This window comes from Ostrea edulis, chromosome 7 (assembly GCF_947568905.1).
Source record: "Ostrea edulis chromosome 7, xbOstEdul1.1, whole genome shotgun sequence".
Lineage (NCBI taxonomy): Eukaryota > Metazoa > Mollusca > Bivalvia > Ostreida > Ostreidae > Ostrea > Ostrea edulis.
This window is the reverse complement of record NC_079170.1, coordinates 6,316,530-6,388,618: the sequence shown is the minus strand read 5'-3', so window position 1 is coordinate 6,388,618 and position 72,089 is coordinate 6,316,530. Positions and strand designations below refer to the sequence as shown.

Sequence of the window (72,089 nt, the reverse complement as noted above, 5' to 3'; positions counted from 1 at the left end):
ATTTTTAAATGACCCACCCTATTTTTGCATTTTTGTGATTATCTCCCCTTTGAAAGGGACATGGTTATTCATTTGGACTTATAAGCCCTTCTCCTAAGGATGCTTTTGGCCAAGTTTGGTTAAAATTGGCCCATTGGTTTTGGAGAAGAAGTCGAAAATGTAAAAAAGTTTACAGACAGACGTCCGGACAGACGATCAGACGACGGACAGCAGACGATCAGAAAAGCTCACTTAAGCTTTCATAAATGTGCCTCAAAATTTTACATAGGAATATATCAGAACATTCCTTTAGGATCTTTTCTAGAACCATTTAGATACAAGTTGTTGAATGATTTGTCTAGCATCCCCATGCAGTGTTAATTCGGGTGTTACTGAAGTTAAAAGAGGGGTTCAACTTTTAAATATGGATTTATAGGGAATATGTCTTGAAATCTCTTACGGAAGCAGAGGGGTGCAGTGTTCATGTACGGTAACTACATCTGAAATGACCAACAAAGAATGCATTCTTAGTGCACCACATACATTTCGCTTTTATGCATAAATGTCATGAAAATGCATATTCTTTCAAGGGTATTTCACAACTTTAAACTCATCCAAATCCAGGAGATTCTCAATATCCAAACAATTATGAAATAAATTATGCATGAAACATTTATTGAACATTAATACCTTTTTTATAACAAAGTAAGATACATAGAATGTCCTGTAATCAAGCGTTCGTTTTCCAAGAGTCAATTTAATCCCGGTTACCCATAAATCGAGCTAAAGAATAACATTATCCTCTGCGTTTCTGGGTTTTTTGTCAATCACTATCTTAATCATCTCCATTACATTTCCTTGGAGGTTTTCGTCGGTTATCGTCTTCATTTTCACGTTCCTCCTTTGGTGGTGGTCTACGGCGGCGTCCTTCTTCGTTTTCACGTTCCTCCTTTGGTGGTGGTCTACGGCGGCGTCCTTCTTCATTTTCACGTTCCTCCTTTTTTGGTGGCTTTTGTTTATCATTGTCTTCATTATCTCCATCCTCTTTCTTGGGAGGTCTTCGTTTACCATCTTTATCATCATCACCGTCTTTCTTGGGACGTCTCCGTTTACCATCTTCCTCATCATCTCCACCGTCTTTCTTGGGACGTCTTCGTTTGCCACCTTCCTCATCATTTTCACGTTCCTCCTTTGGTGGTGGTCTACGGCGGGGTCCTTCTTCATTTTCTCGTTCCTCCTTTTTTGGTGGCTTTTGTTTATCATTGTCTTCATTATCTCCATCTTCTTTTTTGGGAGGTCTTCGTTTACCATCTTTATCATCATCTCCACCGTCTTTCTTGGGACGTCTTCGTTTGCCACCTTCCTCATCATTTTCACGTTCCTCCTTTGGTGGTGGTCTACGGCGGGGTCCTTCTTCATTTTCTCGTTCCTCCTTTTTTGGTGGCTTTTGTTTATCATTGTCTTCATTATCTCCATCCTCTTTCTTGGGAGGTCTTCGTTTACCATCTTTATCATCATCTCCACCGTCTTTCTTGGGACGTCTTCGTTTGCCACCTTCCTCATCATTTTCACGTTCCTCCTTTGGTGGTGGTCTACGGCGGGGTCCTTCTTCATTTTCACGTTCCTCCTTTGGTGGTGGTCTACGACGGGGTCCTTCTTCATTTTCTCGTTCCTCCTTTTTTAGTGGTTTTTGTTTATCATCGTCTTCATTATCTCCATCCTCTTTCTTGGGAGGTCTTCGTTTACCATCTTTATCATCATCACCGTCTTTCTTGGGACGTCTTCGTTTACCATCTTCCTCATCATCTCCACCGTCTTTCTTGGGACGTCTTCGTTTGCCACCTTCCTCATCATTTTCACGTTCCTCCTTTGGTGGTGGTCTACGGCGGGGTCCTTCATTTTCACGTTCCTCCTTTTTTGGTGGCTTTTGTTTATCATCGTCTTCATTATCTCCATCCTCTTTCTTGGGAGGTCTTCGTTTACCATCTTTATCATCATCACCGTCTTTCTTGGGACGTCTTCGTTTACCATCTTCCTCATCATCTCCACCATCTTTCTTGGGACGTCTTCGTTTGCCACCTTCCTCATCATTTTCACGTTCCTCCTTTGGTGGTGGTCTACGGCGGGGTCCTTCTTCATTTTCACGTTCCTCCTTTGGTGGTGGTCTACGACGGGGTCCTTCATTTTCACGTTCCTCCTTTTTTGGTGGCTTTTGTTTATCATCGTCTTCATTATCTCCATCCTCTTTCTTGGGAGGTCTTCGTTTACCATCTTTATCATCATCACCGTCTTTCTTGGGACGTCTCCGTTTACCATCTTCCTCATCATCTCCACCATCTTTCTTGGGACGTCTTCGTTTGCCACCTTCCTCATCATTTTCACGTTCCTCCTTTGGTGGTGGTCTACGACGGGGTCCTTCATTTTCACGTTCCTCCTTTTTTGGTGGCTTTTGTTTATCATTGTCTTCATTATCTCCATCCTCTTTCTTGGGAGGTCTTCGTTTACCATCTTTATCATCATCACCGTCTTTCTTGGGACGTCTTCGTCTGCCACCTTTCTTATCATCTCCGTCATCTTTCTTGGGGGGAGGTCTTCGTCTGTCTTCGTCCTCATCTTTGGCATTTTCTGTAATTGAATACAGTTTAAACAAATGCGGGTGGACTATGTAATACACTTGGAAGCCTTTTGAGAATTAGATCAACATATGATAAAAGGAATCCACAAAAAATATAATTTTTCATCAAACGTACCCTCTAACTCATCCAGCATACGCTCAAGAAGATCAATCTCTGAATCATCTGTAACATTGCAGAAGAGATGAAAAATTAGCAATGTATCTAATTATAGTTATATGCAAGAACCTAGTAAAGTAATTACATTCATTTCACCTTCACATTCCATTTTATTTACATGTGTAGCTGAATAGACTTTTTCTTATTCTGATTACCTTTTTCTCCACCTTTCTTTGGTCCCTGTTAACATAAAAAGAAAAGATATTACATAAATGCTACACAATTTGGTCCTTTGATATTTTTTTCATGCATGACATCACTTGCATTTAAACAACAACTACACGTGTTTTGAATCTGCAAATATATTTCTATTTTCAGTTTTCTACCAATAGTATTACCCGAAACCTGCTAGTGGAATGTAACACTATTGATAATCACACATATTGTCCAAACAACAATACGATCAACCATTCACGAAAGAATCCACATGGAGAATGGTGACGTCTCAATATGGGGACGTGAAACAAATAACAATTTTGTGGAGAATCAGCAAATTTAATTTTAGGTCCATAGTTTCCAAGCATGTTTATAAAAACCCACACGGGCGCATTGACTACATTCCGAATTGATGACCTGCATTTTATGATTATCAATGGAAACTACTGTCAGGAGGACAGTAATTCATAAATCGACACTTTTAATGATTTGAGAGGTTGATTGCTTCAAACTAGTCTTAATGCAGTGGGATAAAAATATACAAACACAAAAATAATTTATTGGGTAATCTTCTTGAGTTTCATATCATCAGTCACAAATTGCATTGCCCTAACTCTTTATGTGGCTATGATCAAATAGCATACAGAGATCCAAACATAAGTAACGATCTATAAATAACATACAGAGATCCAAACATAAGTAACGATCTATAAATAGCATACAGAGATCCAAACATAAGTAACGATCTATAAATGGTTACACCAAAGATCGAATTGGACAAAATGAATTACGTTGTGAAAAAGTCCACAAAAGTAGTACAAATACTGGTAGGTCAGAAATCACAACGCCTATTCTAGCACATCTGGTTTCACTAGTATCATAAGCAGTTTTCATACACACTGATTCTCCATTTGTTGACCATTAAATTAACGGATGTTTATTACATGTAGCATGTACCATTTGTGGTAGGTCAGGGGTCAGTGTTCACTTCGTAAAAGGGATGTTGTCAGTTCGAGTCCCATTCGTGGCATGACAAACATTAGGCGAAAAGATAGGGAATGATTGTCCCTTCACCAAAACGTTTGGCATTTACAGATGTAGAAGTGCGATTTGCAGGTTTTTCGGATGTGACAGGAAACAAAGCTCCGTGTCGCAGCAGGTGTTGGGACGTTAAAGAACCCTTACTGCTACGTCATGGGTGTTAAGTGCAGGATTAAGTTTGTGGTACTTCAACTCAAGCTACTGATGTCTCAAAATTAGTGTAAAATTCCAAAGAGGAATGAGTTTGATCAGAAACATTTTTGTGTGACCTACCTCCAAGAGAATTTTCCTAGCCCTAATCATGTGGTCGTCTCCGGTAATTCATGTATATGGTATACCAGGGAATATTCGTTGAAGTTTTGAACATATCTTAATGTACCATTCATGTACATGTGCAGACGAAACTATCGTAAATAAGGTATTTTGAGGGGAAAGAAGATACATATATGTTAATTTATAAATAAACTTTTTAAAACTGAGATGATAGAATCTTTAAAACCCTAAATAACTAAGAGTATAGATTTGATAAAAAAGACAACGGACATTTTTATTAATTATAAAATGAACTATGATGATAAGATATGTCGTTCTGTTAAGGATGCTCTTTCAAATTTATCAGGTTAATAGATGGGGACTATGATATGAAGAACCCTGGAATTTGAATTTTCAAAACTTTTCAGATAGATTCTTAAATGGACACAATGTATGTTCTATATTTCCGAGTACTGAGTACTGTAGCAGATAGCCAAAGTCTGTATGACATTCTAAGTATTTTGAATCCCCATGTTTATGCTTCCTATTTAGTGGTACCAAACATGTGCATTGTATAGGAAAGTACCCAGTAGTACAAACACGTTCCCTTCACTAATTTGATAGAGAGTTCCACAAAATATCTTGCTTTATATAATCAATTCGATTGCATCCACATACAGCAATGATTCATGCCATTAGCAAATAAGAGAGTAAGAATGAACGAAACGAATGTATTTTGAAATGATGTAGTGAATAATTAAGGGTTTGAAATTATTCTCCTTACCTTTGGTCTGGCCTGAGCAAGCAGGACCCCGCAGAGCAGAACGATGCACAGAAGACCAACCTTCATGTTGAACCTCTCTTCCTAACTGTCGATGTCTCGACCAATTCCTCCTTATATACCATCCACGGCTACCCGAATCGTGACCGAAGTAAATCGCCTTACCGTGTCTTCCATTCATCTAGAATCTGTTTTAGTAAACTTTTGTATATTGGTTTTTGTTACCATTTGTTTAGAGCTTTGAAAAGGGTAATTAAAGAATTGTCCGAATCATGCACTCTGATACTGACCAGCTTAAAAGCAGAGTAGTCACGTATCATTTGGTCACGTTGGTGCGGGCGGACTGGGTGTTGGACCCAAAGCAGATATATTCATTTCAAGGGTTTCCATGCATATATTCTTATTCTGAATTCTCTTTATGATGAATTGTACAAAGGCCTAAATAGGCTCTTATATTCAATTACGATATCGTATACCGTTAAGTATGCACAACGCATTGTTTCTGCGAATATAGCAGACCGTGAATCAAACTATATAGCACGTATTGGTGAAAAATTGCATCATTCTCCACCAGTTCAAACAATACAAATATATTATAAGTTACCTTGCAAAATTTGGAAATCTGTTTTTCGTGAAGGACAGTGAACATTTACAATGTAAACTAAATAACGTATCGGGCGTTCACGGAGTTCATAATGATTTGTACGTTATTTTATTCGTTTCAATTTCTACTCAATTCTTCATCTATGAAACATTGGTTATATTGTTTAAAATGTCGATCATAGATTTACATCATCAATTTCTCTGTCTATGGAATTCTTAAGTTAGCGTGCTACAATGCATACCATCTAATATTCAGTATTTCATTAAAAACAAGAATGCGCTTCCACAACTTATAAAAACGAGACACATGACTGAGTACCATTCAAATATTTTTATTTTTTTTTTGCAGAAAAAATGCTGTTTTAGAAATGATTATATACATTGACGTATACACTGCGGATAACTCCGTTTACCTGATCAGGATATGGGGCTCACGGCGGGTGTGACCGGTCAACAGGGGATGCTTACTCCTCCTAGGCACCTGATCCCACCTCTAGTGTGTCCAGGGGTCCGTGTTTGCCCAACTATCTATTTTGTATTGCTTGTAGGAGTTATGAGATTGATCACTGTTCGTTATCTTCACCTTGCATACAAGAATTAATATGATAATTGTTTTAAAATCCTATTGATATGAAGCATTATATATCATGCTGGGTTTTGGGTACTCGTGGGATTTCCTATGCCTATCTTGGATTGAATGATTGTATCTTGTTTAACGTCCTTCTCGAGAATCTTCCACTCATATGGAGACGTCACCACTGCTGGTGAAGGGCTGCAAAATTTAGGCCTATGCTCGGCGCTTATGGCCATTGAGCAGGGAGGGATCTTTATCGTACCACACCTGCTGTGACACGGGACCTCGGTTTTTGCGGTCTCATCCGAAGGACCGCCCCTTTAGTCTCCTCTTACGACAAACAAGGGCTAGTGAGGACCTATTCTAACCCGCATCCCCACGGGATTCCCTAGCTTGGAAATTCTATTACAAGCAAACAATTTTAATAGAACGCTATACATCCCCTCCAAATATTAAGTTTGTATGCATGCAAATTTTCAACAAACATCTTAAAACGATATTTTATCATGATAAATCATAATAGGATCGGACAAGCAGGCATTGCTTAGACGAGTCCTCTCCGTAATTTTATTTTTATTCATAAATTCATCTATACTATATTTTATATGAAATATTCGTATGGATGCAGATATTCCATCATTTCAAACTTAAAAGTACAAATGAATTATTTACAAGATAAAATTTGCTTGGTAGAAATGCAGGTATTAGAAGTCTTTTTGTATGTGAGTAAAGTTGAAACTCTGCAAATTTTAATTCCGAATTAATTTCCCGTAACATTTGTGTTTGCATAATGACATTGATGTAAAGAACGTCAATAAATTTGAAGCTGGGTTTTTTTTTTTTTACTTTGTAATATCTCGTAATGCTGTTCTGATACTGGAATATATAAAACTGCCACAAATCAGACAAACGATCTGGTTCGAAAAGAAATTTATCATGTCAATTAAGTCCATTTTTCTGCTTTAAAGATTTAAGTATCAAAAGTGAACGGATTACAATGGTAACTTAACATGGATTCGTCAAAAAGAGGATTAATAGGTTAAACAAACTTTTAAAAATCGAGAGTCCACATGCCGGCCTGTATTTGTGTGAAGCAAACCGAAGTCTCATTGTCTTCTTCTATTCGTCGTCTCTATTGGAGGTAAATCTAGTCTACTTAAATATCGACAATATTAAGATTTCTAAACATTGTTCCACCTGCTAGAGGTACAGCGAAAACCTTTTCTTTTAAAAATGCTAATATTTGCACGACTTACAAGAAAGCTCATGTTTTCTCATGCGGATTTTAAACCTGATAAAAATATAAATACATTTATCACAAAGCCGATTGAGTATACACGACTAGTTTTTTCCATTCTACACGAGTATACTCCCGACAAAGTACGAACATCCAACTACACCCTACTTCCTTAAAATGTCGGATCTAAGAAGGTACAAAGCCAGTAAGAAATTTATAGAAGCACTGAAAAAGCCACGACAAACCTCAAATTTTCGACACAACCCGCGACTATGTCCTCTCATCATTTTATTTCACAATCACGTTGTTTTGTAACTGTCTCTCTAGCTTTGCCTAATTTGTATAATTTAAAATAAAAGCTTCGTATAATGTATTCTAAATCCCGGCCTGATGATGGTATGAACTTTCTACACCGGCGTCAGTTTTCTTCTCAGATACGCGGGTGACGAAACAGCCATGTAATAATTCTTGTGCATTCCACACTTAGAGATTGTTTGTTTTCAACTTAGTGTGTTAGTGTATCAATTTTGTTAACAAATTGCCGTTTTTTCGCCGTGTGTAGTATATGATATTTGTTTATGTGATATAGGTCTCTTGTGCCATGGCTTTTTAAGTGTTATATATATATATATATATATATATATATATATATATATATATATATTAGCCTGGTACCCTGGCCTTCCCATAATGCTCTGCAAATTGCGGAGCATTATGAGAAGGCCAGGGCACCAGGCTATCTATCTATATATATTGAGTCATGACCGCTTTTGTAATGGTGGTATAATGACTAAAATAGGATTGATTTCTCTTCCTGCCGATGTCGTCGATGTTGACGATATCGTGTTGATATGGAATCACGGTCGTTTTAACTAACGCAGTCTTAGAACTGAAATAGAAGTGATTTCCATTACAAAAGCGATCATGATTCGATATCGAGTCATGATCGCTTTTGTAATGGTTGTATGATGACTAGAATAGGATTGATTTCTCTTCCTGTCGATTTCGAGTCACGATCGCTTTGGTTGACGTAGTGTTTACATTATACTTGTAGACTAAGACCATTGATTCAAACGCATTTAAGATCAAAATTGTCGATATCGATACACTATTGTTGTGTGAATGTTGATATGGACGATATTGACATCGGAAGCAGACACGACGATATCGACTCGATATTAATTTGATAACGTCGAAATGAGAATAGACCTTGGACATGTATGTAATAACGCTAATGAAAGGAGTATTAACGCGAAAGAAAAGCGTACTATTAAAGCGAATCAAATGCGTAATAAAGCAATAGAAAGGCGTATCAATGCAAATTAAAGGTGTAGTAATGCGATACAAAGACCTATTTACACGAATCCAGAAGGTGTTCTAACGTGAGAAGGGGGTGTAATAATGAGAATGAAAGGTATACAAACAGTGTATGTTGAATATTATGGTACAGTGTATTGTGCAGAATGTTCGATACAAACAATCGATAAACCTATATTTTGTGTTGTGGTTTAGCGATATGAGCTCATTCATCAGCATTTCTACACGATTTATTCTACTAAAACCCTGGAGCTCACTTTATCTTAATCGTTCAAACCACAATAGAAGTGGTACAAGAGTGTTTTAATGTACAGATTTATATAGGTATGCAAATAAATACAGTGAAATATATACGTAAATATGTAGTAAACATAGTGAAATATAAACATAAATATGTACAAAAATTTGAAGCTGTGTTAAAGGCATAAGGTCTATCTTTTATCTCAAAAATGACATCACAATATTTTGCAAGAACTAAAAAAAACAAATTTGTAGTATTAATTATGAGTTATCTACAGCTGCAGCGCTTTGAAATTGAAGTCATTTTGACGTTTTAACCCTTTATAAAAATTTTGTCTGGAGGACAATATATTAAACTGGTACCCCGCTGATTGGTGGCTACACACAAACATAAGAGATGCGAAGTCAACAGGGTACCAGTTTAGGGAAATGAGAACCCTAAGGGAATTATTTTGTAATTACTATCGTATCCAATGTGTTTGTAAACATTCTGAAGAACTTTTTGTGATTTTTTTAGTTATGCTCTTGAATTTCGCCACCTTTTTGGAACATGCAAAATTTCACCAATATCTTAGACCCTATGCCTGGAGAACAGACTATCAAACACAATTTAGTGGCATGTGTTCCAAATATATAATTTATTTCCAATAGTGGGTGTTGCGGAAGGGGATGTTTTACATCGGGGCGGGGAAGAATGTTGTACGAGAATGTATGAATGAATGTGTGTAAATTCAGGAAAAATCTATCATGAATTACAGGAATATTTGAATTCCCCTATTACTAATGCTAAACGTTCTAAATTCAGAAAAGCAGGATAGATCTTACGGGTATATGTAGGTTAGGTTTCACTACTACAGTATTAACGAAATATGTACACAGCATATTTTTACTCTATTTACTATCCATACATTGTGAATAGGCCATAGTGAGCCTTCAATCTTTTTATAACAAAAGGTTTGTAGCTTTGCAAACATTAAGTCAAATATTAGTAATCAATTACAATAATGTTATTGTATATAATTTAGAGTTATTTCCATACCGACATTACATAATTATATTAATGAGAACAAAAGCACTTGTCCTCTCTTGGTCTCTTTGAGCTCACAGCCTCCAGGTTGTAATAAAGTAATAAAAAAATTGACTTTATTTGAACAAATCGTTTAAAATACGTTAATGTGATATTGTGTATAAGTTGACATTTTAGTCATCGATTTCATGTTAAAGTTAAAAATGACGTGATCAAAACCGATTTCATTAAGTCGATTGGTTGATTTAATGACAATATATTGTCAAAATATATTCATTTTGAGCATAAAATTGACATCTTAATGACATAATTTTTGCGACTTACAATAAATATTATCTCTCAAAAGTCGTATAACCTGGGCGACAACCATGTTACTGACTTAATGTTTGCAAAGCTACAAGTCATCAGGTTGATTTAAATCCAACCAAGACGAGAAAAATATGTCTTTGAGTGCATAAAGATGAACACTTATCGAGTTTACAACGTCGTTTAATTGTTCAAATCGGCGACATCTCCAAGTCGATTATGTGGGGTCTATAGAGAGACCTTAGAAATATAATCCCATCATCAGAATTCATTTTTATGGTATTTATTGTGTAGTTGATAACATATCTTTATAGCAAAAGTAGATTTTCAAAATAAAGTCATGGTAATAAGTTATTCTAGAGTCAAACAAATTGTGAATACATTCTTCATAAATTCATTATGAATTGCTACTAATTGCAAATGAGCTGTTACTAAAAATAGATGCGGGGTTGGGGAATTTTAGGACGATATTCTGACTTCAATACTGTTCGTTATCTTCAACCTTTCATATGAAGAAACTAATATGCGACAGACACTTCTTGCGACTACCCTTTAGGACGATTTTTGGTATTTTGCATGGTTTTCTGGCTGATTTACTCATACTAGAACAAGACAAGGCACTTATACGTTTCCGTGATTACGCCTTTGTTTTGCGTTATCACGCCATTGTTTTGCGTTAATACGCCTTTTTTGCGTTATCACGCCTTTGTTTGCATTAGTACGCCTTTGTTTTGTTATTACGCCTTTGTTTTGTTATTACGCCTTTGTTTTGTATTATTACGCCTTTGTTTTGTGTTACTATGCCTTTGTTTTGGGTTATTACGCCTTTGTTTGCACTAGCACGCCTTTGTTTGCATTAGTACGCCTTTGTTTTGTTATTACGCCTTTGTTTTGTTATTACGCCTTTGTTTTGTGTTATTACGCCTTTGTTTTGTGTTACTATGCCTTTGTTTTGGGTTATTACGCCTTTGTTTGCACTAGCACGCCTTTGTTTGCATTAGTACGCCTTTGTGTTGTTATTACGCCTTTGTTTTGTTATTACGCCTTTGTTTTGTGTTATTACGCCTTTGTTTTGTGTTATTATGCTTTTGTTTTGGGTTATTACGCCTTTGTTTGCACTAGCACGCCTTTGTTTGCATTAGCACGCCTTTGTTTTGTTATTACGCCTTTGTTTGCACTAGTACGCCTTTGTTTTGTTATTACACCTTTGCTTGCATTAGTATGCCTTTGCTTGCATTAGTTTGTTTTGTTATTACGCCTTTGTTTGCATTAGTACGCCTTTGTTTTGTTATTACGCCTTTGTTTTGTTATTACGCCTTTGTTTTGTGTTATTACGCCTTTGTTTTGTGTTATTATGCCTTTGTTTTGGGTTATTACGCCTTTGTTTGCACTAGCACGCCTTTGTTTGCATTAGTACGCCTTTGTGTTGTTATTACGCCTTTGTTTTGTTATTACGCCTTTGTTTTGTGTTATTACGCCTTTGTTTTGTGTTATTATGCCTTTGTTTTGGGTTATTACGCCTTTGTTTGCACTAGCACGCCTTTGTTTGCATTAGTACGCCTTTGTGTTGTTATTACGCCTTTGTTTGCACTAGCACGCCTTTGTTTGCATTAGTACGCCTTTGTTTGCATTAGTACGCCTTTGTTTGCACTAGCACGCCTTTGTTTGCATTAGTACGCCTTTGTTTGCATTAGTACGCCTTTGTTTTGTTATTACGCCTTTGTTTGCGCTAACACGCCTTTGTTTTGTGTTATTACGCCTTTGTTTGCATTAGTACGCCTTTGTTTTGTGTTATTACGCCTTTGCTTGCATTAGTACGCCTTTGTTTTGTTATTACACCTTTGCTTGCATTAGTATGCCTTTGCTTGCATTAGTTTGTTTTGTTATTACACCTTTGCTTGCATTAGTATGCCTTTGCTTGCATTTGCCTTTGTTTGTATTAGTACGCCTTTGTTTTGCGTTAGTACGCCTTCGTTTTGTTATTACGCCTTTGTTGGCATTAGTACGCCTTCGTTTTGTTATTACGCCTTTGTTTGCACTAGCACGCCTTTGTTTGGATTATTACGCCTTTGTTTGCATTAGCACGCCTTTGTTTTGTTATTACGCCTTTGTTTGCATTAGTACGCCTTTGTTTTACGTTATCATGCCTTTGTTTTGCGTTATTACGCCTTTGCTTGGCGTTGTTATGCCGGTTCGCATTAAATATTACGCCTATAAAATTATTTTTTTTGTTTTTTAGTGATCCTAATTGGCTTTCGTAATATAGTATAGATTCAAGTTGTTAAAATAATATAGCCCCGGAGGTATGGTGCACATGGGTTCAAAACTGAGGAACAAAGTTTCATTTAAGAAATGGTGCATGTATCAAACGAAAAATTGGACGGAAAACTTCATTAATGCGCGTAGCAAAAGCACAGTCAGTTTTGTTGTTGTGTTTATATTTGGTAGCATCAAACTAATATATTTTGTTTACAATGCATATGTGGAAATTCCCGTTCTATAAATAGAGATAAAATTAGAACGGCCGTTAACCGGGAAGACGCATTCCAGAGAAAAGTAGTCCCGCGTGCTTAGTGCAGATGAACTCCAGGCGAATTTTATTTTTGACGCAGAAATCATACGAATTTTTCATCCAATCAGCATTGTTGTAAAGTCATCACTTTAAAAGTTATTAAATGATATTTGAATACGTAAGGAAAAAATCTTTTCTCTATAGAGCAGCATTGCTATGATTAGTTGTATTAATATGCAGGCATCCACGGGTAACTTACAGAGTCAAGTTTGTTCAAATCACGGCCCCGGAGTGTACAATTGGGCTTCAATACGCAAGCTCCGAGATATCAGCTCTTCTGTGATGGAGGTACGTTTAGTATTCTGTTGAACGCTTGGGTGTGTACAAGATATATATATATATATATATATATATATATATATATATATATATATATATATATATATAACTTATACGATACCAATTTTGATGCACCAGATGCGCATTTCGGTAAATAATGTCTCTTCAGTGATGCTCAACCGAAATCTTTGGAATCCGAAATAACAATGAAGTTGTAGAGCTATTATAGCCAAAAACAACGTGCTAAAAAAGGGGAGTCAAATTCGCCTAAGGATAAGAGCTATGCATGATATATATATATATATATATATATATATATATATATATATATATATATATATATTATAGACTAGCTATGTAAATAAAATTAAAAGTTCTGACAGCGTAAATTTTGTTTATATCAGCCGTTGGTATACATTAAACTGACCATATGAAGAATGATATTATTTTGAATTGAGCCATTAAATCAATTAATTTATTCTTTATTTCCTCTTATGCACGAGTGATACTTTAAATCAAATAAAGATGGTGATTATCGACTTTTGTTTGATCAAATACTAATAAACTTACTAAAATTGTGTCCCAGCAGTTTGGGTGGCTACTTATCGTCTGATAATAATCCTTTACGCAATATATAAAGGCAGCGATAAGCATTTGTACCCACCTCGTGTGGACGAAAGTATGTTTTGCGTCTCACTGTGCGTAAGAGTTCCACAAAGGGAAATAACTACTGGAGAACTCGGAAAGTGCGTATTGGGGATCAACATTTACATGGTAAGATATAAGGAAATCGTCTTCTCAAGGCCAGCAGGACCATGATTAGTCATATCAATGTGCAAGCATCAAAAGATAGTGCACAAATCGCGTAAGTCATATCAATGTGCAAGCATCAAAAGGTAGTGCACAAATCGCGTAAGTCATATCAATGTGTAAGCATCAAAAGGTGGTGCACAAATCGCGTAAGTCATATCAATGTGTAAGCATCAAAAGGTGGTGCACAAATCGCGTAAGTCATATCAATGTGCAAGCATCAAAAGGTAGTGCACAAATCGCGTAAGTCATATCAATGTGCAAGCATCAAAAGGTAGTGCACAAATCGCGTAAGTCATATCAATGTGCAAGCATCAAAAGGTAGTGCACAAATCGCGTAAGTCATATCAATGTGCAAGCATCAAAAGTTAGTGCACAACTCGCGTAAGTCATATCAATGTGTAAGCATCAGAAGGTGGTGCACAACTCGCGTAAGTCATATCAATGTGCAAGCATCAAAAGGTGGTGCACAAATCGCGTAAGTCATATCAATGTGTAAGCATCAAAAGGTGGTGCAAAAATCGCCTAAGCTAGGAGATCAAGAGGGGATTAATTTGTTTTACCTGGCAATATATGATGAAATTAATCTGCATCATTGATACTTGTTCTCATGGAAAATTTATATTTTATATGATCGATGAAATGAAAGAAATTATTTGCGGCCCTTCTTTGCGTCAATATGTTTCTTGTTTGTAATGAAGGAGAACTGTGTAAGGATCGAAAAAGCTGCAAAGAAGAGAGACGCAGCAACTTTAAAGTTACCACAGTTGCACGGTACTCCAGATGATGTCGAATACAATGATTATACACTGTGTACGATGTATTGTTTGAATACCTCTTTTCATACCTTAGCTTTAACTAGCTGAGCTAAGTGGTAACACCCATCGAAAATAGCTGACCGCCACATGCAGTTTTATTCATAGTTTTCAACTGGTTGGAGCTTTTGCAAAAGATACATTGGGACAAGACAGCATATGCATCGTTTACTTTTACTGAAGATCGCTCCCCGAACGCAGGAAAATGTTTATTAACTTTATCAGAATCTTCAACGATTAAAGAAATTCCGGCGAAAGTATACAAAAACAAAACCCCATAAAAACCAAAACAACAGATTCAAGTGAGTTATCAGTTATGTGAGAAATTAGAAAATAACTTATTTGAATGTTTATTAAAGATTTTATGTTCCATTTGTTTTAAAATCGCCTTTATCGGTAATGTATTTGTTTTAGTGTATGCTATGATCCAAGATTACTCAGAAACACCAACAGAACTTCAGTATCAATCAAATGTGTTTCATAAATATTGTGACAAAAATATAGCACCTGAATGTCAGCAGTAATAAGTCCAAAATTATCAGTTTTGAAAAATGTACTTCCACTATTAATACAGTCTTTGAATATAACGATGGAATTCTTAAAATTCCTGATAGTGATACATTCTTCAAAACTTTACTGTTTACTGAAAAAATTACTACAGTCCTTGGTACACATGGCAGAATGTCCAGTCACTTCATGCGACTTGGTTAAAAAATATAAGTTTTTTTGTCACATTTTGTACGATCAATTCAAACAAAGGTGGAAGAGTGATATGTATAGTAAGTATAACTCCTTAAAAGGAATTACAGGATTTTAAAAATATCATCTGTATTGAAATGTACATAGATTATTTGAAAAACATGAAATATGTTAGTAAATTTATAACTGGTAATGTAAGATAACCTCTAAAAAGAGAAGGATGGAGAGACCTACCTAGAGAATGTAGAATCTGTCAATTCTGTAACAGAGAGGAGATAAGTGTTGAATACCAATATTGTACTGATATACATGTATCTGTAAATCAAGCTAGGTAATCCAATGTTTCAAAGTACTACCACACAAATCCATAAATTTTATCAATTATTTAATGTAACTAACAATAACATCAATCAAATTACGTAAATTTATATTACGAATTATCAAGGAGAGAGTTAGTTCTCCAGGTTAAACATTCCCTTTTCTTTTTAGTATGCATGCTTTTGTTCTGTGATATTTGTTTTGATATTCTTTTCAGGATGCTATGAAAACACCAAGTGACAACGAAGACAAAATTCTGATTAAGTGCCAGACATGCAATTTGTTGTGTGATTGAAATAGCATACATATATATGAATCAGTGAGATTGTTGGATCGTGAACACATGCTGAAAATAGTTTTTTTTAAAAAGTGTTTTGTATGAAAATAAATGTATCTAAATAGTGTCCTATATGCTGAAATGACTTTTGTAAAAATACGCAAATAATTGAATATGCACTGGATTATCTGTGCTCTTTGTGCATGCATGAAAATTATCAATGCTTCATGTGTACATATAATGCTATTGATTGATCGCTGTTCGTTATCTTCACCTTGCATAAAGGCGGTTTTTCTGCTTTATTCATACTTAGATTATCCAGGTATACTCTATCTGTGTTCCCTGTAGAGGACACTTTAATCCCCCTTCACAATGAGATGTTTTGGCGGGTAGATGTTCAGGGAGTAAACTTTGGAAATATGTCTTGAAATATTTTACGGACTCACAAGGGTGCAATGCTTATGTACGGTAACTACATCTAAAATAACCAACAACGAATACATTTCTTAGTGCACCACATAGATTTCATTCGTATGCATAAATGTCAAAATGCATATTCTTTCAAGGATATTTCACAACTTTAAACTCATCCATATCCTGGATATTCTCAATATCCAAAAAAAAAAAAATTTAAAAAAAATAATTACGAAATAAAGTATGCATGAAACATTTATTGAAAATTGATACTTTTTGATAAAAGAATTAAGGTACAGAGAATGTCCTGTAATCAAGCGTTCGATTTCCAAGAGTAACTTTAATCACTGTAACCCATAAATCGAGCTAGAGAATAACATTATCCTCTACGTTTCTGGGGTTTTTGTACTTTTTGTCGATGATCACCCTAATCATCTCCATTACATTTCCTTGGAGGTTTTCGTTGGTTTTCGTCTCCATTTTCACGTTCCTCCTGTGGTCGTGGTCTAGGGCGACGTTCGTCTTTGTTTTCGCGTTCCTCATTTTTTAGCGGTTTTCGTTTATCATCGTCTTCACCATTACCGTCCTTCTTGGGGGGGGGGGGGTTACCTTTTTTCTCATCATCTCCATCGTCCTTCTTGGGTCCTCTCCGTCTGCCACCTTCCTTCTTTTATTCATGTTCCTCCTGTGGTTGTGGTCTAGGGCGACGTTCGTCTTTGTTTTCGCGTTCCTCAATTTTTAGCGGTTTTCGTTTATCATCGTCTTCATCATCACCGTCCTTCTTGGGAGGTTTTTGGTTACCTTTTTTCTCATCATCTCCACCGTCCTTCTTTGGGGGAGGTCTTCGTTTTTGTCCCCATCTTTGGCGTTTTCTGTAATTAAATACAGTTTCAAAAATGTAGGCGGAAAATGTTGTGCACTTGAAAGCCTTTTGTGAATAAGATCAACATTTGATAAAGTGAATTCACAGAGAAGATATTTTTTCAACAAACTTACCTTCTAGCTTATCCAGCATACGCTCAAGAGGATCAATCTCTGATTCATCTGTAACATTGCAGAGGAGATAAAAAAAATTTAGCAATGTATTTAATTGTACATACAGTTACATGTATATAAGAAACTAGTATAGTAAGTCCATTCATTTCATCTTCACAACCAGTTTTATTTAGTTGAATAATCGTTTTCTTATTCTGATTACCTTTTCTTCCTCCCTTCCTTTGTTCCTGTTAAGATTAAAATAAAAATTAGTCACACTTGAAGAATATAAAAATGCTACACCATTTGACTCTTTGATACTTTTTTCATGAATGACATCACTTGCATTTGAACAATAACTACACGTGTTTTGAACTTTTGGCCAAGTTTGGTTAAAATTGGCCCATTGGTTTTGGAGAAGAAGTCGAAAATGTAAAAACAAAAATTGTTTACAGACAGACGGCCGGAGAGACGATCAGACGACGGACAGCAGGCGATCAGAAAAGCTCACTTGAGCTTTCATAAATGTGCCTCAAAAGTTTACATAGGAATATATCAGAACATTCCTTTAGGATCTTTTCTAGAACCATTTGGATACAAGTTGTTGAATGATTTGTCAAGCATCTCCATGCAGTGTTAATTCGGGTGTTACTGAAGTTAAAAGAGGGGTTCAACTTTTAAATATGGATTTATAGGGAATATGTCTTGAAATCTCTTACGGAATCAGAGGGGCGCAGTGTTCATGTACGGTAACTACATCTAAAATGACCAACAAAGAATGCATTCTTAGTGCACCACATACATTTCGCTCTTATGCATAAATGTCAAGAAAATGCATATTCTTTCAAGGGTATTTCACAACTTTAAACTCATCCAAATCCAGGAGATTCTCAATATCCAAACAATTATGAAATAAATTATGCATGAAACATTTATTGAACATTATTACTTTTTTTTATAACAAAGTAAGATACATAGAGTGTCCTGTAATCACGCGTTCGTTTTCCAAGTGTCAATTTAATCCCGGTTACCCATAAATCGAGCTAGAGAATAACATTATCCTCTGCGTTTCTGGGTTTTTTGTCAATCACTATCTTAATCATCTCCATTACATTTCTTTGGAGGTTTTCGTCGGTTATCGTCTTCATTTTCACGTTCCTCCTTTGGTGGTGGTCTACGGCGGCGTCCTTCTTCATTTTCACGTTCCTCCTTTGGTGGTGGTCTACGGCGGCGTCCTTCTTCATTTTCTCGTTCCTCCTTTTTTGGTGGCTTTTGTTTATCATTGTCTTCATTATCTCCATCCTCTTTCTTGGGAGGTCTTCGTTTACCATCTTTATCATCATCTCCACCGTCTTTCTTGGGGCGTCTTCGTTTGCCACCTTCCTCGTCATTTTCACGTTCCTCCTTTGGTGGTGGTCTACGGCGGCGTCCTTCTTCATTTTCACGTTCCTCCTTTTTTGGTGGTTTTTGTTTATCATCGTCTTCATTATCTCCATCCTCTTTCTTGGGAGGTCTTCGTTTACCATCTTTATCATCATCTCCACCGTCTTTCTTGGGACGTCTTCGTTTGCCACCTTCCTCGTCATTTTCACGTTCCTCCTTTGGTGGTGGTCTACGGCGGCGTCCTTCTTCATTTTCACGTTCCTCCTTTTTTGGTGGTTTTTGTTTATCATCATCTTCATTATCTCCATCCTCTTTCTTGGGAGGTCTTCGTTTACCATCTTTATCATCATCTCCACCGTCTTTCTTGGGGCGTCTTCGTTTGCCACCTTCCTCGTCATTTTCACGTTCCTCCTTTGGTGGTGGTCTACGGCGGCGTCCTTCTTCATTTTCACGTTCCTCCTTTTTTGGTGGTTTTTGTTTATCATCGTCTTCATTATCTCCATCCTCTTTCTTGGGAGGTCTTCGTTTACCATCTTTATCATCATCTCCACCGTCTTTCTTGGGACGTCTTCGTTTGCCACTTTCCTCGTCATTTTCACGTTCCTCCTTTGGTGGTGGTCTACGGCGGCGTCCTTCTTCATTTTCACGTTCCTCCTTTTTTGGTGGTTTTTGTTTATCGTCGTCTTCGTTATCTCCATCCTCTTTCTTGGGAGGTCTTCGTTTACCATCTTTATCATCATCTCCACCGTCTTTCTTGGGGCGTCTTCGTTTGCCACCTTCCTCGTCATTTTCACGTTCCTCCTTTGGTGGTGGTCTACGGCGGCGTCCTTCTTCATTTTCACGTTCCTCCTTTTTTGGTGGTTTTTGTTTATCATCGTCTTCATTATCTCCATCCTCTTTCTTGGGAGGTCTTCGTTTACCATCTTTATCATCATCTCCACCGTCTTTCTTGGGACGTCTTCGTTTGCCACCTTCCTCGTCATTTTCACGTTCCTCCTTTGGTGGTGGTCTACGGCGGCGTCCTTCTTCATTTTCACGTTCCTCCTTTTTTGGTGGTTTTTGTTTATCATCGTCTTCATTATCTCCATCCTCTTTCTTGGGAGGTCTTCGTTTACCATCTTTATCATCATCTCCACCGTCTTTCTTGGGACGTCTTCGTTTGCCAGCTTCCTCGTCATTTTCACGTTCCTCCTTTGGTGGTGGTCTACGGCGGCGTCCTTCTTCAATTTCACGTTCCTCCTTTGGTGGTGGTCTACGACGGCGTCCTTCTTCATTTTCTCGTTCCTCTTTTTTTGGTGGTTTTTGTTTATCATTGTCTTCATTATCTCCATCCTCTTTCTTGGGAGGTCTTCGTTTACCATCTTTATCATCATCACCGTCTTTCTTGGGACGTCTTCGTCTGCCACCTTTCTTATCATCTCCGTCATCTTTCTTGGGGGGAGGTCTTCGGCTGTCTTCGTCCTTATCTTTGGCATTTTCTGTAATTGAATACAGTTTAAACAAATGCGGGCGGACTATGTAATACACTTGAAAGCCTTTTGAGAATTAAATCAACATATGATAAAATGAATCCACAGAAAATATAATTTTTCATCAAACGTACCCTCTAACTCATCCAGCATACGCTCAAGAAGATCAATCTCTGAATCATCTGTAACATTGCAGAAGAGATGAAAAATTAGCAATGTATTTAATTATAGTTACATGCAAGAAAACTAGTAAAGTAATTACATTCAATTTCACCCTCACATTCCATTTTATTTACATGTGTAGCTGAATAAACTTTTTCTTATTCTGATTACCTTTTTCTCCACCTTTCTTTGGTCTCTGTTAACATAAAAAGAAAAGATATTACATAAATGCTACACAATTTGGTCCTTTGATACTTTTGTCATGCATGACATCACTTGCATTTAAACAACAACTACACGTGTTTTGAACCTGCAAGTATATTTCTATATACAGTTTTCTACCAATAGTATTACCCGAAACCTGCTCGTGGAATGTAACACTATTGATAATCACACATATTGTCCAAACAACAATACGATCAACCATTCACGAAAGAATCCACATGGAGAATGGTGATGTCTCAATATGGGGACGTAATACAAATAACAATTTTGTGGAGAATCAGCAAATTTAACATTAGGTCCATATTTTCCAAGCATGTTTATAAAAACCCACACGAGCGCATTGACTACATTCCGAATTGATGACCTGCATTTTATGATTATCAATGGAAACTACTGCCAGGGGGACAGTAATTCATAAATCGACACTTTTAATGATTTGAGAGGTTGATTGCTTCAAACTAGTCTTAATGCAGTGGGATAAAAATATACAAACACAAAAATAATTTATTGGGTAATCTTCTTGAGTTTCATATCATCAGTCACGAATTGCATTGCCCTAACTCTTTATGTGGCTATGATCAAATAGCATACAGAGATCCAAACATAAGTAACGATCTATAAATAGCATACAGAGATCCAAACATAAATAACGATCTATAAATGGTTACACCAAAGATCGAATTGGACAAAATGAATTACGTTGTGAAAAAGTCCACAAAAGTAGTACAAATACTGGTAGGTCAGAAATCACAACGCCTATTCTAGCACATCTGGTTTCATTAGTATCATAAGCAGTTTTCATACACACTGATTCTCCATTTGTTGACCTTTAAATTACCTGATATTTATTACATGTAGCATGTTTTTGGTAGCTCAGTGGTCAGAGTGTACTATTTGTAAAGGGATGTTGTGTGAGTTACATGTAACATGTTTTTGGTAGCTCAGTGGTCAGAGTGTACTATTTGTAGAGGGATGTTGTGTGAGTTCGAGTCCCACTCGTGTCGTGAACATTATCACGCGTTAACATAGATAGTGATTTTTCTTTCAACAAAACGTTTGGCATTTAGAAATGAGAGGCACGATTTCTCAGATATGACATAAAAGGAAGCTCCGTGTCGCGGCAGGTGTTGGGACGTTTATATGGTCATGGGCGTTAAGTATAGGTTTTAATTGTTGGTACTTCAACTAAGCTACTGTCGTTTTAAAATGAGTGAAAAAAGTATTCATATAATTATTAAGGAGTATTCGTTAAAGCATTAAACATCTTAGAGAACAATGCCTGTGCAAACGGAAATATCATTAGTGAAAAAGATATTTGGGGGAAAGAAGAAATATCTCAGTTTAGAAAAATAAACCTGATTAAAAATGATAGAATATCTATTCCCAAATGAAGAATATAGATTTAAAAAAGACAACGGAGATTTGCATTAAATATAAAGATTAATTATGTCCTGTTCCCACCTCTGGTATGTCCAGGAGTCCATGTTTGCCCAACCCTCTATTTTGTATTGCTTATAAGAGTTGTGAGATTGATCACGGTTCGTTATCTTCACCTTTTATGATAATAATAAAAGTGATATCAATTCCTGTTTTATGTAAAAAAGAAAAGTAAAAAAAAAAAAAAAAAAAAAAAAAAAAGGCTGCCAGCTTAGTTCGTTTTGACTCTCAAATTTACCAGGATAATGGGGTGGAGACCATAATGATATTAATAACTCTTGGATTTGAATTTTCAAAGTTTTTCAGATGAATTCCTTAATTTACATAATTGATGTTCCGTATTTTGAGTACTTAGGCTACATGTAGCAGGTAGCCAAGGTCTATACGACATTCTAAATATTTTGAATTCCCATATTTATACTTCTCATATTATTAATTTCAGTGGTACCATATATGTGCATTAAGGAGAAGTCACCAACTTTACAAACACCTTTTCACACTCCTTTAAGCGAGAGATTCACTAACTATCTGGCTTACTACAGTCATTTTGATCGCATACACCTGCAGATATGATTTATACCATAAGCAAATAAGAGAGAAAGAAAAAAAATGAATGTACCTTGAAATGAATTAGCAGTGAATGATTAAGGATTTGAAATCATTTCCTTACCTTTGGTCTGGCCTGAGCAAGCAGGACCCCGCAGAGCAGAACGATACACAGAAGACCAACCTTCATGTTGAGTTCGAGATTCTCTCCCTCTTCCAAACTGTTGATGTGACGACCAACGCCTCTTTATATACCATCCATGGCTACCCAAATCGTGACCGAAGTAAATTGCCTTATGGTGTCTTCCATTCATCTAGAATCTGTTTTAGTAAACTTTTACAAATTGGTTTTGTTACCATTTGTTTAGAGCTTTGAGAAGGGTAATTAAAGAATCGTCCAAATTAAGCACTGTGATACTGATCAGTTTAAAAGTAGAGTGAAATTGCGTATATCTGATCGTTTGGTCACGTCAGTGGGGACATAATTGGTGTTGGAGGGAAAAAAAGAGACAGTTTCGATTGTTCGTGTATAGATTCGTATTCTTAATTATTTTTGTGATGAATTGCCCATACATGTAAGACCTAACTATTCTCTTATAATGAATTACGATTATCATATAACATTTAGTCTGCGCAAACATATCAGAACCTAATTCAAATTATAGAGCACTGCTGATGAAAAATTGCATTATTCTCTACCAATGTATTAAAAATGCACTCTGACAAACTTTGAAAATTTATATTTCGTCAAAGGCAGAACACATTTAAAGAAAATAATGTGTCGAAAGGTCACTGAGTTCAAACGAAGTGGATTCATAATGATTTGTTCGTCATGGTATTTGTTTTAATTTCTGCTACACTTTCGTCTATAAGACATTGGTTATATTGTTTAAAATGTCGATCATTTACATCAGCAGTTTCGCTGTTTGAGGAATTCGTAAGCTAGCGTGTAATTATGTAAAACGTCTAATATTCAGTATTGTAATTAGAAATAAGACCACACTTCTACAACCTACAAAAACGAAACACATGCCAGGGTACATGTACTATCAGAAATTGATTTGTTTTATTTTAGCATAAAAATGTTGTTTTACTAATGTTTATTTACTACAAATATTAATATGATAGCTTTTATTAAAAAAAGCATATTCTCATGAAGCAATAACTCGCTGAGTTTTGGGTATTTTCGACAATGCCTAAACCTTGGTTAGAATTCCTATTACAAGCAAACACTTTTAATAGAACGCCGGACATCCCCTCCGAATATTAAGTTTGTATCTACACATGTATGTACGTGTTAAACACACAACCAATCTAAACAGTAGCTTATTATGATAAATCACAACAGGCCCGGGCAGCAGGCACCGCCTATGTAAGTCCTTTCCATGATTTTATTTTTACATTTTTATATCATATTTCATTTGATTTTTTCACCATGGTGGACAATAGAATATTCGTATGGACACAGAAAGCTCATCATTTCAAGCTTTAAAGTACGACTAAATTACTTACAAGATAAATTTGGTTGAAAGAGTTTTAAATTCAAAGTATAAAAGAATTCTTTTTCTTGGTAGAAATGAAGGTTTTACAATCTTATTTACAAACATATTTTGTATCTAGTTAAAGTTGAAACTCTGCAAATTCTAATTTCGAAATTAATTTCCGATAACATAAGCACCAATGCATTGATGTAAAGAACTTCAGTAGATTTGATGCTGTTTTCCCTTTGAAATGTGTACTATTTTAAAACAATGATATGCAAATCTGATAGACACACATGATGCTGGTAGAATAGTGTGTAAAACTGACAAACGAACTGGATCAAAAAGAAATATATCATATCATGGTATATATGAGGTCCATTTTTCTGCTTTAGAGTGTAAAAGATAAGATGAAAAGATTTAAGTATCGAACGTGACTGGATTACGATTGCAACTTATCATGTATTCGTCAAAAAGAGGATTGATAGGTTAAACTATATCTCTTAACATGAGGCCCATGGGTCACATCGCTCACCTGAGCAGCAGTTCTTAGCAATAAATAAACTTGAGCAAAACTATCATTATACAAGAAAAAACTGTTCAAAGATAAAGACTAAAAATTCATTAGTTATCTAACTTAATTATTAAACTTGACTACAAATTCATGAAATATCATATGCCCTTGTGGACAGTTATGGCCGTTCATATCAATAAATTTCATCTAGGGATGATTTGTCCATTTAGTTTGGTTTCCTTCACATGTATAACTGTGATCCCCTATTGTGGTCCCACCCTATCCCCAGGGGTCATGATTTTTACAAACTTAGATCTCCACTCTGCCAGGAAGCTTTCTTGTAAATTTCAGCTTCTCTGGCTCACTGGTTCTTAAAAATATTTTTTTCAATTAACCCACCCCATTTTCTTAATACCCTTCACCTAAGGATAATTTGTATTAAGTTTGGTTATAATTGGCCCAGTAGTTCTGGAGAAGAAAGTGAAAATTTGAAAAGTTTACAACGACGACGGCGACAATTGGAAATTGAGCTGCAGTGTCTCTACAATATCTACACGCCGCTCCACCTGATAAAGGTACAACGAAACCTTTTCTTTGGCAATGCTAATATTTGTACGACTTACAAGAAGCTCCTGTTTTCTCATGAGCGTGTTGTGGATTTTAAATCTGGTGTAAAAATAGTTGTTAACCTTGGAGTATTGTATTGATTAAGCTATACTCAGCAGTTTTCGATGCAGCGTGAATCTTTAAAAAACAAAAAAAACAAAAACCGTTAACAAAGGCATTTTAGCTACCTTCAGCAGATACTACCATTCATTTCTTTAACTTTTTAAAATGATAAATGGCTTTCGTCTAGATCAATGAATACCTGATCTGGGGCCAGTGATCTGTCTTAAGACTCAAATGTGTCATTAGATCAATCATAGCTGTTTCACAAAACTGTCATATCTTAAGATTGTTAGAAGTCTAAAGACATTTCGATAATATTGTCTTAAGTCTATACTGAACTATCTTGTGCTAAGAGATAGGTACATGTAGATTATCCGGAGGGAACGTGGTTTAGGGACAGAAACAATCTCTTAGACTATATGGAGGATGTGGACATCAGTGATAAGCTTTGTATGTACCGCGACATGTTATATTCAGGGGCGGATCCAGGAATTGCAGTTATAATAATAATAATAAATTCTTTTATTTAGACAGGATAGCACAATTAGTACAAATGACTAGTTTACATTGTGGTCCTGTATATGCAGTTACGGGGGGGGGGGGGCACTCTATGAGGCGAGGCTCTGGTGGGAAGCTCCTGGATTTTACAGTCGAAATATGTCTCCTATTCTGTCATTTGTACTATTTTCTATCATTTTTTTATATGGTGAAATTAGTGAAATGACGCAAATTTTAAGGGTTTGGGGGGGGGGGGGGGGAATTGGGGTTTTTCCACTAAAATAATTCAAGAAATCAAAAGATTTTGTCATTTATTTCTCCGGGTGTGGAAGAAATTATTGCTTCTTTTATCGTTTAGTACATTTTTCTAAACAAGATACCACGATTTACCTTAAATTTGAAAATTTTACCCCCCCCCCTTAAATCCGCCACTGATATTTATTATGAACTCAATATTTGTTTAGAATATCCCACAGCCAACTCTTTCCTACTTCCGCTGTTTAGGCATGTCCACTTTTTCTTCATTTCCTCCCACGACCGGACATATCGGTTGGATTTTTAGCATTGACTCTACAAGTGACATATTTCCTTCATAGCATTGGAACTGTAGTTTTGTTTTAAAAACAAATGTCTTTTCTCCCTCTCATCAAATAACACTTGTATTTCAGCAGCTGAAAAGTTTGGACATCGTTTCATATATATCTTAAATCTTTTGACACCGATTTGTTCGAGTGCATGTACACTAAACGCAATCGAATACCATTCATTTATTGTTTGTAGACACAAAAGCAGTGTTGTGTAAGTCTATTTCTCAGATATTATTCAAATCATTTTTTTTTTTTTTGGCAAGTAATATTTCATTTTTCCGAAATTTCTATGTATGAATAAAAAGTACCGAAAGTGTCAGAAAATGCAGATTGGGCACTGGTCGTTTCCTACACTTCTTCATCGAAAGATTATGAAAGTCAACTTCAATGCAATCATATTAAAGTCACCATCATCACGTTCATATAACGGAGCGAGTGAATCAAAGCCAAGTATCAGAATGTGTAGAATTAGAGGGACTTCCACCAGTAGTCACAGCTCGTCTTTTTTCATTCAGAATTTGTTCAAATAAATTACCCAAGTCTTTAATTGAAAAAGCACACCAGTCTCTAAACACAATTGTTTTATTATAAAGTAGATGTTTTAGACACACTGCTTCCAGAAAAAATCAGCACATTCATCTTTGACGTAACGTACTCCCTCCAATATTTGCAGACAACCCTTACTACACTTTTAGACTACTGGGGGTTCGTGTTACGTGTAGTCTGATAACGTTAAAATATCAAATCAAATTGTATGATTTACTCCAACTTTTATGAAATCTAGTATGAAATTCATACTCTTTCCAATCAAAAGTCCGAATCGTCAAACCAGACCCCATTTCCGAACACTTGTATAGAGATTAAACACTGTACATGTCATGTTCGTTTATTTTGAATGAATAATTTTTTTTATTATTCTCTAGTTTGTAGTTCTTGATCCCTACATTTAAATTTTTGGTCTTCAAAATCATCGTCCTTTAACTAATTTGCAACCAACAAACTTCCCCCAAGAAATGATTAAGTAAAAATGTACCTGTAAATTTCTGCGTTTATTAGTAAAATGAATACAATTCACTGAGTATAGAATGTGATTTACTCCCGTGATTTCTCAATAAGTCCACAACTGTGAAAACGGGTAATACATAAATGATTTCAACTTTGGAATATCATAGAATTGTTTTTATTTTTTTTTTGGGGGGGGGGGGGGGTCTTTTTTTTCACTTTGAAAAAGAATTTTATATTTGTACGTGTTATAACCAAACTAAGCCGCACATGCGCGCGCGCACACATACAGAGAGAGAGAGAGAGAGAGAGAGAGAGAGAGAGAGAGAGAGAGAGAGAGAGAGAGAGAGGGCGTTTTATTCATTTTTACCAAGCAGGTTATAATTAGTTGGGATACTGGTATGATGAAAAACATGAATGGCCAACGGCACCAATTTTACACTGTTGACTCCTACACTAAAGGTTTATAAAAAATTCTGCTAAGTCCATTTTTATGACTGTGGTACTTTGAAGAAAATAAAAAATGTTGCGATAAAAAAATATAATAAAGATTTTATGACTAAAGGTAACTTATTCAGTTTTTTGAAAATTTTGTTGCATGCATGGATATTTATGTTCAAAAGGTGAAGTAATTATATATATCTATTCTTATTCTATATGTATATATATATATATATATATATATATATATATATATATATATACGTGGCCTAGATTTTACCCTGCTACTTACATGAATTGCTGATCGGAATACAAAACTGAGGACAATTTAGTATACAAACTTTTTTAAACATTCATGTCAACGTGTGGTCTAATTACTGATGTCAACAAAGCTTGAAGCGAGTTAAGAATTCCTATTGAAACTAAATCTATTCTACTTCGCTAAAGGTCGACAATTAAATTTGAAAACATTGTTCCACCTGTAAAGTGAACTCTCACGATCTTTTTTGTCAGTATCAATATTTTTCCGACTTACATGAAATCGTCTTTTTCACACGAACTTTCTCCAGCTTAAAGACTGTTGTTGACTTAAGATTCTCGATTCGGGTCTATTTCCTCAGTTAATCTTATATGTGCTAGTTTATGTTATTTGTAAAAGCGAATAAACAACACGACTGGATCAAATAGCAAACTTACCGAGAGTTACAATGCATTTTAATGAAATCACGCACCGCTATGTGCAAGAATTAAAAACGAAATACATTGTTTATCGATAAATATTAAAGACCGCATTATTTTTTTTAGATAAAAGACCAGAGTTTAAAGCTTAATTAATGTTGCATTGAAGATAAATTGAACAGTTACCTCCTGTATAAATCATGATATATATATATGTAATCATTCTAGTATTGCCAACATCGTCGCCATTGAGAGTACGTCCTGGTATGAGTACAATTTCATTAACTTTCATCATCTAACAGATTATCCTTTTCTTGGTTTGAATATTTCACGAGAGGAGGTATAATGTCCGATGATTTTCAAATTTATTAACCTTAAGGTCAAGGTCATATCGTGCACTTGAGAAATTTTAGTAAATCAGAAGGCAAATACACATTTTATTTCAAGAATTTCTTACATGTACATAAACGCACGCTTTTTATGTTATGAGACAATCATTCCCGCTTTTTGAAGGCGCTGTAGCCATAAGAGATCGCTAAAGGTTCCCTTTATCAATTTGTAAATGTAAGTTATATATCTCTTTGAGAATGTCAGAAAAATATCACATGTAGATAAAAGAAGGCCTGAAACAAAGAATAAAGATATAGGGACAGTTTACTGGGTCCTGTACAGTTCCAATGTTTCTGCCTCCGATATCTTCATCCGGTGTAATGATGGACACTTCCTCATGAATGCGATGCAGCTGTGAACAATTAACTATCTTTCGTCTATTTTAAAGGAACAGAATGAAAATAGAATATACAAAAATTAATTTTAGTTTTGAAAAATGCATGACGAACAGCAGTGCTTCACTTCAGCATATTTTTCATGGAGTTATTCGCACATGAATTTATTTCTTTAAAAAAAAAACGTACACTTATAAAATTTTCTTGGAAACGTTGTGCTTGATGCTTTGCATTTTTTTTTTACTATAGAAATCCAAGGCTGGGAAGTTATCTTAAGACAGAGAACTTTTCGCAAGGAACTGTTGTAAAATTGCAGCTATATAGCCTGGAAATGTAGGCCGAAGTGAACAAGAGAATTTCGTTGATCAACTGCTTCACCACCATGTTCAAACTGAATCTTAGGAAAATTAATATTCGTTCTAGTACAATCAACATTGACGGTTTTATTTGCATTAAAATCTACAGCCCTGGTATTAGACCAGTTTTTTGGTAAGTGAGAGAGTTTGGTTTATAATGTCATTATCTATCATAGCAAATAAGGAAGTCTCATCAGCAAATAATCGAATATTCTTAGAAATGTCATTGGTGATGTCGTTGATATATAGTAAGAACAAAAAGCTATATATATTATTCTCTCTCTCTCTCTCTCTCTCTCTCTCTCGGCACAGTTGTAAATAAATATTGAAAATCAGAATGACACATTCCATAAAAAAACAATCGTTTACTGCTAGCGCTTTCTCCATGTCTACATGGTTCATCAGGCAGTTCAAATATGTATAAAAAAATTATTTAGCATGTATATATATATATATATATATATATATATATATATATATATATATACGCACACACAAAGCACTAAACTGACCAACGACACGAACAACCAGGTTGTCAAATTTTCGGGACGACCCGTCCCTTCTTCAGGACAAACGAAAAGAATTACATAATGTGGCCAAATTCAATAGATAATAATAACAAAAACTACATATAAATACATCTAGCACTACAACTACACTAATCTACAAACGTATTTACAACGCAGACTACATGTTTTTTTGGTCTTTAGGCTTGGCAACCAATGTTAAAATTGGTGCGAATTAGGACATGCCTTATTCGTCCAAAGAGCTGATCCAAAATCAAAATCATCAAGATTGTGTGTGTGTGTGTGTGTGTGTGTGTGTGTGTGTGTACATGTAACAATATTGAATTGTCAAATTTTCAGACAACAGAAAATTTACATAGATATAAATGCAATTAGAAAGAAGAAACAAAATAGCACTAAAAATAAACTACAAAGGCCTGAAAAACCCCTATTCAAAATCGTCACGTTCTTACAGACATTTTAAAACACATCTATTTTCAACGAGTTGAGGCCGAACTATACTAATTAGCTGGTAGGCGGAATGAAGTAATTAAACCCACCCCCCCAAAAAAAAACAACAACAACAAAACCAGGTTAATATATTACAATGTAGTACTGATAAGTGGATCATTAACTCGTTACAATGAGGAGTTATCATACCTAAAAATAAATATTGAGCTTCACACCTCCTCCAGGTACCTTTTGAACGAATTAATAATCCACTTGTTTACATAATAATTTGAAATTTAAGGTGTTGTCAGTTTTTAGTGATATATATATATGAACTTTTTTCTGCAAACGCCTGGATTTCTGAATAATTTTAATTTATTTGAGGCTTATGCCTTAGATAGGGTGTGAAGTACAACTGATTCTTAAGAAAGTATCGAAACGTTTGAAAATAAATTTATAATTATTTCATAAACTGAGATTGGCACTCGTGTTAATGACCTTAAAAGTCACCAGACGCTAAACATTCTTCCCCCATTACCAAGACGACGTCTCGTTAAAAAGTAATGTTGCTATATGAAAGTCTTATTTCAAAATGTCAAATGAAATTGTGAAAGACAGCATTGAAACATAAAGGAAGTTCAGACAATGACAATGATGTAGAGATAAAGTAATAATGGTTCTCTTAATTCTTGTAGGTGGAAAATGTTAAAAATATAATTTTTATACACAAAAAGAAATGTTACCCGACTTAAATCTCCCAACTTCAGAAATGTAAATTACTAGTTTCCAGTTCAATGATGATTAAGATTACAATGGGGACACAGATTTGCGCAATTCTCATTATGAACAGCATCATAATTCCCTAGTAAGACAAACGGGCAACACATTCCAACAAATACTGTGTGGGCCGTTTGTTGGGTTTCGTCGATTTAATAATGGTAAAACTACAGATCGTGATGTGTTATGGCATTTAAATTAAAATTTTATTTTGATTTAATTTAGATTAATTCTAAACAAAACAGGCAGAGAGATCTGTTGAAATACCAGTCCATATTCTTCATATACTGTACAGTGAAATACAAGATCGACAGATTTTTTCACTCTCAGTCCGTTCAAAACCGAGACGCATGGCGTTTAAATGACATTATGTTCCCCATGGAAGTTCAAGGCACTGCCTGTATATACACACGTCTTAATAGTATACACGGTGTGTTTCCGTAGTACAGGAACTATTAGAATTCATCAAAGTCCCGATTGTAGTCAACTTGCATGAAGAATATTTATATTTTAAGAAAATATTCCAGCAAAATAATGATTCATGGATATTGTGCCCATTTTGTTTTTCATGACTCACATGTACATATTTTCAGAACTAAAATATACACATATCTTTAAAAAATCACAACTGTACATATTTGTGTTTTAGATAATACGATAGTGATTTTGGAATAATTTTTAAAAGAATACGAATTTCCGAATCCCCATACATTCTTGTCCACAGGATTTCTCGTTCGTTAATTTAACGCCGTACTACATTGTTTTACCTGACCTCTTCGCTTCTCATACTGGGAGCGGAGTGGACCGAAACCCTTTGGCTAGCGAAGGTGCTTACCAAAGGAACCGCTAACATCTCCATCAGCCATCAGGAAAGTCCCCGCCCCCAAATTAAAAAAAAAAAACACCACCCATTCACGACATTAGTCTGTAGTGACTGATTTATGGGACATTTCTTTGGTTTAGTGTCTAGACAGGGCAAAATTAATCAACAAGAGAATAGCCTGACAAACAAATTATAAGGTTTAATCAACAAGAGAATAGCCTGACAAACAAATTATAAGGTTTCTTCTACGCCTGCTAGTCATGTGGATTCACTATGGCAAAAATCGCAAATTGTACGAACATCAAAAACGATAAGAACAAAATTTATATTTGATACACTGTATGGGGAATGGGTGGTTTAAAATACTGCATAGTTTGAGTTGTAACGAATATCGGAAGGGAAAAGGTGTATATACATGTACAGTATAGGAAACGTGATGTTTTCATAGACTTGGATCCATTAATATTTACATTTGTTTTCTTTTTGCCCTCGATATCTTCATAAAGTATAATACTATCCATTTTTTCATGAACGTGCTGCAGTTGTAAACAATAAGCGAAAGAATACAAGGGCGGATCCAGAAGGGGTGCATATCCCCCTTTTGCGGACCAGATAGTTAAAGATTTATTTAATTTTAACGAGTCTTTGAGTCTCAGCGGGTACTTACATGTACATCACTCTTTATCAACACCAGTATATCATTTAATTCTACGATACATAAGACCACTGATATATATTTACGATATTTTCTCAAATAGTATATGTAACACAAAAGTTTGTTTAAGAAGTAGACAATCTGAAAGTGAAAAAAGAAGTGCCAATAAATGCTCAAAATACAGGAATTTGAACCATTTAACACAGAGCTTCTGGGCCCCCCAGCCCATTGAGAGTAACATTTAAATTAGCTTCTTTTTTCTCTTTTTTTTCCTCCATTGCGAAATAAGGCCCGAGTATGGAGATAAGAATGATTAGAACTTTAGAAACAAGTAGTAAAACTAAAACATCTTCCTGTATAAAAAATGTTTGATGATCTTCTTAAGATGTTATGTACACCAGCAACGTGTACACGGGAGTAGGGGTGGAGGTTAACGTGTACACGGGAGTAGGGGTGGAGGTTAAAGTGTACACGGGAGTAGGGGTGGAGGTTAACGTGTACACGGGAGTAGGGGTGGAGGTTAACGTGTACACGGGAGTAGGGGTGGAGGTTAACGTGTACACGGGAGTAGGGGTGGAGGTTAACGTGTACACGGGAGTAGGGGTGGAGGTTAACGTGTACACGGGAGTAGGGGTGGAGGTTGTGTTAGATGTACAGTGCTAGACCCCCCTCCCCTTAACAAATTCCTGGATCCACCTATGGAATACATAACTATTTGATAAATATAGTACAAGGATGTCTCTTTTAACGAATGGGATTCCGACAGAAATGAAGAAACATGTAGAATGGAAATACAAGAAATAGATTCCCTTTTTTTTTTTTTTTTGAAAATACACGTCCATGTGGGTTTTAACTGTAACACTTCACACGGACATACTTCATGAAGCGCAATATTTCCTATATAGACAATGTTGTACATCTCTCTCTCTCCAGGCCCGTACCCAGACTTTTTCAATGGGGGGTGCATATTCCTTACTGTGAAAGTAAAAGCTAGGGATTTTAGAAAATATTTGACTTTAATAGTGCTTGATGATTTACACAGCCGACTTTAATAGTGCTTAATGGTTTTCACAGGGGCGTGTGTTTGCACCCCCCCCCCCTCGGTACGGGCCTGCTCTCTCTCTCTCTCTCTCTCTCTCTCTCTCTCTCTCTCTCTCTCTCTTTCTTTCTCTCTCTCTCTAAATTCTAACTGCAGTATCACAGATATGGTAAGGGAGCTAACTTCAAATTAGTATAACGACCAGGGAAAATGGCGGCAATCACAAAAATGTTGATTTTAATATAATTTTTTTTTCAAATGTGCAGGTACACTGTATCCTTCCCCGCCAAAGAATATATCTTTAGATTGTTTGAATGGGTGTTTTGCCCGTTATTTTCACACGTGTTGAGTTGTTGCAGGCGTCATAAGTCTTGTAGACCCTCCAGCATGTCCTCTAAGTCCTGAAATGACCTCTCAACTTCTCTTGTCAATTTATTCTTAGGTTCTAAAAAAATAACACAATCAACAAAATTCTTAATACTTCTATCTAATGTAATGGATCCGCCACGAAATACGTGAAACATATATATACAAATCAAATTTATGTTGCATGATTTCCTATTCATTTTGAATAATTAATGCATAGGAAACACGATGCACAGTATAATATTCAGTTGATATCACTTGGATAAACTTTATACGAATCAAGCAAGAAGATATTGAAAACGGATGAAATTACTACTAAATAAATAAAATATACATTGTACCAAGAAAAAAACCCTATAAGCTATACATGTAAATGTACTCACTTATCTCCACTGTGTGTGGGCTGGGTAGAATTATTTCCGGGTGCTCCATTCCTCGTACACACAACTCAAAAGTTCCAACTGTATTATACATAATCAAATTCAATCAAATCGATAAAAAACATAAATATAAAAAATATTTCTTGACGAAGGGCACCTACCTGTATCTAATATTACATCTTTAAACACGGCTGTGGAATATTTCGGTGATGTACTTCCATTAGAACAAAGCTGGACTCTGGATTTGCTGAGGGGTTCTTTTCTACCATCTTGTAACACAATAAAAATCTGGGTAATTTACAGCGTGTCATTAAAAAGGTGTATTTCCTTACTTAGACATCGAATAAACTGTATGTTATTCTCAAATCTATTTAATGCATACAATCGTAACGATTATTTTTATATTTCGTTCTGCTTTTAATCTAAACACCTACACACCTTTTGGTACATAACATCGTTTATCGACCCAACAAATGAAAAGGGTTTAAACGCTATATAACATCATTTTGAAAAAAAACCAAACAATACAGGTTTAGCTATATTTCCCCAAAATGGCCGTCCCGTAAAAGCTGCACATCTTTAAGCACCGAAAGGTAGAACATTTTTAGAATGATATTTAAAATGCTAATAGCCACAAAATGCATTTGTTGCTTGAAATCACACCATGTTATACATCAAAGGACCATCTCACAAGGGATTCAATATAATTCTATCTCTCACATGTTCATTAAACGGCGTTAAGGTGTGACAGACGGACGGAGACTTAAGGTGTGACAGACGGACGGAGAGACTTAATGTGTGACAGACGGACGGAGAGACTTAATGTGTGACAGACGGACGGAGACTTAAGGTGTGACAGACGGACGGAGAGACTTAAGGTGTGACAGACGGACGGAGACTTAAGGTGTGACAGACGGACGGAGAGACTTAAGGTGTGACAGACGGACGGAGGGACTTAATGTGTGACAGACGGACGGAGACTTAATGTGTGACAGACGGACGGAGAGACTTAAGGTGTGACAGACGGACGGAGAGACTTAAGGTGTGACAGACGGACGGAGAGACTTAAGGTGTGACAGACGGACGGAGAGACTTAAGGTGTGACAGACGGACGGAGAGACTTAATGTGTGACAGACGGACGGAGACTTAATGTGTGACAGACGGACGGAGAGACTTAAGGTGTGACAGACGGACGGAGACTTAATGTGTGACAGACGGACGGAGACTTAATGTGTGACAGACGGACGGAGAGACTTAAGGTGTGACAGACGGACGGAGACTTAAGGTGTGACAGACGGACGGAGAGACTTAATGTGTGACAGACGGACGGAGAGACTTAAGGTGTGACAGACGGACGGAGAGACTTAATGTGTGACAGACGGACGGAGAGACTTAAGGTGTGACAGACGGACGGAGAGACTTAAGGTGTGACAGACGGACGGAGAGACTTAATGTGTGACAGACGGACGGAGAGACTTAATGTGTGACAGACGGACGGAGAGACTTAAGGTGTGACAGACGGACGGAGAGACTTAAGGTGTGACAGACGGACGGAGAGACATACACTGTCCGTTATTGTTTTGTCGACAGAACAAAATGTAGTGGATCAAAGATCGGGCTTTCATCAGATTGGTCATTAACATGATTTCCAAAACTATACTGTCCGGATTTAATGTTACCGTTGATCGTTTCCAGGGTTAAATGTTCTTAAACACCGCTTTTAGTTTGAAAGGATTCAAAATCATCACTGTAATGACTGCCAACGAGCGATAATTCCGAGTGTGCACACTAATTTTAAAGCAGATGGCGGTCGAGTATAGAGAGATGACCAATGTAAAATGTCAAATGTCCTTAAGTAACACTTAATTCGGGTGGGCAGTATACCATTTGGACGCCCATTTTCTTTCAACTAAGACCCTTTACAATAGAATTCTTACCCTTTATAAAGAGTTCCACGGACTCTGTGCAGCCATAGTCTCCCTTTACAACAACGTTTGGTAGATTTTCTCCTACATCTATATGCTGCACAGGTGGTTTCTCCCACTTTAATGTTGTTAATACAAATTCTACAAAATGTTATGGAGATTTTACATGACGTAACACATATTTAGTGTGTTCATTCTGTTTAAGCTGGTCATGGAAATATGACACGTGCAACTAATACATTCCTAACTTACAAATAAATCGTACCTTTTCGCTTGCATCTCGTTAATTCCTGAATCACTGTGTTAAAGTCTGACTCGTCTTCAATCTGCAAGCAAATCAATATACTGTAGAGTGAAAGATGAAGATAACGAACAGCGATCAATCTCATAACTCCTAAAAAGGTGAAGATAACGAACAGTGATCAATCTCATAACTCCTAAAAAGGTGAAGATAACGAACAGTGATCAATCTCATAACTCCTAAAAAGGTGAAGATAACGAACAGCGATCAATCTCATAACTCCTATAAAGGTGAAGATAACGAACAGTGATCAATCTCATAACTCCTAAAAAGGTGAAGATAACGAACAGTGATCAATCTCATAACTCCTAAAAAGGTGAAGATAAGGAACAGTGATCAATCTCATAACTCCTATAAAGGTGAAGATAACGAACAGTGATCAATCTCATAACTCCTATAAAGGTGAAGATAACGAACAGTGATCAATCTCATAACTCCTATAAAGGTGAAGATAACGAACAGTGATCAATCTCATAACTCCCATAAGCAATACAAAACAGAGAGTTTGGCAAACACGGACCCCTGGATATACCAGAGGTGGGATCAGGTGCCTAGAAGGAGTAAGCATCCTCTGTCGACATGTCTCCCGCCGTGAGCCCTTTATCTTGGTCAGGTAAACGGAATTATCCGTAGTCAAAATCAGTGTACCAAGAACGGCCTAACAATCGGTAGGAAACATGTCAGACAGCATTTGACCCAATAATAGGTTGTATTGGTTATAACGACCATAGAATTTGCAAAATGCTGACTTTAAACGAGAGTGTTGAAACCCCTGCACCATCAACTTGTTTGTCAGTAGCCTGCTTCGATTAAAAATACTGACCATATGCAGAACAAGTTCTTGCCTATGTCGAATCAGTTGAGAGATAATGATTAATATAATAATTAATTTTTGTGGAATTTTATTGTTTGCATGGTTTGATTTGTTTGATTTTCCATTCCTTTGAATTACCAACTGTAGGTGAAGTAGCACAAATGCAGATATGCTTAGAGCATAGGGCCGTTGTAGTGAGGGGTTTTTAACTGGTCAATGACTGCACCGGTACGGGACCTCTGTTGTGAAAAGGTCATATCCGAAAGATCCGCGACCCTCACTTCTATATGCCGAGTGGCGAATGGGCATTACTACTAATGTTTATGTCTTTGATTTGCCGCCTCCATGTTGCCGCGGTGCTCTAAAGGTAGAGCGTTCGCCCCGCATGCCGAAGGCCGAGGTTCGTCAAACGCTCGGCATCAGGTGTGAATGTTGTCGGTCCTCGGAAATGAAACTGATGTCCCGTGTCACAGTAGGTGTGGCACAAAATAAAGAATCTTCACTGCTCAATGGCCGTAAGCGCCGATATAGGCCTAAATTTGAAGACCTTCACCGGTCTTGGTGACGTCTTCATATGAGTGGAAAATTCTCGAGAGAGACGTTAAACAAGATTCAATCAATCCATGTCGCAAACGAGGCTCCAACTCTCGACTTCCGGGAGCTGCCGCGACCTGTTTTCTTGTGGTTTGTTTAAAAATGACATACTGAAGGGGACTTGATATAGAGGGTGAGGATTGTTAATATTTTTTGTTTTCTGGCTTCGTGATTTTCATCAATAGCTATGTCCATGCCATGAACATCCCCCCCCCCCACCACCACCACGAAATAATCACTTCTTTAATCTTTGTTTAAGTTTACACGCCAAGACGAGAGCTTAGTTTGCTTGTCTGTAGTTTGTTTGTCTGTGCTTTCGCGATATGTGATACTTAACTATTATAAGTACATGTAAGTTTGAGACTCTTAGACAACGGTTTTCAGATATTGAGGCAAATCCGAATATGTACATGTATATCAATCCGGAATTACATGAAAATAAGCTGATCGATATTTGGACTGATGCCATGGAAGTCTTCATTTGAAAGGAAAATTTAGTGCCTATTTTCATTTTGGGATTTTCATACTTAGACGGTAAGCAATACAAAATTAATAGTGATGGAGATTTGGTTTAATAGTCACCTAAGTGCACATTAATTGCTAGAACCGGTCGAATTTCCAGACATGAGTTATGAAGGATTGCTCCGAGATTCGGTGAAGGCCTCAGTCCAAATATTCAGCCGAGCCGAATCTAAACCGAGATTAACTTTCGGGGTGATTTGATTTTAACATACAAATCTAACATAAGTATAAATGAAATTAGTGATCATTTTCTTAACCAAATAATACAATTGCTTACCAGTTCTCGTAGTTTAGTTTCGTCGGCAAGAAGAAATTTTCTATAATTATTATATCCCTGCAATGACAATAGACAATGTGAAATACAATCTGGAAGTGAAGGTGGATTAAAATATTTCATCTATTCCCTGATATGAAAATACAGATATGATGTATCATATTCTCGTAGGATAGATATCGTTGAATTATAATGATATATATGTACATCTTCCCCGGCCTTAGAGACCTACCACTTTAATTACGGCATCCGTATATTTCTGTAAATTTAATTGCTCGAAGAATACGGTGACCTGGTGATCGGTGCCGTGAAATTCCACGGCCTGAAAACACATGCACTGGCCACCGTGGTTAGAGATGATGTTTATTCTCCAAAACTGGGACGTTGAAGTAAAACCAGTAAATTTCTGAGGAACCCCTGAAAGAAAATATCTCAGTTTTATCTTCAAACAGAAAACCCCTCAAAGAAAAATATCTGTTTTCAAGCATTGCATATTTTTTCCCCGGAAGTATATTTTTGATTTTTACATTGAAGGGGAATCATGAAATTGAAAAGAAAGAACTGGGTATATTAAGCTTGTTATTGAGTTATAGAGTGTTAAACTTGACCATTTTGCATTTAGAATTTACTTACGGTTTATTCACCATTCCCAACATGATCATGAAGTAGAAACTCCAAAGATAAAAGTTTAGCTTCAGGTCTTACCCGGATCTTTGTTCAGGTCTTACCCGGATCTTTGTTCAGGTCTTACTTAGCTTCAGGTCTTACCCAGATCTTTGTTCAGGTCTTACTTAGCTTCAGGTCTTACCCGGATCTTTGTTCAGGTCTTACTTAGCTTCAGGTCTTACCCGGATCTTTGTTCAGGTCTTACCCGGATCTTTGTTTAGGTCTTACCCGGATCTTTCTTACCCGGTCTTTGTTCAGGTCTTACTTAGCTTCAGGTCTTACCCGGATCTTTGGCATTTTGACTGCCTTTTAAGGCACAATTGAACACGTTAACTGTGGTCCACGGTCCTCTGAAAATGAGGAACAAGAAGCATGAAGACATTCGATCAGAGTATACCCCAGTGTTAATTTCGCTGTTGTACATTTTTTGCTATTTCCACTGTTCACCAAAAAAAAAAAAAAAAAAAAAAAAAAACCAAAAAAAACCCAACAACATGAAATTCAATCTACAGCGGAGACTTCTATTTTAATGGACGTAAAACAGTTAACGGCGTGAAAACCAATTCAGGAAAGATAATTCTAGAGTGAAGTTTCAGCTGCATGCAGCATTACAACACAAGGGCATTTCTTAAACGTGAACATGGCTTACAATAATTTACCTGACTTAAACGTGAACATGGCTTACAATAATTTACCTGACTTAAACCTGAACATGGCTTACAATAATTTACCTGACATCCTCTGCTGTTTGTAGTTCAAAAGTTTTAATCATTTGTGGATTTGACCTGTTACAAAGAAAAACGTAAATAGATAAGACAACACCACCGACAACACACATGTAGAAAACAACACACTCAAACACAACATAACACACACAACATAACACACACAACACACACAACATGACACACACAACATAACACACACAACACACACAACATGACACACACAACACAACACACACAACATGACACACACATGACACACACAACATACACAACATGACACACACAACACACACAACATGACACACACAACATACACAACATGACACACACAACATGACACACACAACACACACAACATGACACACACAACATGACACACACAACACACACAACATGACACACACAACATGACACACACAACATGACACACACAACACACACAACATGACACACACAACATGACACACACACACACACACACACAACATGACACACACACACACACACACAACATGACACACACAACATACACAACATGACACACACAACATACACAACATGACACACACAACATGACACACACAACATACACAACATGACACACACATGACACACACAACATAACACACACAACATGACACACACAACATGACACACACAACACACACAACATGACACACACAACATGACACACACAACACACACAACACACACAACACACACAACATGACACACACAACATGACACACACAACACACACAACATGACACACACAACATGACACACACAACATGACACACACAACATAGCACACACAACATAACACACACAACATAGCACATACAACATACCACACACACAACACAACACACACAACATGACACACACAACACACACAACATGACACACACAACATAGCACACACAACATACACAACATGACACACACAACACACACAACATAACACACACAACACAACATAACAGACAATTTAACAAACAACAAATGACATGCATGATGACAAATTAAGAACTTTGAATTACTGATTAAAATTCGACAATGGAACAAGTGCACCTTGCAATCTTGTTATGAATATATGGTAAAAACAATGACAGATTGGGTTGTTAGTGTCAAACAAGAGTTATCTTTGCTTGGTTTAGTCCATGTGTGGGACTAAGTTCACTGGAAAGACGGGAATCTATAAATCCATTGAAGGAAGAATCCTTGTCTTGATATACAGAAATAAGATAATATTATACTGTCAAGTCAAATTCAATGAAATAATAATTTTCTTCAATACTACATTTAAAAAAATATCAATAAATCTTGTATTGAAAAAGATGTATGACTACAATGTGTGTTCCACACTTCATCGCAAAATGAATGCATCGAGAAAGGTCGACACAGTGCGATTACTAGTGATTTTGTTCTTGCTGATCCACTCTGACGGTACTCACCAACCATAAATGAAAATGCCCGTTATAGTGTGGGCACTGTGAAAGTCAAAGACTGACCACGCCTCCGTCACAGCTGGTATCACCCAAAAACTACGGAGGTTTCCTGAAGTATAAAACAAATATAAATCTGATTAAAGTAAGATCTTTGATCCGCTCCGTTATTGTTATGTCGCTACACAAAGCGACATAACAATAACGGAGCGGATCAAAGATCTTATTTTAATCAGATTGAAACAAATATATAAATGTATGTGGAATTACTTGACTTATCTAGATGTTGATGATGGGGTTTCATTTTAAATATTTCAATACATGTATAGATTGGTGGCTTTACGATATCAGCACATGCACTCGCAACTTTAGTTACAATCGAAGTATACATGTACGATGGATCACTCAAAATTCATATACAATTAACCATCTAACATACACGTATAACTTACTACCTAACATATAGGTACAATTAACCATCTAACATACGCGTACAACTTACCATCAAAATAAAATTTACACATACAATTTACCACCTAATATACACGTACAACTTACTACCTAACATATATGTACAGTGCACTAATATAGTGTACAACTTACCACCTAACATACACATACAACTTACCATTCAAAATACACATACAACTTACCATTTAACATACACGTACAACTTACCATCTAACATACACGTACAACTTACCATCTAACATACACGTACAACTTACCTTCTAATATACACGTACAACTTACCATCTAATATACACGTACAACTTACCATCTAACATACACGTATAACTTACCATCTAACATACCCATACAACTTACCATTTCACATACACTACAACTTACCATTTAACATACACCTACGACTTACCATCTATTAAACCGGCAATGGTGACGTCTCCATATGAGTGAAAAATTGTCGAGAGGGACGTTAAACATTACAAAATCAATCGATCACAAACAAGTCCCTGTCTAACACGCGCATATATACTAACATTTAACCGTTTAACATACATGTACAACTTACCGTCTAGCAAATTAGTATTGGGGCTGTTTGCTGTGCAGGCGTTACAAAAATCAGGACTGTTTTTTGTCCAGGACGGATCGGTTTCAATCAAAGGATAATCTACAATGAATAACCATTCACCATTATAACGCAACCACCTTAAACAAAGAAATGATAAAATCCGAGATAGCCGATACTGGTGTAAGATGTAGAATTGGGATGATGCAACATTGATCAATTTGTAAAAGAATCCCCTTGCATATTCTTTTTTATTTCTTATTACTCCAACACTTTCAATTTACTACCATTGAAGATGGTTCGGATAATTGTAAACAAATGGTTAATTTCACTTGGGAGTGTCCCGCTAGGAACACAAAATAGAGTGGATTATGAAAGATGGTCTATTTTACAAAGCAGAGATTGTGTAATTTGATAAGATTTCAAGTAAATTGTAATGAAATCATTCAAGTTCAATGTGTCATTTGTATTACTCACCTTTGACCTCTAAATTCGGCTTCCCTGACGAAACCTTAAGGAACTTCGGCATGACTGTTGGGCCTTTCCCTTTGTACTCTGTAGTAATCATTATCACATCATTACGTCAAAACTATATTTATATTTCAAATTCAAACGTGGAGCAAACTTTTCTACATTGATATTGCGTCTTTGTGTCACGTCCCTGAATGAAATTTTTTACTGATATCGAGACGTCATCAGCTGTTTATACATGTATGTTCAGTGTTACTGCGGGGATTTTGTGTCCACACCTGTCGTGACACGGGACCTCGTTTTAAATAGTTTTACCTGACTCACATTTCACTAGTTTCGGTTTTGACACGGTCACGGTATGAGTGTACCCCGAGCCTATGACTTCCCAGTCACGAAGCCAGGCTAAAACCACTAAAACACTGGAATCGATATTGATTATTGCTGTAAGTCTTAGTCTTCTAAATGGATATCACTCAAATGAAGTTGTCTGTATAGTTATAGTGCAGTGTGCGCATAAGGACACCTTTCCCGGACGCCTCAATGGAATTAAACAGATCAGTCGAAGTGATTTAGATACAATGACATTTCAGGATGAATTTACTTCCACTGACGTTACATGCAGATGCCAGGTTTACTCGGATTAAACGAGTTAGTAAATTCTATATCAGTGAATGTATAGTAGTTAATCAAAGGATTGGCGGCCATTTCACAAAACTTCTTACGACTAAGATAAAGGTTTTATCTCTGTTTTACACTCAACTGAGTGCAAATATGTCCAGAGTAAGAATGCCAGTGTTTCACCCATGTATATACCTGGTACTTAGTTCTGCTCAGTCGGACAAGTATGAGTAAAGAATTATAGAATAACTATAGTGTTTTAAAATTTTCAATTTAATCATAAGATTTCTTTGTGAAAAGGGCCAGAGGTGTTTGAAAGAATGTTTGTTTGAATTAATTTCAGAAAAATTGAAATTCAAAGCATGTTCTCGGATACTCTGTCTTAGCCCATATGGTATATTCGACCCCGACATGCATTTGGTCTACAGAAAATACATGGAAGAAAATCATCAGTTTTAGTATACTTCTGCTTTATAGGTGCAGTACGTGTGTATCCGAGAATATGTATCAATTATCATAAAATCTAACAATCTGATAAAGGGCTTACAAACCTTCGAACAATTTCATGAAATCCGCTGATTTTGTAGAAGGAAGTTGAGATGCTATACTGTAAGGAGTCTGTATAGTGTGCAAAAGAACATTCTTATAGAGAAGATAATACACTGATTCTCCTAAATGTTATCATATAAGTAGTAATATATGTTTTTCTTTTGTTTCTAAAAAGCTAGTGTGTACCTCTTTCATTGAATTTTCTTTTTCTGGATCAGCGCCATACTTCAACAGTTCCTCAGCCACCTTCATTCTATCGAAGTCATTACTCAATGTTAAGAAGATACAGGTTGTTGTTTTAAAAAAAAATATTACTTCATGCCAGGTGAAGATAACGAACAGTGATCAATTCAACAAATCCTATAAGGAATGCAAAATAAAGAGTTGGTCAAACACGGACTTCTGGACATGCCAGAGGTGGGATCATGTGCCTAGGAGTAAGTATCCCCTGTTGACCGGTCACACCCGCCGTGAGCCCTATGTCTCGATCAGATAAACGGAGTAATCCGTAGTTAAAATAATATCATCATCTGAGAAATTCTACGAATTTAAATCTCTTGAATAGTAAATCATTTTCCAACTGATCAATGGGACTTTAGTTACCAAACTCTGGGACGGAATGTCTGCAAAGTTTACCTCAGAAACCTGGTGGCTTCGTGTAATGCACACGTTTTGCGATCTTTGTCAATACAGTTAGGATTGACTCCGAAATCCAGCAGTAACTGTACAATATCTGTGTGACCTCTAATGGCGGACTCAATAATGGCGGACGTGTTTCCGGTCATGCATACGTCACTATCCATCAAACATGACACAAGGTCTAAAATGAAAATGAAAAAATTGAAGGAGATAGAATACGATTAAAATTTTGTTTAAAAATTTCGTTTTTATTAACATTAATTTCGGAAAAAAAGATTAACGAAATAGCCCGACCTTTTCTATTGTACATAGCAGCCACGTCTAATGGTGATTCGCCATTTTTGTTGATTAAAGTGGTATCAGTATCAGTCTGAGAAAAGAATATTTTACTTGTTATTTCACATTTGGTTTCCATATCTCCTGTGTAGGGAACGTATGCATTATAGATTATAAACTACAGTGGGTAAGTTCATGCACGTGCGTGAAGAACACAAGTTTGAGGTCTTTGGAAAACCACCACAGATTCACAATGGTGGGAATACGGTGTATGATTAGATAAGACCATGTAAGAATGGAGACCACAACATTAAAATGAATGCGATTTTAAGATATGCAGGGAAATATTTTCAATACTACGGTAGACACGTGGTATCAAATTGAGGTCAATGGAAGCGTTAAATCCTTTATTTCATTTGTATTTTGTGTGGCATCACAAATATTTGCCAAAAATGGCGATGGAATCCATACAATGGAAATATGAGGTATGTGATCCAGTTCTTGTATCTAAAATCCACAGTGTTGAAATAAGAGTGCTCCTATTTCCTAAACCGAAATCTTTGAAATTCGTTTCCAGGGATGATATACGTAATTACTGCGACATTGAATTCTGTTAAGCAACATCATTGTTCACGCAATTCATTTGAATTTCCTTTACCTGTAAGTTGTATATGAAATTTATTCTCTTGCATCTACATATTTCCCATACAATGGAGATTAATTACCATGGACACATGATCTGGGCGATTTCATTGGTACATGACAGGTAGCGCTTTTGTAATTCAAAATTCTCGGGCAGATTACATCATCTGATATAAGTGTGGCATTCGCAGGCTATTTAACAATAGTCTACACAACAACTATTAACACGGGTATAGCATTAAATTTTAATCGAAAATTTCACAAAATGTTTTAACAGCGCAATGTAGAAAAAGTATTTAAAGAAATATCATTATAAACAACCTTCAAGCTTACCCAACTATTATCAACTGGAAATATTACGGAATTATGTAAACTTAGTAAATACCTATATAAATGTTCATCTATTAGATCTCAGTTATTTATAAGATTATCCTCAGTATCTACCCTGTCCATGTACATCAGTATGATATATTATGTTCTGTTATCATTTCATGTATAATTTGTTGTTGTATATACTTTATATCTATGAACTGTATGGTTCTTCAATAAACAATACAATACAATACCAGATATTCTGAATCACGTACTCGTAATAGGGTGTGTATGAGTTGTAAGCTATCGTCTGCTCGACTCTGGCATAGCACGTGCAGTGGTGTGTTACCGTCACTATTCTGGATGTTAACCTGCAAGACACAGAGAGGTCAACACAATGTTTGATCAGCATGGTCTACCTAAATATTAGTGAAGATTGTATCCGGATGATATTTAACTCGGATTAACCATTATACATACATTGTAGTCTGTGTGTTTGTTGTTGTTTTTTTTTTTTTTTTTTTGTTTTTTTTTTTTTTAATGCTGCATCAAATATGATGGAGACATCTCAATGAGTATAGAAAACACTAAAAACCAACAACACTCAACATCCAGTGTGTCGAATCTGATTTAGATTCGAGGTCAAATATCTAAGGATATATCAAACACAATTGAAAATAACCAACGAGACGAGCAATATAGAACTGTCAAATGTTCGGGTGAACCGTCCCTTCTTCAGGACGACAGAATATTTACATAGAAACGGGTCAAATTAATGTATACTAAAAACAGAGTCAAACTAGCACTAAAGGTTAGAAAAACAGGGCGTCTACAATTAAAATTGGCGGGTTTTCTACGAAGCTATGAAAATGCGAGAAAAAAACTATCTCTGTATTAAACGAGAATGAAGTTTGTCTATTTTATATTGCTTGTGTCGTTGGTCATTTTGGTGCTTTATATGCATTCAACATGTCGATTTCTTAACTCTGTAATGAAAGGTGAAGATACAGAAAAGTGATCAATCTCATAACTCCTATAAAGGTGAAGATAACGAACAGTGATCAATCTCATAACTCCTATAAAGGTGAAGAAAACGAACAGTGATCAATCTCATAACTCCTATAAAGGTGAAGATAATGAGCAGTGATCAATCTCATAACTCCTATAAAGGTGAAGAAAACGAACAGTGATCAATCTCATAACTCCTATAAAGGTGAAGATAATGAGCAGTGATCAATCTCATAACTCCTATAAGCAATACAAAATAGAGAGTTGGGCAAACACGGACCCCTGGATATACCAGAGGTGGGATCAGGTGCCTAGGAGGAGTAATCATCCCTTGTCGACCGGTCACTCCCGCTGTGAGCCCTATATCTTGATCAGGTAAACGGAGTTATCCGTTATCAAAATCAGTGTGCCAAGAACGGTCTAACAATCAGTATGAAACAAGTCAGACAGCATTTGACTTAATAATAGGTTGTATTGCCAAACTAGATCGTTATAACGACCATAGAATTTGCGAAATGTTGACTTTAAACGAGACTGTTGGTACACCTGCACCATCAACTTGTTTGTCAGTAGCCTGCTTCGCTTTAAAAACTGACCATATGCAGAACAAGCTCTTGCGCATTGAATCAGTTGAGAGATATAAACACCATTTGCAGGTGATAATGGAATATAACTACATAAATTTGGGAAGTTGACGATGGAGAAGCTGAAATCATCGCGTTTGTCATAAAGTTGAGTTGTTAGTTTGTCGTTAATATCTTCTTTCAATAAAATATCTAAATATGACGACTCTGTGGTGCCTTTTATTTCGAGTTCACTTAGATATATCGAATCAACATGTAAATGAAAATTATCATTGTTAATAGATGTACGTCGTCGATATATATCTAAATGTCGAAATGAAGGCCACAGCAAGAGATTTTTCTTCTCACGTAGAAGTTTTTGAATAAATTCTGCTTTATATCCAAGTGTTCAGTAACACACACAATGAAGAACAGCGCAGCTATACCTTTGCATTGTTTCGCAACAATATATACACAAGATCCAGTCTTCCCATAAAAGCTGCCAAGTGAAGAGGCGTGTTCCTATTGAAAAAACAAAAACAGAATCTTGACATGTTTTCATCTGTTTCACGGTGACAATAGTTCACTGTTACTGAGACACTAACAACTGTAAAACAAGGGCTACAAAATTTCACCAAGGCCCGGCGCTTATGGTTGTAGCAGGGGGGGGGGGGGGTCTTTATGTAAAATTTGCGATTCTCACTACATATGTAGCTAAATGCCGAGCATTTGACGAATGGACAGACACATCATACATGTACTACTAATCCCAAATATAAAATAAGTGATAGCACAATGAATTAGTGTTCTGAACATTGAAAGCTTACATCTCTGGCGCTTATAAATGACTGCAGCTACTTAGCACAATATCGTAGCCCACTAAAAGCAACTGTGCAAACAAGAGATCGCCATTCCAGTACATCGACATGCTGAGTTCATGAGGCATTCTCGATGTTAACGGTGTACATTGTTTGGGGCTTTGCATCACTCAGATGTATCCCGGCATTCTCGATGTTAACGGTGTACATTGTTTGAGGCTGTTAACGGTGTACATTGTTTGAGGCTGTTAACGGTGTACATTGTTTGAGGCTGTTAACGGTGTACATTGTTTGAGGCTGTTAACGGTGTACATTGTTTCAGGCTTTGTATCACTCAGATGTGTCCTCTATCTTCATATGCTGTCTTAGCATCACTACACAGTGCGACTCAGTATCGGATTTATGAGATTGATCACTGTTCGTTATCATCACCTTATCCATTGATATCCTCAATACCATGGATACGTATAAAACGTACACTAATGAAAACAGATGAAGATAGTGAAAGGTGAGGGATGAAAAACTGGAGATTTGTCTCATAAATCCTATAAAGAATACATATATTAAGAGTAGGCCAAGCACGGGCCCCTAGAATCACCAAAGGTGGGACCAGGTGTCTAAAAGGAGTAACATCCCATGTTGAACGATTGTGTTTGCAAATGAGATCATCATAATGAACATAGCATTTGCGAAACCCTGCCTTAAAACCTCTGTTACATCAACTTGTTTGTCAGTAGTCTGCCTCGGTTTAAAAATTGGTCATACGTAGAACATGCTCTCACATATCAAATTAGTCTAGACTAGAGATATAATTAAACGCCATATAAAGGTAATACTGGAATATTTATATGAATGTAGGGAATTGACGATATTGAAGCTGAAGTAATCTCATCTGTCAAGAAGTTGGGTTGTTAGTTTGCCGTTCACATCGATTTGAATGTTCAGTAAAATATCCAATTATGAATCGCATATGGAAGACTCCGTAGTGTCTTTTGTTTCAATTTTACTGGGGGACATCTAATTGATATATGAATGAAAATGAATATTGTTGATACATAAATCATTTAATACTATCTTCATAGTATTTGTGCTTGAAGTGAAAATTGTGCTAAAAAAAATGTTTCAAAATTAAATTCATTGCATAATAGTACTCGTGCTAATTATAACAGGGATCATTACAGATGTTTACTAATAGTCTCCAATCTGCAATTTTATGTAAGTAAGTTTAATTGAATCGTTCAATATACACTTTGATTAAGAGGAGTGTAACTTTCACTTATTTCCTTGAGTTATGAGAACCTCGGAGCTATATCAGTTACATGTCCATTCAAATTCACTTGAACGTGCATGCACGTTTTGTTTACTTTGCAAATCTTAAGCGTCACAAACGATATTCTCAAATGTATTCATTGAACAACAAGGAAGTTATAACCTTTTAGGTATTATGCAATCAAAATTAAAAGGATCCGCGTTGAAATAAGCGATTTTGACAATGCCAATCAGGTAAGTGTCTCAAATGTACCTATTTTAGAACTTTTAGTCCATTTCGTATTGAAATAAATCATTTATAAACGTGTAAGTATTATCAAATCAAAATTCAGCGCACGTACATTCGCGTGGGTACGGGTAAATTTTATTGATGTATCACAAGTCTCAAAGGGGCGTTAACTGTCAATGTAAATCGATGAAAATTGCTCTATATCATATATTTCAGTAAAAACACCAGTCTCTGATTATTTCAAACACTTGTTAACCTCAAAGCAGGCACATGAATGTGTAATTTTGGGGATTAAATAATTATTGTCTTATAAGACAAGGATTCTTTCTTATATATTTTCTTTAGACTAAACGCGGTTATCTAACCTAGTTTTATTAGAATTCTCTTGTTTTTGTACAAAATGTTTTTATTAGTCATTAATATTTATTCCTATGCCAATGAGCGATTTTGAGAAAAAAAGGTTGCCATCACTTTTCCAGCTATTGCCACTTTAATATCTGTATATACCAACAACATAAATTTCAAAAGATTTTAAAGAAAAATGAAAATATATTACTTCAAAATAGAAAGTTAAAAAGCAATGCACTTGCTAATACGCTCATGCTTGTGTATATTAGTACTATCAATGATATTACATATTAGGTTGGCATGGTATATAGCTATGGTGTCAATATAATTCTATTTCCCTCAATTATATATATATATATATATATATATATATAAAGATGTGTTTGTGAAACACAAATGCCCTCGATAATGGCCAATCCCGAAGATGAGCAAGGTCACAAGGACAAATATATTGATACCAGTAGAAAGATCTTGTCACAAGAAATGCGCATGTGCAATATGAAAGCTCTAATATTTACCATTTAGAAGTTATGACCAATGTCAATTTTTTAAAAAGTAGGTCAAATTTCAAAGTCAAAAAGTTTAGTACCAACGGAAAGATCTTGTCACAAGGAATACTCTTGTGAAATATCAAAGCTCTATCACTTACTGTTCAAAAGTTATAAGCAAGGTTAAAAATTTTAAAAAGTAGGTCAAACTTGAAGGTCAAGGTCACAGGGTCAAAAAGAAGTTATGACCAATGTCAATTTTTTAAAAAGTAGGTCAAATGTCGAAGTCAAAAGGTTTAGTACCAACGGAAAGGTCTTGTCACGAGGAATACTCATGTGAAATATCAAAGCTCTATCTCTTACTGTTCAAAAGTTATTAGCAAGGTTAAAGTTTCAGACAGAATTACAGAATGACAGACAGGACAAAAACAATATGCCCCCCCCACCCCCGATCTTCGATCTCGGGGGCAAAGAAAGAGTTATAGGTGATAAACTTTTAGCCAATCAAAACGATACTTGATTTTAAACGTTAAAAATTGCACTACACACGCATTCAAATTTGATTAAGGAACTTCTAAACTTAATTTCATTTATTATGTATTCATATCCTAAACCTACAACAAAAAACATTTTATTTCAGTCTTTCATTAAGAAGTCGCGGATATTTTAGTACCAAAAACTTAAAAGAAACGGGGCATGCACGCGCACGCAAGTATGACTCAGTAATTTTGTTAATATCGTTCGACAAGCAGTGTGATCATTTCGCACTTACCCTTTCTGATCGGCGAGATTAACGCTGGCGGAGTAAAATAGTAATGTCTCCATAATTTCTTTATTACCTAGCAAATAAAACAAATGATAATTAAACTAAATAATTATTGCCTAGCAAAAAAAAAAAAAAAAAAAAAAACCCAAATGATAATTAAACTAAATTATTGTCTAGGAAGTAAAACAATTGCAAATCATGTATAAACTAAATAATTATTGCCTAGCAAGTAAAACAAATAATGATAAACTAAGTAATTAATTTAAAGTCTGAAGTATTATAGACAAGTATTTTCATTCAAGTTGAAATCCACTCATCTGACAATAATAAGAATTTTAATACAATATAGAATGAACTTGATACATACACATGTATTGTGTTTAAAATCACTGAATACATAAAATCTGACTCGGAGAAAAACAGGTTAAGGTCGTCAAGTTTTTCATGTATAATATTCAACTGTTATTCGTACGAGAAAATTTTTCGCGAGGTTTGCTAGAAATTGATCTTGCCACGAATCAGTCATTTCTTGGTCGCGAAAATTAATAATATATGTAAAATCCTAAATTCGATTGGAGGAGTGGGGATGGGGTGGGGGAGATTCGTTTTATTACATAGGTTCAATTCATCAAGCTTACATTCCTACTTTACCTCTGCCATTCATTACTGCTGTAAAAATAGAGTGGAGGAATTACCCAATATATTGTACTCTGTACTGAAATAATTACCCAATATATCGTAATCTGTACCTGAAAATAACTTTGTATGCAGATAACTGAAAAAATGTACGTTGTTCAAAAAGTGGGGGAGGGGCCGCCTCCTCGTTGGTACATGTCTGTATAGTACTGACTATATAACAGGGTTCATCAGTAAATGGTGTTTTCCAAGGGTAATAACACTCAATGAATTGTCATTTTAAGTAGGAAAGATACTTTTTAATGTAAAGTGCCAGAACAATGGCTGTTGTAACGGTCCTGAAAATGCCCCGGGGATATATATATATCCTGTGTTCTACAGTTAACCAAACATTGTGTTTATAACCAAAGAATATATGTTGAAAAAAATGTCTCGGCCTGTAGGAATCCTATTTTATAACTGACAACACCTATACAAATCCAGGTAAGTGTATCCAGTGACATGAGCGTGGTCGATGCTACCTTGAGGTAGCCCTATACATTTTTGTAGAATGCATGTATGCACAATACTTTTAAGTGCGATATGTGTAATATTATGTACGCGGCAGATATAAGTGTAATTATCACGTGATACCATTCAGGACGGAGATGATGAGCGGTGTGTATCCCGTGCCATTCTCCTGACAGTTGATGTCCACGTGTACCACCTGCATCCGAATCCGACCCCCCAGGGTACCGGATGTTGGTACATCTACCTTTCGGATTTGGAATTCCTTTTCCGGAAGTAAGAGTTTCTGTGTCAGGTAGAATGTAAATTGAGATCAAAATATCAGATAATCAATCAGAGCCCTTATCTTTCATTGCGTCTTGGTATGAACAATATTCAATTACAGTTTACATGTTTTTTATACAGAGAAAAGATAAGTAAATATTATTTGATAGACTAAAAGTTAATAAAGATTTTTATTGTTATTTTTTTTATAATGCAACTTTAGAATCGAATTATATGATGTATCTAATGTCAAATGCAATCATTATATAATTCATTTTCATTCAATCAAATGTTTGATATTCTTACTAATCACAAGACCCAAAGAATTAAGTCTAATTGGTAATTTAGTGAAATTAATTTGAACCTTAAAAGATGTCCAATATTCAAACAAGTTTTATCTGCTTGACTTCTGTATGATTCACGCGATACTGAACTGCACTGACGATCATGAAATTATAAATCACAAAGCATCTGCTGCATTTTATATTTCATTGACTGGTACATTTTGAAGCATATCATATTTATTGCCTGATACTGTAGCATAAACAATGTTGGATTGTGAACAGTTGTAGGATTGGACAACAGACGCATTTCCTATCTAAACTTTAACAGGTAAACAAGAAAACAAAAATAGCACTTCACCCACTTCCGGGTCGCGTGTGATATTTTACCTGTAATTTTTTCTCATCGTTGTTGTGTATTGTCTTTAACAATTCTTCTTCCTTTCCCATGCTTTGATGATGGAACAAGATGTAGATTCGTTATATAACAAACACTGTCCACTTTCTCAAGGTATAGCGTATTCAGGAAGTCCGATGTAACTATCACGGTGAGCTAGTCCGCCTCTCTCGTCGACATTGTTGATACTACTGTTTGCTAACACCCACCGCCTCGCTTGAATAAATCACGATACTGCGTAAGTCCAATCCGCTCCTCGTGAATAACGGTGTAATGTTTGAAATATGTACAAACAACATACACTAATAACCACCGGATTTCTCCAATTATGTCAACTGTACAACCCTTTCCTTACTTTTTTTTTTTCGGCTCCTTTAAATTCCGTTGTTGCGTTGCATACTCAGATTTTAATCAGATGCATGTCCCACATACATACTTCATTGATCTTCACTATCCTTGTGTTAGACATGTAGTAGATACAGTTTTGTTGGTTGTCGTAAAAGCCTTTGCTGATCGAAGGACCTCTCAGAGAAAACGCACGTGCAGTTCAAGCTCTCAAATTAGCAACGCACAGGAAGAACTCTTAAGCACTTTAAAGTTCAGACAATTACCTAAACTGTCAAGGCACACAATGTATACATATAAAATGATGCGAGTTCCATATTTATACAAGGAAGTCGGTTGTATCATGTTGGTTTATTGACGAGTGATAGTATGGAGAGAGGGACCCCTTCCGCAGTTTGGAATACTCTTATAGACATCTGGGATTTCGTGAATTACTATTCATTGATCAGATACTATCAAATATCCTCATGTGTATATTTTTGAAAACTGGTTGAAAAACCTGCTTATGACCAAACGCACTACATATGTTGGAGTATAATTCATGTACGTATTCTGTGCAGTATAATATTATTATATATATATATATATATATATATATATATATATATATATATATAGTTTGTAAAAACGAATTCGGTATTTAGTACAGTAAATACATCCAATAATAAAAGTCAAGAAACACAAAACTCGAATAACATTTCACTGTACATTGTATTGAATTACTAAGTACTTTAAAGTTCAGACAATTACCTAAACTGTCAAGGCACACAATGTATACATATAAAATGATGAGAGTTCTATATTTATACACGGAAGTCGGTTGTATCATGTTGTTGGTTTATATTGACGAGTGATAGTATGGAGAGAGAGACCCCTTCCGCAGTTATTTGAATTTTTACGTTTTAAATTGTTATTCGAGTTTTGTGTTTCTTGACATTTATTATTGGATATATACATTTTTAAAACATTGTTGTGACGTCAGTTCTTTGTCTTGACAGTACTTTATTTTTCATACTGTACTGAACATAGTCCAGTATTATTAAGAGCAGGCCAATATTATGAGAAATACTGGACTGACAGTAAAAACCAGGAACAAAGACCACTCTTTGTTGTGCGAGAAAACATATTTATTATACATCAAATACAATATTCAAGGCGGGAAATATTCCAATAAATTATACGAAATGAGTGTTTCATGTATAATCCGATTTTACCGTATATGAAATCGTTTAGGCACCACAGTTATAAATCCATGTCACAATCATTCATTTAAACACATGCACATTAAAATCGCAAATTCACCGTTACATCCCGGCAGTGATGTTTATTTGTTTTTCTGATCCAAAGGAAACACTTTCATTGAGCTTCACTTTCTTCGGCTCCGGTGGGGACACTGTGGACGGTTTCTGAATCAAATCACTTACACTCTGTAATTGTTCCTCGGAGGTGCGTTTGTAGTTGCGAATCACAGATGACCTGTAACCAGTTTTTTCCCGCTATAAGTTGCTCGTCAACACCCGCAGCATATAGGCGTGTAGCGGCAGTAGCCCGAAGAGAGTGATTTGTAAAAAAAACAAAAACAAAAAACAAACATCAAATCCTGCCTCTTTAACATTTTGGCCACAATCTGTTGCAGTTGATGTACCCCGACTGGGGCGTCGTACCATACATTCCCCTTAGGAGCGATTTTTAATCTGAGATAAAATGCATTGCATTTTCCACTGCTGGGGCTACAAATGATTAAAAAGAAATTTGTATGCAACAAAAATGAAACAAGCAAAATAAACAATGTGCAATAAAAATTTTAATATATTTAGGAGAATTTGTAGAAATAATGAATAATCTTACCGCAAACTCATGTACTTTTCAATCATCTGAATCCATTTCTTCAAGGCACCCGGACTAAATGCTAAAAGAGGGATGCGGCTTCTGTTTTTATACCAGTTATAGGCCTACGTGTCAGTATCAGTATCATATTATCAGGGTTCCCAAAAAGGAATGTGGGAAACCAATGTTTTGTTTTTTCTAAAAGATTCTTTCCGAACACCCTTTACGTACCCTCATTCACCCAAAAAAGAAAACCAGTTTTGTTGAGTACAGCCTTCAGACAATAGAAGCATTCGAATCGCTTTCCATGAAGAACAAAACCCTGTGTTGAGGAGTATCGTATTATGACAATTGAAATGATGAGCTAACAGTTTTTTTGTGAATTAAAGACCAGAGTTTACCTTGTGTGCCATTAAAGTTTATGAATTCCTAATATATTAAACATTAAAAACAAATCAGAAACGAAAGGTGTAAATATATCTGTCTATACCAATGTATATTTGTACGTGGGTTTTTTGCCTTTAAATGCATTTGTTTTTAGATAGAACAATGTTTTAAGTAAGATACAAGACTCCGATGGTCAATTGTGTCAGATACGGGACTGATCACTCGCCGCTACGCGGCTCGTGCCAGTCCCGTATCTGACATAATAGACCATCTTCGTCTTGTATCCCTTACATACATATATATATGTAACAGGGTTTCTGTCCAATTAAACAACAAAGTCCTGTATGGGTTCTTAGATGTCGATCACCTCCATTTTATTGCCAGAATCTAAGCTTTAGATATACATGTATATGTATGTGTATGACACTCTGAAACATATCAAACAAATAATTATATTTACAATCATATACATCAAAGTATTACTTATTTACACAAATTACTTCTTTGAAATATATGTTACCATATGATATTATAAAAGCTTAAAAACACTGATACTATATATTTATGATTTTCTATAATGACTATACAGACATTATTCATTATAATCATAGAATATATCATGAACACCATCATACCATTCTATGGGAATAAGTGATGTGGCAATAATCCCTCATTTAACAAAAATGTCCATGGAAATTGACTTGTTAAAGAAATGATCAGTCAACAGTCAAATATCTGTCATATATTTTCACCAACTTCTCTATAAACCAACTAGACAAAGAATGACTGAACACCACCAAGAACTTTTGGAGGGAAAAAGAACTGACCAATAAAACACCAGCTAACAACACTAAAACCAATAGGAACTTTGAACACTTTCAAACCTATTTACAAAAGTTTAATTATAATGACCTAAGGCAAAATTCAATAAATCAGAACAGGTACTGCCTGTTCTACTTGGATGAGCATAAAACTCATCTCAATGTAGTGGTTATTCAGATAATGTTTAATTTGAAATCTATATACAAATTTGTGTAGATTTATTAATTTAAATCAATTAATAAACACTATTACACACTTCCCCTCCTTTTAAAATGACTTCCACGTCATTTAAAGGAAGACTTACCCTCTGTCATGTAGTGTTGAAATACTGAAAAAAATGCATGATAATTTATTAAAAATAAAAACTCAGAATTTTTCAGTAAACATTTTTAAAAGAGCTTTTGACATTTCTTTGTCCATCATTCTCAACTGAGAAGCCATTTCTTTAAAACACATTGCCTTATCCTTCCATTCGGGTTGCTGAGACATTTGTAGACTACAGGCATAATGTTCCATCCATTGTGGCTTCTTTCTGATTCTTGTCGACCTTCTAGGCAAATCGGTCTCATTATCATCATCTTGGTTATCATCATCATCATCATCATCATGTTCATCAGGAACCTCAGCTACAGGTTCATGTAAATCATCCATATGAGAACTGCTGGAATCAAGATCATCAGGTAGTTCCTGAGTACTCTGATTGGGAGCGTCCTCCCCTGATCCGTCCTCCAGGTACTCAACACCACTCCGATCGTCACCAGTAATAGTGTGAGTACTATCTTCAACATCCTCAGACTGTGCATCACTAAATGGTACAGGGCATTCCACTGTAACATACATGCTGTCTGCATCATCATCAGATCCTTCCAACTGATCCTGGATGGCAGATCTCTTTTCTCTATCTTGAGACTTTTCACTTCTCTTGGTTCTAAATCTAGGTGCTGGAACAGGTGAAGATAACTTGGAACCAATGGGCAATAATAAATTCCTATGTAGAATTCTGATTCTGCCTTGGCCATCTTCTCGTCTCACCTTATAAACCGGAATCGAAACATTTGGCTGACTAATGATGATGTAGGGATTTTCCTCCCATTTATCCTGAATTTTGTGTTTCCCATCAAAACTGACAACCTTAACTAAAACTCGATCTCCTTCATTTAAGATTACTCCTCTTATCTTGGTGTCATAATGCAACTTCTGTTTCGTTTGAGAATTCTTAATTGCTGTTTCAGCTTGATGATATGCATTTCTGAGATTTTCCTGTAGGGTTTCAATGTATGAAGAAGTCAATTTAAATTGGCAATTTCGCTCGATTCCAAAAATGAGATCTACAGGAAGATTTGGTTCTCGCCCAAACATCAAATAATATGGAGAGAATCCTGTCGAATCATGTATAGTACAGTTGTACGCATGTACTAATGGAGAGACATGTTTTTTCCAATTATGTTTCTGTTCTGGATCCAAAGTGCCTAACATAGAAAGAATGGTTCTGTTAAAGCGTTCTGTTATTCCGTTGCCCATGGGATGATATGGTGTAGTTCTGGATTTGGATATCCCAGTAATTTGGCATAATTCTTTAATCAAATTACTACAGAAGTTCGCTCCTTGATCTGAATGAAGTTTCTGCGGCAGACCATAATGGACGATGAAGTTGTTAAAAATTGCCTCAGCTGTAGTCCTTGCTGTTTGATTCTTCGTTGGTACTGCTACTGCATATTTGGTAAAATGGTCTGTCAGGACTAATATGTTCTGTATGTTTCCTTTGGATGGTTCTAACGTCATGTAGTCCATACAAACTAACTCTAAAGGTTGAGTAGTTGTGATGTTTACTAATGATGCTTTCTGGTTGTTAGGTGTCTTGAACTTGATGCATCTCTCACACTCGTCAACCCACTTCAATACATCTGTGTGCATCCTTGGCCAGTAAAATCTACTTCGGACTAAAGCTATAGTTTTGTCTCTGCCTGGATGACCCATATCGTTGTGCAAATAGTGTAGGATCACAGGACTAAATGTATGTGGCACAACATATTGTTGATGACAGGTACCATCTGCATTCTGTGTCTCTCTAATAAGTATGTCATCTTTCATCTTCAGCTTCTTAAAGTTTTGATGAAGAACTGCCTCAACCTCGCAACTTGCAGAGTTCCTTGGAGGTTTCTTTCCAGCTTTGACATAACCTATTATAGCCGAAATGGTAGCATCCTCAGCCTGAATTTGCTGAATGTCAATGTGCCGAATGTCCTCAATATTTGAAGGTAGATGTAACTGCTGACACACAGCAGGCAAAACTGGTAGTGTCTTGATATATGGTGGCTTATCATCAGCATTGACTATCGCTCTGACAGCTTCAGTATCCATGGTCTCGGTCTTCGCTGGTAATCTAGACAATATATCTGCATCGGTGTTCAATTTACCTGGCTTATATGTAATACTGAAGTTGTATGAAGACAGAGCGGCAATCCATCTGTGGCCAGTTGCATCTAATTTTGCTGTAGTTAAAACATATGTGAGGGGGTTGTTGTCTGTAAACACTGAAAATGTCTGTCCTGTAAGGTAATCTGAAAACTTTTCCGTAATTGCCCATTTTAAAGCTAAAAATTCCAGTTTATGAGTAGGATAATTTCTTTCAGATTTACTAAGTCCCCTGCTGGCATATGCAATAACGCGTTTAATCCCATCCTGTTCTTGGTACAATATCGCTCCGAGTCCACTTTGACATGCATCAGTGTGTAACTCAAATGGACTGCTGAAATCAGGATAGGCAAGCACTGGCGATGAGGTTAATTTATCTTTCAATATAGTGAATGCTTTGTCTTGAGATGGTCCCCAATGCCATGTCAATGGAGGCAGTTTCTTTTTTCCTCTGGGTTTCTTTCCAGTTGCCATGATATCTATCAATGGTCGTGCAATCTTTGAAAAATCCTGGATAAATTTCCTGTAGTATCCTGCGAAGCCTAAAAACTGTCGTACATCTTCAGGAGTTTTAGGAGTAGGCCAGTTTAAGACTTTGTCTACCTTGTCTGGGTCCGCCTGTACCCCATCTTCAGAAACAATGTGACCTATATACTTTACCTTTTTCATGAAGAAAGAACACTTCTTAGGGGAGAGCTTCAGACTAAATGTCCTAAACCTATCAAAAACTTGCTTAAGGCGGTCGAGATGTTCGTCAAATGTCCTAGAGAAAACAATTACATCATCTAAATAAATAAAACACACTTTTAAATGAAGATCTCCTAAACATTGTTCTTGTAGTCTTTGATACGTAGCCGGGGCATTCGCAAGTCCAAATGGCATTTTATTGAATTCAAAGAATCCTAATGGCCCAACTGTAAAAGCTGTTCGCTGCTTATGCTGTTCTAAAATTTCGATTTGATGGTACCCAGATTTCATATCTAATACAGAAAAGTAACAATTCCCAGCAAGTGAATCTAATATTTCATCTATTCTTGGCAGTGCGTAGTTATCCCTCACAGTCCGTAAATTCAGCTGTCTATAATCCACACACATGCGTAAGGACCCATCATGTTTCCTGACTAATACCACATTAGAGCAAAATGGTGAATGAGATGGTCTGATGATTCCACTGGCTAGTAACTCTTGTATGTGGTTTCTTACTTCTTCTACCATCGCTGGTGGTATGCGTCTGTATTTCTGCTTAAAAGGTGTTGTATCTGACAGTTCTATATGATGGTACACCTTGTCAGTAGTTCCAATATCTGTAGAATTTGTGGAAAATATATCCTGGTATTCAGATACAAGTCCTCTACATCGCTCTTTCTCCGTCTCTGCTAATGTGTCAGATATATGAACTTTCTCTAAAATTTGTTCAAATTCTGAAGTTGACAAAGGAATAGATGTATCTGCAATTGTAACAGGCTGCATCTCGCATATAACTGCTCTTGGTGAAACTGATACTGTTCGCGTCGTGACATTGCTTATTTCCACTGGTATTATGTTAGAATCCTCAAAGTCATAATAATGTAAACTTGGGGTGATATCTAAGTCAAGTGGAATGCTAGACTTTGGAGTTGAATGCAGCATAGCTAAAACTTTCTGATAAGGAATCTTCCTGTCTGAGCAAGCTTTAATAACAACTTTCCCATTGGGTGGAATTAAAATCCTGCAAGACTCAGCGGACTTCAATATAGCAAGTCGATTCCCATTTCTTTCCAGCTGCCTTTCACGTAATGTCAGACATCTAAATGCCAAGTGCCATGAAGCGTGTAAATCTGCATCCTGCAAAAACCTTGACCCATACTCTGATCTTGTAATGTCAATCAGTCTGTGTAAAATATTTGTTCCAATCAAAACAGGAACTTTTGAGTTGTAATTACTGTTTGGAACAACTAAAAAGATGCAATCTTGTAGAATTTCTACTGATGACAGTCCATATGTGGCTAAATTCACCACGACATATCCTAAATATGGCATCAATTGACCATCAGCACATTCAATGTCAATTTGTTCATCTATTGAATTAAGCGCCGTTTTATCCTTTAAATATGTTATATAAAAGGATTCTGATATTGTAGAGACTGTGGCTCCTGTATCGAGTAATGATAGGCACGGAACACCATTAATAGCCACTTGAACCTCATTTGATGTTCCAACTAATTCCTCTGATAAGTTGGTGGGACTGTTCTTCCTTCTGCCAGACCCTTGTCCCCAGGATTTGGCAATCTGAAGTTTAAATCCTTTTTGTGGTCAACTCTGACTCTGCAACCAATAGCTATGTGGCCTTCTTGACCGCATCTATAACATATGATTTGGTCAGATCTATGACTCGATTGCTGGTCATCAGGACATGCTGCAGTAGATCTAGCTTCAGGCATTGGGTAAGAATATCCTTTGTTTGAATGCTTTCCTTTCTTTCCCTTTTGAAAAGATTGTTTACCCTTATTACCATATGGTTTCTGTGCAGGAGGCATGTAATATGGCTGCTGCATTGCCTTTAGTTGATTAATCTGAGCCTGCAAATCCTTTAACTTGTCATCATCAGATGAGTCTGTCTTTGAAGAGATTGCTGCCTTTACTGTGCCTTGTTTGCCCTTTGATGACTTGATCTGCACTGTGCGTTCAGACTCTATTTTCCTGATTTCTACTCTTAGTCTATCGAAATCACTAATTGTGTGATACAGATGTCCGCAAACGTCTTTCAATTCTTGTCGCAAACCTTTGTAAAACATTGTGCGCAACATCTCGTTCACAGAATAATTCTGAACCTTGCCTAACCTCAAAGCAGTACAAAGAATTTCTTCTAAACGACAGCTCCAAGCTGAACAAGTTTCATCCTCTCTTTGCTTAGCACAATAAAATTCAGCTAATATATCCTCCTTTTCCAAAACATTCCCATATATGCTGTCTAATTTGAATAAAATTTCTTCAACAGAAGCACCAACACCTAGTCGCATAATAACTTTGGCTGCTTCCCCCTTCACAGACCTTCTAATTGCCTGAAGTAGAGCTTCTTCTGACTGAGACTCCTTCATTAGACAAGTCACCTCATACTTCCACAAGTCATATGAAGAGTCTGATTTCCCATCACCTGAGAAAGTGGAAATCCGTAAAGGAGCTTTATAATAGCCAGATGCTAGCGGCGATGCTGCTGCCATTGGTTCTTTAAACGTCGTCATAGATTCTTTCACAGAATGCTTTTGCTCATCATGATTAACTGCCCAATGCATGAATTTCTGTGGATTGATTTTCATTTTCTCCAATGTTTTCCAAAATTGATTCATATCCTCCGTTGACATTTCACTGTCAGTGACTGGCAGTTTGACATCTGGTTTAGTTTCTGTTGTAGTATTAGTTGTATCCTCCGTGTCTATACTTGGATTTGACATTGTAATGCAGTGCAATTGAAATAAGAAACAAATATGTACAAAAAATAATGGAAATTGCATGTATAGGAGGGTAGTTCACTTTGAACTATTGAAAACAGACTTGTAACAGCAATAATATCAAATACGTATAAGTTATCTACAGTGGGGCGTTCATAGTTGAACGACGAATACAGGTTTTGAAACGCAGATACAAATACTTATAATAATTCAATGCATACTGCTGAAATGGAAATGGTTGATCAGAAAAATAACACATCAGCTGACACACAGTTCGAAGTGTAAATACTAAATAACTGATATTGTACCGAGTTTCTCCTACAAAGGAACTACAAGTGTGTTGAACTATAGACCTTTTATCTGAGGCTTAACTTTTATGTAAAATAAACAACAAACACTAGAGTTATTAAGCAATATTTAGCTCAAATTTGATTTCTCGTATACAAACTTACGTTTTCCGGTGTAACTATTAAAGCGAATATCGAGCTCGACTGGAATTGCGCAGTATAAAATAAACCGATCTCGATGGAATTATGAATCCGAAACGCGAAGCGCGAAATTCTTAAATAATAGCTGTTGAGAAAAATAATATAAATATACTAACTGACAATTACTATATGAACAATTTGTCACTCAGATCAACTCCCAATAAATCTAACTTGTTATATAGATAACTGAACAACTGCTACTACATTCCAACCCAGACAAATAAAGTACTGTGAATCAAACGAAACTACGGCTCTGAACAACTTCAACCAAATCAATATAATCTGTCAAATTGTCAAGGTGTCTTGGTCAAAAGATATAGATATTACACTATGATATTACGGTTTAGTAACTGATAAGGATATATAGGTAATAATTAGTGTGCAAATACGTGCCATGATGATACCTCACTTACCCATCTTTCTCTCGATTGTGGCACTCGGAATTCAGAAGAAAAAATTATATACTTATTTCTTTTTAAACTAAAAAAAATGTACCTGTAGTTGCTTAAATTTTCTACGATATTACCTTAAAAAAACCCACAAAGATATATTCTTGTCAAACTTGACCCTGACAATCTTATATAAGTTTGCTTATTTGATCGATCAATTAAATGGTTCTATACTGCAGTAAAAATACGAAGTCTATATAAGAGCTAAACTAGCTTGCACACACTTTGTAATAATAAACTAGTATAAACAGAAGATACAATGAAAAATGTAACAATTGAAACACTCACCGATCAGCTGATTCAGATGTCACGTGACGTAAACCAAAATTGCACAAACACAAAGAATGAAAACACACATCACACAGCACATATAACACACAATGCTTACAACATGCGTCACAAATATAATATCCAAAATGAATATTGACGAAGTAAGTCTAGGACGAGGTTCCAAAACAATGTACAGTTGTGTCCATTCACGCGTGACAGTTATGTAGGTCGTCTCCTGAACGTAGCACACTGCACCAAAGCCAAGGACCGGTCTTACTATTCGAACACTCGTCACCTCCGCAGACTGTTGTTTTTCCAGAAAAGTCCTCTAGGGATTTTACAGGTGGAGGAGTCCCAACGTGGGCGCCATTTTGTAACAGGGTTTCTGTCCAATTAAACAACAAAGTCCTGTATGGGTTCTTAGATGTCGATCACCTCCATTTTATTGCCAGAATCTAAGCTTTAGATATACATGTATATCTAAAGCTTAGATTCTGGCAATAAAATGGAGGTGATCGACATCTAAGAACCCATACAGGACTTTGTTGTTTAATTGGACAGAAACCCTGTTACATATATATATATATATATATATATATATATATATATATATATATATATATCAAACATAGTACCGGTATTTCAGATTCTTACAACCTTGTATCTTTCACCGCTCTAGGCGACATAAACAGCTGTCATGCGAAATAAAAACGAAAAGTCACGACCTTTGTAACTATTTATATTTTTGCCTTTTTTCCCGTTATAACATGTAAATTAGCTACATGTATATGCCCATGCATTAAGGTGTGGTATTCTATGATTTATATGCAGCACGTGTTGTGGCGGGCGAGAAATAATTGTTTGAATGGGTAAATGTGACGTAATTATAGAATTGAATTTCCTTCAGTGTCTACTAAACACTCTCAACTATAGTTAGAACTTGACACCTACTTTGTATATAACTTGTATATAGATCCGCCTCTAGAGAAATAACCATGATCGGCACTCTTTGATGTTTAATACACGTTTTCTCCTCTGGTACACTGTAACAGTATTATGCATCGCACTTCGTTACATTTACCTCCAGAAGTTTTCACTCCGTCACCAACTGTAAGTCAATCGTCACAGATTTAGACCTGTGCTTAGCACTCAGGGTCGTAGCAGTGAGGGTTCTTTATCGTGCCAACACCTGCCGTTACAAGTGACCTCCGTTTGTAAGAAGGTATTTGAAAGACCCGTGATTCTCATTTCACAAATGCTGAGCGTTTGGCAAAGGAGCAATTACTACCTATGTTAACTCTTAGGTTTCACGATGGCACGAGCAGAGCTCGAACTCACGACTTTCCGGTTACGAAGCGAACGCTCTACCACTGAGCTACTGCGACCGGTATACCATTTACTACTGTCTGACTGATGATCACGTATAATTGGGATTGTGGTAAATACTTCCTGTGTGGTAAGCAATGTCTACGGTATTGGCGTTAAAACACTGTGCTCTATGGAAGTGTTGATACCTCAGATCAAGTTTTCCCATCCCAATGTTCCTAAATGTCTTCAGTTCGGTTCATTTCATAACATTTTTATCACTAGAACAATTGATGTGCCGACGGAGTCAATATTACACACATCATCCCATGACAATCCTCGCCCAAAGGCACCTCATCTACCCCCGACTAAGCTGTTCTCGTGGCCCGTAAGTTCATTGGATAAAAACCCAGTAGATTTGGCTCCAGAGCTCCGAACATATAACCCAAACAAAGAAGGGGTTATCTTTTATCAATTACAATCTGTAACTCTCTGGGATAATATCTGGTCTGTCCCAATACTTTCCCAGAAAATTACATTCTGGTTAGGTCTCTCTTAGAGCGAAGAATGTGCACGGTCGATGACAAAGGGGCTGCGTGTCACAATTATCATCCCATTTATCTACTAAAAAGTATTCCTTTATCAAAGTGATGGGAAAATTTCCTTGATCTGAGTACATATGGTATACTAGAAAATTCCGGTATATTATTTTGAACAGTACATATTCACGAAGATGTAGGGAATACAATATGCATAAGTTAATAAGTAAGATAATGTGAGAAGTATTTATATTCAAATCAGCGAAGTAAAAATCCGGAGAAGGACGTTTCTCCACCAATTTTTGCCGCATGTGCAATCCCAGAAACCTTCAACCATACTGCATCGCCTGGTGCGAGAACTGTAGTAGCCATCGTACTGGACACCACCCACCGGTCATCACCATGTCCAGAGCAGTACGTCCTGGCAAGCTGAGTGGTGTCCTTGACAATGTCAACGGAAAATTCCGAAAGGGTATCGCAGTTCAGAGAGAAGAAAAAGACGTAGAGTCCTTGCACTTTAGCTGTAAACACGCCATTCGTGTGCAGACCCCCTCCAATATTCTGCTTGATTTCATGAAGAACAATCGTCTGACCTGTTGTCAAATCTTCGTCAACACCGTGAGTGTGAAAGGCAGTGAATGCAACATGATCTGTGTATGAAACGTGTTAAAGATGGTGACTAAACGTGTATAAAACATGTTAAAGACAGTGATCATTGGGCATTCAAATCGAACTCAGATTAATTATGACAGGCACATGTATCATCTTATATACGAAAGAAGCACAAAGACTTTTAGGAGTTTTTCGTAAATAGTAGTATATTATTTGATCGGTGTTATTTTAAAACAATACTTGGTATTTTCGATATGAATTGATGATCTCATTTCTCAATCAATATCAAAACAGTAAAACACGCTCAAAGAGAATTGCTGGAAATAAACAATTTTGGTTCGTTACATAATAAGTGCGTAATACGCCTTAAAACAACAGGTGATGAAACTCACTTTACTGTAAACGGGAATTCTGTATAAGCGTTTTCGCTGTAACCTTGATATTCTGTATAGGAAAACCCTACTATTTCCGCAATATAGTGTTTAGTTAGTCCTAGCTAAGTTTCCTCTATTTTTGTCTTAGACTGATAATAATTTTACTGCGGTTCTTACCTTCAGGTCCACTTCCAATCAGTAATCGTCTCGATTTACTTTCCAGATAACCTGGTTGTCCAAAACGAAATCAGTATCTATCAATCATATAACGCTTTGCTTTACATATTACAGCGAACAAAATTACTCTCTTTTTTTTTCTTTGTTCGGTGCATGCAGTGTGTGGGTGATCATGTACACATGTACCCAGAATATGAAGATCATTACACGTTAACCAGTAACAGTTCAACCTATGTAGTCAGTTGTAGTATGATTACTTCTATAGATTTGCAAAATTTTATTTTCTAGTTGATAAAGAAATGAACTTGCTGTATTGGCCATTTTGTTGTCTTGGTGATGAAACAAACTCCTCGTTGCCAGTGGGATCGGTTTGTTTTTCTGAGTGTCGGGGATGCTCAGCTGGGACATCCACTTCATTTCTGCAGCAAGGTTTTTAACATTATGGTGAAAACAGCACATGCGGTATAGAACTTGTTTAGTTTGGTGTCAAGAAAGCAAATTTGAAATTCACCGATATTAGACTATATCATTGTCTCGGAATGATTTTGAAAGTTTGAGAATTAATGAGGATGTAAACTGTAGAATAAAGGGTTCATATGCACTAAATGCCAAGATATTTACCGCCGCTAATAGTATATATTATCATACATGCATAGAAGTGCGTGCGTGTAATATTTACTGCATGCTAATCATTCAAATGTTCAGGTAACGTTGCTGTGCTTCTAGACAAGGTATTTAGTGAGCGATGATAGTTGATTACCTTGTGTCATGGTGTGGAATTGAACCTAATGGTATTTCTTTTCCACGTAAACTATCTTTTAACGTCTGTAGTTCCCGTTTTTGAATTGTGTAGGCGTTCTGGAGAAACTCGTTTTTCTGGTATAGCACATCCACACTTGCCTGTAATCCTTTCAACAGTCTTGACTGCTCAATAACCACGGTTTTCAATGCTTTGAGCTCTTCATGAATGTCTGATGATTGAGTCTCGCTAATAACTCCGGTGACAATGCAAATGAAACAAAAATAAAGTGCTGCGATCATGTCCAGATATCATTTAACCTATCTTTGGAAAATCTCTATTTCTCTTGAGGGACCTCATGCCCTCTATATATATATATATATACACGTTATCTATGTCACAACCTGTAGACTCTTAAAGCGTTCGATATTGCTTCGCGGCAAGGAATAACCATAGGATCAATATTATACAGTTATTGCTGTTTTTGAGGTCAATACGATGATTTAGACACCTGAGGAGTGCAATATTCACCGAGCCCGAAGGGCGAGGTGAATATTGTACTTCGAAGGTGGCTAAATCATCGTATTGACCTCAAAAAACAGCAATAATTGTTTTATTATATGATTAAATGATTAAAAAACAAACCTCGCCATTTTTCCAGTGTTTATATACGTCTGCTGAAATCTTAGCCGAACCTAGTGAGAAACGCGGAATTTCATTGGACGGCAAAATAAATATAATCGATCGCGTCAAATTGGAAGTTCCCGACCTATTTTTGGTCCTATGTGGAAAAAATAATTCCTTATGTTCACCTGGAAGGTCACGTGCAGGTAAACATAATGTAGTATGATTTCTACACTGTTGGATCTCAGCCAATTAGAGAGCTAGGAATTATTCAATCATATAATAAAACTTATTATTATAACTGTAATGTTCTTTGGTTTTTGAGGGGGTAATAGTTATGAATAGAGATACAAGCATTTGGTACCAATGTGTTTTCTCCTGCGTTTTTCTGAATTTAAATGTAAAAAAAACCAATAAGACCGCGAAAACATTTTGAATGAATCATGTCGTGTTTCGTCATTCAGACAAATTATTGTTAGTATAAATTCTGAATTGTACTGTCATCTTTCATGTTTTTTTTTTATCAATGTTATATACTGTATCTAATGTATGAACAAAGAGTGCAATGAATTGATATTCAATGTTACTGTATTAGATAACATTAATTGTATGTCATATGAATAGGGGGGGGGGGGGGGGGGGTTACTCTAATGAAGTTATGTTCTCGAAAAAATAGCATGGCAAAGGTGAAGATAACGAACAATTTCATAAAGCGTTTAAAGAATATGAAATCGGGAACAGACTCGGACTCGTGAAAACACCAGAGTTGGGACTATGTACCAAGGAGGAGTAAGCATCTCCTGTTAACCGGTCACACCGGTCATGGACCCTCTAATTCGATTTGGTATACGGAGTAATTTATAAGGTCTCTTTGAAAATAACAATCTAACACTGTAGGAAACACGTCGGACAACACTATGTATGAAACACGTCGGACAACATTCTGTAGGAAACACGTCGGACAACACTCTGTAGGAAACACGTCGGACAACACTCTGTAGGAAACATGTCGGACAACATTGTGTAGCAAACATGTCGGGCAACAGAAACACGTCGGAGAACAGAAACACGTCGGACAACATTCTGTAGGAAACACGTCGGACAACACTCTGTAGGAAACACGTCGGACAACACTCTGTATGAAACACGTCGGACAAAATTCTGTAGGAAACACGTCGGACAACACTCTGTAGGAAACATGTCGTACAACACTCTGTATGAAACACATCGGACAACACTCTGTATGAAACACGTCGGACAACATTCTGTAGGAAACACGTCGGACAACACTCTGTAGGAAACACGTCGGACAACACTCTGTAGGAAACATGTCGGACAACATTGTGTAGGAAACACGTCGGGCAACAGAAACACATCGGACAACAGAAACACGTCGGAGAACAGAAACACGTCGGGCAACAGAAATACATCGGACAACAGAAACACGTCGGAGAACAGAAACACGTCGGGCAACAGAAACACGTCGGACAACACTCTATATGAAACAATCAGACAACACTCTGTAGGAAACACGTTGGAAAATATTCTGTATGAAACACATCGGACAACACTCTGTAGGAAACATGTCGGACAACACTTTGTATGAAACACATCGGACAACACTATGTAGGAAACACGTCGGACAACACTCTGTAGGAAACATGTCGGACAACAAAAACACGTCGGGCAACAGAAACACGTCGGACAACACTCTGTAGGAAACACGTCGGACAATACACTGTAGGAAACACGTCGGACAACATTCTGTAGGAAACATGTCGGACAACACTGTGTAGCAAACATGTCGGGCAACAGAAACACATCGGACAACAGAAACACGTCGGACAACACTCTGTAGGAAACACGTCGGACAACACTGTAGGAAACACGTCGGACAACATTCTGTAGGAAACACGTCGGACAACACTCTGTAGGAAACACGTCGGACAACACTCTCTATGAAACACATCGGACAACATTCGATTTTCAAAGCATTGGTATTAGAAAACATCGTCACGGAGATTATTCTGAAGTTTTGTAAAAAATTTTGTTTTTTATTTAAATGTTTTTGTACACACATTGATTCTAGCTGTTTTGGTGTCTGAATAAAATATCCCGGGCGAGGAAGACTTTCACTCGAGGTTGGTTGTATTACAGGATAGTGCATATTGACTCAAACAACAAACAACACACAGGCACAACAATATTGTTGGTGTTCCAGTATGATGTTATTCTACTATATTTAACAGACGTTCATATCTAGTGGGGTTAGGGTGCACATGTAAACCGAGAAATAGAAAAATTTTTTGTTTTGACGCAGATTGTTTCTGTCTTAGACAATGCAGAACAAAATTATCAAGCTGTATCCATGTTATATGTATTTCCCTCACTCTTACAATCTGTGTTAAAGACCCACCTCATGATCGTACGGTCAGTGAAAATGTAGGCGGAGCCTAATCTAAACGGATGTTATTTACTTGGAGTGGCTCGGGTCTACCAAGGTGTTAATTGCTATATCCCATGACACTCAAAGAAATACACAGAGACAAACGTGATCCAGACAGAACATGGTAGAAATTTACCTGTCCATGCTTTTTTTTTTTTATAGTTTTGATACACACAGGACCTGTCTCAGGGACCTCTGCAGAGTTCCTGTGGTCATATTTTTTTTTAAACTAATAGACAAATATTTCTGATACTCATATTTTCATCCATGTTTTAAAAGGAAGTCAGCCATTATGACGATGTAGAGTACCTCCGTAAGTCTATTCTCAGTTTATGGTCTTGGGGCCCAGTCTCAGGGGCTGATCCAGGAATTGCTGTTACGGGGGGTGCCACTTTGTGAGGCTGGGGCCACCTTGAGGCCAAAGTGGGTCCTGGATTTTACAGATTTTATAGGGCTTGAAATATGTCTCCTATTTAGTCTTTTGTAATATTATATATCATTTTTTATAAGATGAAATTAATAAAATTACACAAATTTTAAGGGTTTTTCGAAAAAATTAAGTTCTCCCATTAAAGTAATTCAAGAAATCAAAAGATTTTATCATTCATTTCTCCGGGAGTGGAAGAAATCATTGCTTCTTTTATCATTTAGTACATTTTAGGGGGGTGGGGCCACCACCCCCCCCCCCCTTAAATCCGCCACTAGGTCTGGTCTGTGACTTGCATGCAACTTTCCTGGCGTTCTTGACAGCTAATCAGTATCGGGAATGTCGAGTCCGATCTTGATAACATCGAATATTACTACAATACCAAAACCCCTACTCCT

At 36.4% G+C, this 72,089-nt stretch overlaps 4 protein-coding genes across 4 annotated transcripts; all 4 read right to left on the bottom strand.

Annotated features, from left to right (window-relative positions):
- Positions 1–796: 796 nt before the first annotated feature.
- LOC125656779 (eukaryotic translation initiation factor 3 subunit A-like) lies at positions 797–5,070 on the bottom strand. Its single transcript, XM_056142926.1, has 7 exons — positions 5,005–5,070; positions 2,927–2,951; positions 2,730–2,777; positions 1,822–2,604; positions 1,483–1,728; positions 1,144–1,389; positions 797–1,050 (listed from the first exon to the last, which is right to left on the bottom strand). Exons 1-7 carry the CDS (start codon positions 5,068–5,070, stop codon positions 815–817), a joined length of 1,650 nt encoding a protein of 549 aa, XP_055998901.1. The 3' UTR covers positions 797–814.
- Positions 5,071–16,412: 11,342 nt separating this feature from the next.
- Positions 16,413–23,150, bottom strand: LOC125655845 (uncharacterized protein DDB_G0290685-like). Its single transcript, XM_056143134.1, has 5 exons — positions 22,811–23,150; positions 20,650–20,674; positions 20,451–20,498; positions 18,619–20,325; positions 16,413–17,098 (listed from the first exon to the last, which is right to left on the bottom strand). Exons 1-5 carry the CDS (start codon positions 22,874–22,876, stop codon positions 16,917–16,919), a joined length of 2,028 nt encoding a protein of 675 aa, XP_055999109.1. The 5' UTR covers positions 22,877–23,150; the 3' UTR covers positions 16,413–16,916.
- A 9,227-nt stretch (positions 23,151–32,377) lies between these two features.
- LOC125655841 (transient receptor potential cation channel subfamily A member 1-like) lies at positions 32,378–54,871 on the bottom strand. The gene is made up of 21 exons (XM_048886365.2): positions 54,011–54,871; positions 53,202–53,361; positions 51,939–52,005; positions 48,461–48,536; positions 46,719–46,814; positions 45,508–45,583; positions 45,211–45,394; positions 44,761–44,827; positions 44,577–44,643; positions 43,414–43,491; positions 42,940–43,038; positions 41,916–42,018; positions 40,462–40,515; positions 40,013–40,080; positions 39,297–39,481; positions 39,068–39,124; positions 36,825–36,885; positions 36,572–36,700; positions 34,795–34,902; positions 34,637–34,714; positions 32,378–34,332 (listed from the first exon to the last, which is right to left on the bottom strand). The coding sequence occupies exons 1-21, from the start codon at positions 54,068–54,070 to the stop codon at positions 34,250–34,252; spliced, it is 1,956 nt and encodes a 651-aa protein (XP_048742322.2). The 5' UTR covers positions 54,071–54,871; the 3' UTR covers positions 32,378–34,249.
- An 11,653-nt stretch (positions 54,872–66,524) lies between these two features.
- LOC125655844 (uncharacterized) lies at positions 66,525–68,885 on the bottom strand. The gene is made up of 4 exons (XM_048886368.2): positions 68,216–68,885; positions 67,765–67,874; positions 67,456–67,506; positions 66,525–66,942 (listed from the first exon to the last, which is right to left on the bottom strand). The coding sequence occupies exons 1-4, from the start codon at positions 68,494–68,496 to the stop codon at positions 66,551–66,553; spliced, it is 834 nt and encodes a 277-aa protein (XP_048742325.2). The 5' UTR covers positions 68,497–68,885; the 3' UTR covers positions 66,525–66,550.
- Between the last annotated feature and the right edge of the window lie 3,204 nt (positions 68,886–72,089).

What these genes read in the sequence shown, in the direction of transcription:
- LOC125656779 (XM_056142926.1), bottom strand. Translation starts at nt 5,070, where the DNA reads ATGAAGGTTGGTCTTCTGTGCATCGTTCTGCTCTGCGGGGTCCTGCTT. An exon ending in TTGCTCAGGCCAGACCAAAG is followed by an intron (nt 2,952 to 5,004) that starts GTAAGGAGAATA and finishes TTATGTTAACAG; the next exon opens with GGACCAAAGAAAGGTGGAGA. An exon ending in ACGTGAAAATGATGAGGAAG is followed by an intron (nt 1,729 to 1,821) that starts GTGGCAAACGAA and finishes ATGATGATAAAG; the next exon opens with ATGGTAAACGAAGACCTCCC.
- LOC125655845 (XM_056143134.1), bottom strand. Translation starts at nt 22,876, where the DNA reads ATGAAGGTTGGTCTTCTGTGTATCGTTCTGCTCTGCGGGGTCCTGCTT. An exon ending in TATGCTGGATGAGTTAGAGG is followed by an intron (nt 20,326 to 20,450) that starts GTACGTTTGATG and finishes ATTCAATTACAG; the next exon opens with AAAATGCCAAAGATAAGGAC. An exon ending in ACCACCACCAAAGGAGGAAC is followed by an intron (nt 17,099 to 18,618) that starts GTGAAAATGAAG and finishes ATGAGAAAAAAG; the next exon opens with GTAACCCCCCCCCCCCCAAG.
- LOC125655841 (XM_048886365.2), bottom strand. Translation starts at nt 54,070, where the DNA reads ATGGGAAAGGAAGAAGAATTGTTAAAGACAATACACAACAACGATGAG. An exon ending in GCCGAATTTAGAGGTCAAAG is followed by an intron (nt 43,039 to 43,413) that starts GTGAGTAATACA and finishes TATTCATTGTAG; the next exon opens with ATTATCCTTTGATTGAAACC. An exon ending in CGGATGCCGTAATTAAAGTG is followed by an intron (nt 39,125 to 39,296) that starts GTAGGTCTCTAA and finishes TTGTCATTGCAG; the next exon opens with GGATATAATAATTATAGAAA.
- LOC125655844 (XM_048886368.2), bottom strand. Translation starts at nt 68,496, where the DNA reads ATGATCGCAGCACTTTATTTTTGTTTCATTTGCATTGTCACCGGAGTT. An exon ending in ATTCCACACCATGACACAAG is followed by an intron (nt 67,875 to 68,215) that starts GTAATCAACTAT and finishes ACCTTGCTGCAG; the next exon opens with AAATGAAGTGGATGTCCCAG. An exon ending in ACAACAAAATGGCCAATACA is followed by an intron (nt 67,507 to 67,764) that starts GCAAGTTCATTT and finishes TTGGACAACCAG; the next exon opens with GTTATCTGGAAAGTAAATCG.